This window comes from Sapajus apella, unplaced genomic scaffold (assembly GCF_009761245.1).
Source record: "Sapajus apella isolate SASKATOON/1434 unplaced genomic scaffold, GSC_monkey_1.0 scaffold125, whole genome shotgun sequence".
Taxonomy (NCBI): Eukaryota; Metazoa; Chordata; class Mammalia; order Primates; family Cebidae; genus Sapajus; species Sapajus apella.
Genome location: NW_022437065.1, coordinates 2,232,867 through 2,304,955, shown reverse-complemented (window position 1 = coordinate 2,304,955; position 72,089 = coordinate 2,232,867). Strand labels below are relative to the sequence as shown.

The 72,089-nt window shown below is 46.5% G+C and overlaps 1 long non-coding RNA gene across 1 annotated transcript; it reads right to left on the bottom strand.

Annotated features, from left to right (window-relative positions):
* Nucleotides 1–34,281: 34,281 nt before the first annotated feature.
* Nucleotides 34,282–40,878, bottom strand: LOC116539013. The gene is made up of 3 exons (XR_004263892.1): nucleotides 40,781–40,878; nucleotides 39,195–39,199; nucleotides 34,282–34,291 (listed from the first exon to the last, which is right to left on the bottom strand). It is a non-coding gene; the product is annotated as an uncharacterized LOC116539013 (long non-coding RNA).
* Between the last annotated feature and the right edge of the window lie 31,211 nt (nucleotides 40,879–72,089).

The following is a 72,089-nucleotide window of genomic DNA, read 5'->3' as shown; positions in this document are numbered from 1 at the left end:
CCATATTCATCTATTTACCATTAAAACTGGATGTGGGAGCACCAAGACAAGATTGTAGCAGAGGGGACTTAGGCACTGGATGGATCAAGTTTTAATCAGCCCCAGGATTTTAAGACATGATGATACTGATCCTTCTGCATGTCTGGGCCCTCTATGGTCATGCTGCCCCTGCTGCTGCACTGAATGAAACTTGCTGATCTCTCCAGCCAAGTTCTGTTCTCCCTGGTGAGATAGACTTGAGACAGGCAGTCTGGAGGCCTGAGAAACTGCAGCCAACCATCCCCAACAGGAGCTCAGAATCCAGAACAATCTTCACCAGACCCAAAAGTTCAGCCCTCTGTGGTCACATAAGTTGAAATCAAATTAAGTAGCTGTCACAACCAAAACCTTACTTTATTTTTGGTTTTCAAATCAATCATCTGGGTTTTAATGGTTGTATGGTACAGGCAGAGTTCTATCATAGGCCTTAGGTGAAAAAGAAAGAACTTCAAGACATAGTCTTCAGTCTTGAGGGTTATAGTTGAGAATTAGGGGTTGGCAAATTACGATCCACAACACAAATCTGGCCAATGGCATGACAGAGACCATATGGCCCATGAAACTGAAAATATTTACAATCTGGTCCTCTACAGAATAAGTTCACCAACTTCTGGTTTAGAAGACTAGGTATACAATTACAATAGTCGGACACTAACTGCTGTAACAAACAAATCCAAAATCTCAGTGGCTTAACACAGTAAAGGATTGCTTCTTGTTCATGTCACAATGAAAAACAGGCTGGGGCTCTGTTCCGTGGGGTCCTTCAGGGGCCCATTGTAGCAGCGGCTACTACATCCTTTCTCGGTTCTACTTTATCAGGCCGGGGTATCCCTCCTGCAGCCGCTGGAAATGCTAATTGCTCACAGCTGCATCATGATCCAGCTGTTTGCCCTGAGTTGACAGCCACTCCACCCAGAGATGCCTGAGAAGATAGGCAGCCCTGGGGGCAGCCCATAGACAATGGTTGACTGTACAGGGGTACAAATGCCTGGCTTTTTGGCTCCAAGTGGATGCAACTCCTTGGAGCCACTCATGTATCAGAGCTCCCTGTGTTATCAGAGGCTGAACTTCATTTCAAACTACCTGTTTGCTTAGATTCTCCCCTTGCCTCATCCTGCTTCTCTCAGTCCTTGCAGCTTCTGCTGGGAACATTCTGTCATGAAACCCCTTGGGTAGAAACTCCTTCTTAACCTCTGCTTTTAGGGGGCTTGACTTAGCATATCAGGCTCCTATTGTGTTGTGCCTCTGCCATCTTCACCATATGCCTTCAAGACCAACCTCGCACATCATCCAACTATCAGCAGATGGGGACAGAGAGAGAGAGAGTGAGAGAAGAGGAGAAGAGAAGGGGAGGGGTGGGGAGGGGAGGAGAGGAAAGGAGGGGAGGGGAGGGGAGAGGTGAGGGGAGGGGAGAGGAAGGGAGAGAAGAGGAGAGGGGTGGGGAGGGGAGGGGAGGAGAGGAGACACCCTGCCTCCTGACTCCTTAATCCCTTTGCTCACATTTGATTGGTGAAAGCTGGTCTCTCATCAAGATAAAAGGGAGCTTCATAACTGGTTTGTGCACCTAGGAAGAGGAAACAGTTTTGGTGAGCATCTGCCTATCTCTGCCCCAAGGCATCTGTCTCAAACAATTCTAGAGTAAAATCTCAGATCAAAATGACCGTGCAAGAGCAGGTCTCAAGGCAGAACACGATTTCTTTCTCAATGACTGGAAGAGCCATTGAAGGTCCCACTTCCTCCGGGCATTCCTTTCCATGTTGATCTTCCCAAGTCTTCTTTCAGGGCAGTGACCATCATAGAATCATCTTCCCAGCACCTAGCCAATAGAGAGAACTGAATAAATGTTTCGTTAATAAAACCACAGATATCAGGGCAGTCCAGTGTAGGGGATGGAATTTCCAGTGACCTTGGAATGGCAGAGCAGATTTGTAGACGTGCGGAAGGTGAGTAGGTGTCATCCCAAGTAGGGGGTATAATGGCAGGGGAGAGACCTGGTTTTCAAACATTGGCTCCCTAAGTCAGAAGAGCCTTCAGGGAATAAATCCGCTCTTTTATGTCCCACACGTTCTTTCCCTGATGCGCTGCAGCCATATCTCCAAGGCCTCCAATAAACAGCTTCCTCTGCTCTCACCAACACAGCTGCCTTGTCTGTTAGCAACCGTATGTTCTGAGAGAATTAAAGTTTATCTTCCTCACCATCTCATTCCTTAAGTTGTCTTGGTGGCCTCTGCCTCCAATGCTGTGCTCCACATTCTTAGACTGTTTTGGTCTCCTTGCCAGCTCATTAGTTTCTGAGTCTGGTTGTTTCTTGGCTGGGTCCCTGCCTGGCTCTCATTAGCAGTTGCAGTCCTTGTGGAGATCACAAGGAACCTCCAAAGAAGTCATATTTGTAAGTATCTGCTGGAAAGATAACAACGGCACCTTACAGAAGTAAACAGAACACAGTAATTAAAAACACTGCCTGGTCACCAATATGCCTTGCCCTTCATGAAACACATTAAGACAAGATTCAAAGGAGACTTGGATTTGTGTTGAGAGCCAGAGGGATAGCAAGGAGGTGTGTGGGCTCTTAATGCAAACCAGGCACTTTGAGGTTAAATCTGGCATTATCTCCTTCAGGATCTTGTACTTAATTTTATTAAAACCTCTGCAAACATCATCTTATTTGTCAGAGACAGCTCGCCATACCATCCCTGATGTCTGGCATGATAATTTGCATGCTGGGGACCAGCCTGCGTTTGCCTAACTCTTGGCAAAATGTTTTGAATGCCATTTTTGAAATTCCTGGTGAAAGTGTGCCTGCTGCCCTGGAGATGTCTGTTCTGGATATTCTTAGAAACAGAACAATAAACAAGGACACTTGGAAGAAAAGGGGCAGCTTTCCCTGATTGCCAAGTGAAATACAACTTTGTTATTGAACTCTCCTGCCCTGCTTTTGAAAAAGCTGGGATTACATGTTCTTTTCTCCAGTGTATTAAAAAAAAATAAGACATTGGCTTCAAATTAATCTGCAGAACTTTGAATTCAAAAGAGAGTTCTTTCTGAAATATCACACCAGAAAACAACACAGCAGGCTGTCATGAGCCCCAGCAGGGGAAACCAGGAGGGACATAATGGCAGTGTGGAGTTTGCATGGGGATGCTTTCCCATTTTTTGAGTCTGAGTCCAACTGGCCCCCATCTGGCTGGCCAGAGGGGGCTAATTCTCCATGATGCCTTGTGGGACCATACGGCGCCTCACTGTCAATGTACTGCTTGGAGTTCCCGAAGAAGATTCAGATGCAAGTGCTCTCAGTCTCCTCCATACGTTGACCTCTGAGCTATAGGTCATGGCTAAGGATTAAGCTAAAGGCCCAGCTTGGGATAATTTTGAACCAAGCCGTCTGCCTGACAGGGGTTTTGAGGAGAGAATGAGAGAGAAAAACGACTCTGTCAAGTTGCATGCTTGTGGATTATAATGTACTTCTTACTGTTCCCACCCAGGATGAGATCTGGTGGTACAAGGCTTGTTTTGGGGCTGTTTGATTGAGGATTATCCTATGGAACAGCCTACAGGTGGTACTTGCTTGCCCTAAAGAAAGACCCTGGAAAATCACCATCCACCCACCTTGCTTCCCCACCCCACAAAAGTAACACTTCTATCAGTGAGCCTCTGTCTTTTGTTAGTTGAGGCAGTGGGCTGTGGAACTCTGGATGGCTGGTGTCAGCCTTCAAGGTCTACTTGCAGCCCTGCTGTTGGACATCCCCCTCTGGCCTTGTTCAGCTCTTTGGGAATCCCCTGCCAGCCTTTTTTCTCCCCAGCGATGCCTGTGCTCATCACTTTCCTCCAATGGAGTGAATATGTGAGGGGACAGGAGTTAGCGGGGGTTCAGAGGCTGGGAGAATGGAGGAGTGAGCCAACCAGCCACACAGAGAAGTGAGCTTTGGATCGCATACCTTCATTTCTTCCCTTCCAGCCTCCCTCCTCCCTGCCAGTGGCAGGGTGGCAACATTCTTAATGATAATTTTTAAAAAGTGCCAGGCCTCTGCTCATTTGCAAATCATCATATCTAATTTGCATAGCAGATCCGGGAGGCCCTAACTCTGCATATGGAAAATGAAATACAGTATAAATAAGATAAATGGATTAGGTCAGCTGATTGCATCTGTAGCCACAGCCGACCCACAGGCCCAGCGCACACAAACTACAGAGGTTTGTCAATCAGGCAATTTATTCCGATCCTGGAAGTGGAGAAGCAGGATGTGCGCACACGCTCCCACACAGGCTCACCGGCAAACCCTGCTGGGAAATAAGCCATCAGGCAGTCCTTGCGCTAGGCTGGTGTGGCCTCTAAGTCCCCAGGGGAGGGGAGGGGAAGCTTCTGAAGACCACCTGCATTCAAGGCCTCTCTGTCAGAGAGAAGATTTTGCCTGCAGACTGTGGGTGGTCAATCAAAAGCTAGTCTTCTTGAGCTTGCTGACTGAGTGACCAGCAGCTGAAAGGTTGGAGGGAACAGTTGCTGGGGGTGGGGGGTGGGTCTGGGGCTCTTTCAGGCCTCCCCATCTGTCCTTGTCCTCAGAGGTCCAACCATCCCTGGGCCGTCGTCATCTAGGGCATCCAGGCCTGAGCCATAGTATCTGGGGACACAGGAAGTCTCAGATCCTGCTCAGTGGGGAAGGCAATTACCTTGGCAGCTGGCCACTTGCTCCTGTCTATGTCTCAGGCCCCTAGTCACCCTGCCATATGAGTCTGCATGGCTGACCCTCACGCTTTCAGGACACGGGTCATCCATCATGGCAGTGCCATCCAGGGCAGTAGCAGGTGGCTTGTCATTTTTATCAGTGCAGCTCAGGAAGTGAGGCACAGGCGAGGGGGCTGTTTCAGTGGATAAATGTGATATGATGTGGGCACCTTTTGCAATTAGTTAATGGGTTAGCTATGTGGGGTAGGCTTCTTTGGCCTTCTGTCTAGGGATTAATGACCTAAGATGACAGATGGGAGCCTAAAATCACTCAGGAAAAGAAAACAAGCCTGGGGTTGGGGTTGGAGGATGGGTGAAAAGAGTGGCCCAACTCCTGGGGGTCTGAGGCAGTGGTGCACGGAGAAAAAATGGCATTTGGGCAGTGAGGAGGGAGGGAGTTTGAAGCATCCCAGAAATGGCTTTATAAACTGGGCTTTTACAGGGAGCTGTAGACTGGTATGTTTGTGTGTATGGTGTGTATGTGATGTGTTTATGTGTGGTGTGTATGTGGTATGTATGTGTGGTGTATATGTGCTGTGTGTGGTATGTGGATGTATGCATGTCCAGTTCTGGGTCTGGACATAGAAGTCAAGCAGGCTCTGGCTCAGGGCTGAACTCACCAAGCCTCTCTACCAGCCTCACTGTTTGCCCAGGGTCCCTTTCTGTCCCCATGCCTACCTGTGGTTTCTGGGACTCCCAGGCTCATGGGGCTCAGCCTGCTGCCTTCTCTCCATGGTGGGGTATCCTCCTTCCCCTGCCCAGGCTGAGCTGCAGATGGGCCACAGTCTCTTCTCTTCCTCCTTCTCTCTCTTAGAAGGTTCACCACAGAAACTTCTGGTGTCAGGGTTTCAAGACTGATCACTGTCAGGACAAAGATTGGTGGCAGGCAATTGTTGTTGTGTGACAAAAGATGGGATACTCATGATCAGGGAAAATATCAGGGGTGGTGGTGCAGAAATAACACGAGTGGGCACTTGGGAAACTGGCAAGGATCTCTCAAGATTTTAGCAGCAACTGGGTGCCTTTGAGGCCAGGATGACAACGGTGCCCTTGAGGGAGGTGTTTAAAATGTGACCTCTCCTGTGTTGGAGTGAACGATGCCAGTTGCCCAGATCATACCATCTTGTTCCAGGACAAAGGAGCCAGAATAACCTCTTGGCTTGCAGAATAGGGGATTTGACCATAATAGGGTCCCCTGTGACTTGCAGGTACTGCTCTTCCCTGAAGGGGTTGGTTTGCTGAGCTGACTTGGACCAGCAAGACAGGCAGGGTGGGCGGATCTGGAGACCTCCTAGGTGGAAAGGAGACAATCTCAAACACATGCATCCTGAGATGCACACTAATGGAAACCAAAGAGATGCAACTTGGGCTTTATGATGACAGCAGTGGTGTTGGGAAGTTTTCTGAGTAAGTCAGTTGAGGCCTGGAAGCTGGAGAGAGGGCTGGCTCAGCACTCCTGGGGGCTAGACTCCCCACAACTAGGCTGCAGGTGTGAATCTAACACAGCAGAGCTGCACCTGATAGGCTGTACATCCTGACTTGGTAGGGGCTGATCAGGCTTCATCTTCTCCCTCCCTGGAATCATGAGAAGACTGATTCTTTTTTGGACTGAGTTAGAGTCCCGTTTTGTGGTGATAGTGGTAAAAATCCCTATGGGGAAGATATTTTCTCCCAAGCTCCATTTCAGTCAGGGTGCGTTAGGTTGCCTGTGGTGGAAGACCCCAATTCCAACTAGCTGATGCAGAACAGGCAATTTTTCTTTCATAAGACTGGGATGGCTTGGAGTCCAGGCATGACTGGATCCTGGGGCACACACAGTATTGGCATCTTTTTCTCTTTCTCTTCCACTTTGCACTTTCCTTCTCTCTGCATTGCCTTCATTCTCTGCTGCTGCACATAGCTCTCTCCATGTGGCACAATAAGTTGCCATCATCACAGCACTCCAGTTTAGCAACTTTTTGGAAACAGAGCTTCTCTTTCTAGTGACATAGTGTTTGCTGATTTCCCCATTGCACAGATATCCCCACCATGGTCAATTTCAGGCTACCCAGGACCTGCACATACTTGGCTCTCATAATCCAGTGGAAGGGCGGGGGGCTCTGGCGCCTTGCTGCTCCTGTCTGCACTCCCATTGTAGGAAATCAGTCTGATTGTCCCCCCATCCCCCGGCACTTGGGCTCGACCCTGGATCAAACCCTGTGTCCAGGAGGATGAACTAAGCTGATTGGTTAGAACTTGACCCCTTGTTGCTCTGTGGCTGGGGTTGGGGAAGGGGTATAGGATGATGGTAGCAAGAGCCAGACTAGAACTGCATGACAATGAGTGGGCAACCCCAAGACAATGGGTCCAAACATGTGCTCATGGGAGACCTTTTTGGCTACTGACACACCCTGGGGCTTCTCCTCCATGACTCTAGAGGTTGCTTAGCTGAAGGAGAGGGGCTGCTGTCAGAACAGCATCCTTAAAGCAGGAACCTGAAGAAAGGGATGGGTCGGATGAGGAGCCAGGCGAGGACAAGAAGAGGAAGAGGAAAGCAGCTCGCTGGTGGGTCTCAGCACCTGAGGAGATGGAGGATGGGACACAGTTGCCTCAAGCGTGGCAGGGACCCAGCAGCATTCTGTGTTCTTTTCCTATCACACAAAGATGTCAGGGGAAGCCACCGAGTGGCAGGGCTGCCTGCAGACAGGCAATGTCATGTGATCAGATATCATGACCTCCTGGCCTGAGCACTGGATGTTACAGGGCCCCAAGGAGTGGTTGACTCATCTTCCTCTAGGAAATGGGCCACGCATCCAGATGCAGCTAATCGGATTGTGTGTGTTTGCTCACGTGCGTGTGCCTGTGTGCACATGCGTGTGGTGTCTACGGTGGAGCCACCAGGCAGGCAGGCCCTGGAGCCTTAACAGGGATCAGGCAGAGGATGAGGCCTGGAGAAGAGGAAGGACAGGGTGAGTGTAGGGTTGCTGGGCCTGTGGCTGTCAGGTGAGGGGGGCTGCTAATGGCCGGCCATAGAGAGTTCTGAGCTGACTGGGATCTGGAAGAAGGGAAGCTGCTTTCTAGGAATCTTGTTTTACAAAGCAGTGGTTTTCAAAATGTGGTCCTTAGCTGGGCATGGTGGCATGTGACTGTAGTCCCAGCTACTCAGCAGGGTGAGGCAGGATGATTGCTTGGGGTCAGGAGTTTGTGGTCAGCCTAGGCAACATAGCAAGACCCAATCTCCAAAAAAAAAAAAAAAAAGTGATCCCCCGACCAGCAGCATTAACATCGCTTGAAGCCTTGTTAGAAATATAGATTCTCAGGCCCCATATGGAATCAGCCACTCTGGGGTTGGAGCTCAGGCATCTGCATTTAACAAGCCCTGCAGGGGGTTCTGGGGCACATTGAGGTGTAAGAATCACTGTCGTAAAGGAACAGCTTATGTCCAGAGTGTCTTCGGAGCAAACATCACAGTACAGATGTGTGTTGTCCTCTGTTTGCCCTCCAAGATCTGGTCTCAACTCTTTCCCCCCATATTCTATGTCCCAGAGGCCGAGCTCTGTGGGCTGCCTCTCTGGGCTCCCTTGCCAGCTAAGCTTTCTTTCTCTTTCCTTCTTTCTTTCTTTCGTTCCTTCCTTCTTTCCTTCTTTCTTTCTCTCTTTCAACAGAGTCTTGCTCTGTCTCCCAGACTGGAGTGCAGTGGTGCGATCTCAGCTCACTGCAATCTCTGCCTCTCAGGTTCAAGCGATTCTCCTGCCTCTGCCTCCCGAGTAGCTGGGATTACAGGCACCTGCCACTGCGCCTGGCTGAGTTTTGTATTTTTAGGAGAGATTGGGCTTTACCATGTTTGCCAGGCTGGTCTCAAACTCTTGAACTCAGGTAATCTGCCCACTTTGGCCCCCCAAAGTGCTGGGATTACAAGCATGAGCCAGTGCACTTGGCCTCCTAAGCTTTCAGTTAGTTTTGGCCAGTGGGAACAATAGCTTGGAGGTGGGAGGAGGGAGAGGTCAGGGTATTTCTTCTTTGCTTCCTCCCTGCTATGAGGCAGGCAATGCCCCTCCCTCAGTGTGGCTTCCTCTGGGGGCCTCCAAGGTCCCACATCTCCCTGGGCTTCCATATAACATGACTCCTTCCCCTTGTCCCTAGGAGTGGTAATGGCTTCCAGCTGTTCCTAGTTTCTGGGTACTCAGCATTCCCATCTGGTTCTTTTCACCTGTCAGCACCCCCACACATGTCCCCTACATTCAGTTCTGTTTATCTGAACCGCCTGGGGTGAAGACTGCTGCCTGGCAGTGCCTGACTGATACCAGGTAAGGCATAAACAGGTGCCACATGCTTATGTAGGAGCTGATACTGTTAACAGCTGGCTTCTGGAGATGACAATCCTTTTCTCTGGTGCCCGTAGAAGAGAAGGAACGTCACTGGCTCTGCTCCCACTACACCCAGGGAGTGTGCTCCATGCTGTGCTATGTATGATTTCCTTTACCCTCTCCTCCTCTGTAGGCACCATCATTTCTAGTTTAACAGCAATGAATGCAAGGCTCCAGGTTTGACAACTGGCAGAGGCAAAGCCAGGATTTGAACTCCTATCTTTCTTATTCCCAAGTCTGTGTGTTTCCCATAACCTAGGGTGCTTGCCTATAGATAACAGCAAATGCCTGAAATCTTCTAATGTCAAGATTATGGCCTTACTATAGATACAGACAAAAATGGCCAATGATATTTTGAAATGCTGCAAGGAAGATGTTTCTTCTGAATATTGGTCAAGTGATTTCTGTTGGTCTCAGCAGGTAAAGGGAGGAATAGAGTGGGTCCTGGTGCTGAGTCCTTCTTAGGGCTCAGGCACTATTAACCACTTTATCTACGTTGCCCAGTGTAATCATCAAGGGTGTCCAGTGAGGTGAGATCTTACATTATTTCACAGGTAAGAAAGTCGAGGCTCAGAAAGGTTAAGTCACATGTCTAATAGTCAATCCTCTTTCCTAGACCCTTTCTCGTTTCTTGGCTTTATTTTTCTCCATGACACTTATCAGCTTCCAACATATTATATCTTTTACTTGTTTATCATCTGTCTGTCTCCACCAGAATGCAACTCCATGAGATTGGGGATTTTTGTCCATTTTTACCCCTTTGGTGTACCCCTGGGGCTACAACAGTGCTTGGCACATAGTAGGTGCTCAGTAAGTTGTTATTGAATGTTCCAATAAACGTACATTACAGAGCTGGTAAATTGCAAATTTGGAGAGTCCAGGCCGATTGGACTCAGAAGTCAAGTTTTCTACATGATTGCCATCCTGCTTCCCCTCAGATTAATACCTAGAAACGTATACTTATTGAGCACCGACTGTGTGTCTCTGGCTATGTTGTTGGTGCATTTGCATGCACATTCATGACAAGTATTCTTAATGTGCTTCTGCAACTTAAAATTTATTTTCTAAGACATTTCAGAGTTTGATGTTTTGCCGACTTAATTTTAATCTGGTTGTGCCTGCTGTGCTTGTTGGGCCGTGTCACCTTCCACTTCTATGCCCCTCATAAAAAGCTGGGGTCATCAAGTCATCTAGATGAAAGATTTTATTCATTATAATTAACCTACTCTTTCCTAAAGAATTCACCATTTCTTTCCAAAATGATGCCACATTGGCTGCACAACTGTTTCCAGCAGACAGGGCAAAGGTACAAAGGTGACAAACATGCTTCTGAACTCCAGCCTGTGACCACATGTCTCAGATCTCATGGTGATCCTTGCTACCCTGCCCACATGTCATGGTGGTGGCCACTGCCCCTAACGTACTGCTTCAGGCACAACTCAGTGATACCCAGCACATTTTCCTCAAATATCCTTGAGAGCAGGGCATGTCTGTGTCACAATGCTTGACATACAGTGTGTGCTCAATAAATGTAGGTTGAAAAACAAATTAATAACCTTATCACAGCAATACTATGTTGTGTTTATCATCTCCATTTGACAGATGAGACAACTGAGGCTCAGTGCAGCAAACCAGAGAATTGTTGATTTCCTGTTGCCCTCTTCAACTTCAGCCTACAGTCTCTACATGTTTTCAGTGTCTCAGTATAGGATTTGAAGAAAACATCTCTGCAAATGCCTTCTATCACAGTTGTGGTATTGGAACTACCTTCAACTGTGGCTAGCCAGAAACTTTTGCTATACAAAGCTCTCAATTGAGGAACAGCTCACCATTTGACAACTCATCTCTAGAAATGTGTGCCCTTACCCCTCCTGCCCTGATCACATGCAGGGGGGCAAATCCAAGAGTGGAAAGTTTCCACTTGTGGTCTGATTACTTTCTGGGATGTGCTGCAGCCATGAATGGTGCACTCAGCCTCTTGGGCTCATAGGTTGGAGATATGGTCCACTTTCCTTTTCAGACCACCTGGACAGAAACCCAGTGAGCTGGGAATTCCGGGGTCTGAAGCTGAGTAGAGGGCTAAATTCTTGTCTCTGTCACAAAAGTATGTGTCTCCATCACAGCCTCAGTCATTTGAGGAGGAAAGAAACGTAAAACCACTAAACTGCTCTACTGAGGGCATGAAGGAGACCCAATAAATTAAAGTAGGAACACAATTAGAATATAACTCCCCACATTCCATTAAAGAGGGCCTAACCTCAGGGTTCCTTTAAATGGCAAAGCCCTTCCCTTCCAGGACACTGAGAATATCATTGATCATTTATTCATTCAACGTTTACTGAGCTCTTGCCATATGAGACACTTGTCTAGGTGCTGAGGATTCAGACATAAGATAAAATGGAATTTGTGTCAATTACAAAGATCTCTGTGATGGTTAATTTTATGTGTTAACTTGACTAGCTCATGGGGTACCTGCATACTTCATCAAATATTATTTTAGGTGTTTCTGTTGAGGATGTTTTTGGATGAGATTAACATTTGAATCGGTAGAGTGAGTAAAGCAGATTGTCTTTCCTAATGTGGGTGGAGCTCATCCAAATAGTTGAAGGTCTGAATAGAACAAAAGGACTGGCCTCCATGAGCAATATAAAATTCTATAGCAGACTGTCTTTGGACTTTATCTGCTGTGTCGTGTCTCTCTGCCTGACACTCTTCAAAGTGGAACACTGGATCACTCTGGGTCTCCAGCTTGCTGCCTCACCCTGCCATCCTCCGTAATTGGTGGACCAATGCCTCACAATAAAATCTCTCTATATCTGTATCTATATCTATATCTATATCCATTGAATCTATCTTCTAATGGTCTGTTTCTCAGGAGAACTCTCATACAATATCCAACTAATATGTTCTTGCTTGTCTTTCTGTCTATCCCTTAAGCTGTGTTGCTCTGGAAATGACTTCATGTGGCTAACATTAAGATATATAATACACCAAGACAAAATAAAATGGATTAGGAAAGAGGGAGGTTGGGGCACCTGTGGGGTTGTCTTCCCGGCATCCCTTTATGAGAACTACAGTCCCTCAAACCAATACCTCCTGCAGGAACAGCTATTTTGTACAACATAGACCCTCCCCCATCCTTGCCAGCACCACTGCCAATTGGCCTGAGGCTAAGGCATGTGTCCTGATTTGGGCCAATCAGAGCCGTTCTTTGGGAGTTTTAACCTGGGATAGGGGCAAGCATTAGGTCAAGTGACAGACCCTTCAAGAGGTAACGCTAGGAGCTGCCTGGCAACCATGTTTTGCACCCCGTGGAGAAAGCTGAGCTGTAGTGAGAGAGGGCTTTGTAGAGGAAATGACAGAGAAGTCATGATAAGAGGTGGGAGGATCAAGTAGACCCTTGCCCCAGCTGTTCCTGGGCTTGACCACATTCCTCTTTCAGGGGACACTCCAGTATCCTTACCATAAATCTGCATCCCACCCCCCACTTTTTTTTTTTTCTTAACAGAGTTCAAATTGGTTTCTGTCACTTTTAACCAAATTGTTTTTTAGACCAAAGGCACAACAGAAGCAGGAAAGTAAAAAATGAAGGTTGGGTTAAGGTTAGTAGATGAACTTGAGGCTTGGTGGCCCCTTACGCATGATAGAAGTGGGTCACACAGTTAGTTCTGAGCTTTCTAGAAGCCAGCACAAAGAGAGACATGATTTATAAGATTCACAGTGTCTACACAAATCAAAATAAACCAGTTGGTCAGAAGCAACACTTACTGTGGTATAATACTGAGACCAAATGGGAACCTTCTATGTGGGTCTTTTTAAAGAGGGCACTGGGCACTATGACAGTGGTTCTCAAAGTGTCTTCTGCATCAGCATCATCATCATGACCTGGGAACTTGGTAGAAATATACAGTCTTATATTTGTATTCTGAGTGTGTGGGCCTGGCAGTCTGTGTTTAACCCCCCCTCCTGATTCTGAAGCGTGCTAATGTTTGACACACACATAAAATATGATAAGCTATGTCCTCACAACATCCCATCCTAACGATCAGTCCAGCAATGAGCTTTATAGGGCTTTTCTTCATGATGGTGCTCAATAATTACAGTAGCTGTCTGTTGTTTTGTCTGCCCTGCACCCGTCTTCCAATTGCAGAATTCCTCCTCCACCATCCTCTGTGATCTGTGAGAGGTGGTCATGTGACCCAGGCCTTGCCAATCATATGATACTGTCCTCTGATCCACCATAATTGCTTCAAGGGCATTACATGACCCAAACAGAGCCAATCAGGAGCTCTTCATGAGATTTGAAAGATGAATCCTGTTGGAGAGTGACAGAGGGGTTTTCTTCTTTTCTGATAGCAAGTTGAAAGATGGGGGCTCAGGCTGCTAGCTGCTGTCATTCCCCCTGTGGAAAGAACTTATCTGTGGGGTGGGGGGAGAATGAGGCCAACATGAGAACAGAAGTAGGGACCAACAGAGCTGAGAGAGAAAGACTGAAGGGAGTTGGGAGAGAGAAAAAGAGGAGATTTATTTGATATTCTTCGTGCTCCTGGTCCAAGAATCCATGCTCTTAACTCCTGTACTCTACTGCCTTTCACAGCAGAAATGCCCTAAAGACTTTCCCAACTGGACTGAGGCCAGAAATGAATCCTTCTGAATCTGTGGCTCCCTGGGAAAACTGACATTACTGTGGCTGATACTCTGTTCTGGCTTGTGGAAGAGAAGGAATATGAGTTGTGGGCTTTCAGGTACATCTTTGGAGTAGCTCGGATAAGGCCTGAATAGAAGGACAGAAGCTTCTTCCTTAAGGAGTACTCCCTCTTGACTTGGAATCTAGCCAAGGGTATATTTTGCTACAAGTTGCTCTGGAAAGGTGTGCCAAGAAGTTCCATGGTTCAAAGTTAAACAACCTATGAGCTCTTTACTGAAATTTGCAGGGCTGAAATGGCCATCTGCTTTACAAATGGTCTAGCCTAAAATTATTATAGAACAACCCTATCACAGATGCTGGGCACACATGGGTTTCTCAACACCCCTATTATTATACGGAGAATTGTGGGGTATGTACATTTTTCTGAATGGAGGGTTCTTAACTTTCATGACTTTTCAAAGGATTGTGACCCCTAAAAATGTTCTAAGATATATTACTTCATGGTAGGAAACACTGGGATGCCTTTGCTCTTCTGTATTAAAAAGGATCAAGACAATTTTCAGAGTAAAACCTAGGCTTGGCTGATGGTGCTGGCTTAGAACCTCTCCCCAGCACCCCTCTCTCCTCATCCCCAGTGTCAGAGAGAGAGAGGTCTTCTTTTCAGGCTGTGTCCTCATCAGGCTCTTCAGCCTCCCCAAATGTCAAAACCCAGCATGGCTAATTGTTAAAGCATGTGGCTGCACATCCAAATGGTAACACTTAATTTACAAACTCTGGGTATTTGTCTCGGAGTCTAACTTTGAATGTACTGTGGCTTAATGCCTGCCAAAGGTGGGAAGAAAAAAAATTATGGAGGATTTCCTGAAAGAAACACAGACCATATATCCCCTACTCTTAGATTTATATTTGGATTAAGTCAGAGCTAAGAAGTGAAGTGGTAAAGAGGGGTGGTAAGAGCAGATGGCCTGAGGTCAAGTTCTGGATACACCAGTTACTAGCTGTGCTACCCTGGGCAAGTACCTTCAACTTTCTGTGCCCAGTTTTCTGATGTGTAAAATGGGCTTAATGATAGTACCAACTTCTTTGTGGTAGATTACGCTATTGGTCCCAATCCTTTAGCCCTCCCTGAATCTATGCCCTTTGCACTGTAACTTTGAAAAGTTACCCTCAAGTGTCTGGGTGCGGTGGCTCACGCCTATAATCCCAGCACTTTGGGAGGCTGAGGTGGGCGGATCACTCGAGCTTGGGAGTTCAAGACCAGCCTGGGCAACATGGTGAAATGCCGTCTCTACAAAAAAATACAAAAATTAGCTGGGAATTGTGGTTCACACCTGTAGTCCCTGCTACTTGGGAGGCTGAGGTGGGAGGATTGCTTAAGCCCGAGAAGGCAGAGGTAGTAGTGAGCCAGGATCATGCCACTGCACTCCAGCCTGGGTGACAGAGTGAGACTGTCTCAAATAAAAAAAAAGTTACCCTCCTATGGTGGGCAGAGTGGTCTGCCTCACTCCTTGATTCAGGGTTTAGCCATGTGACTTGCCTTGGCTAATGGGATGTGAGCAGATGTGATACAAGCAGAATGCTTGAAATGGGCCTGTGCAATGGGGCTTACTCTCTTGTGCCTCTGCCGTTACCATAAGGACATACCTGCTGGACTGTGAGACATGTGGAAAGAGCTGAGTCACCCCAGCTGCCACTGGTCTAGATCAGCACCTGCTGACCCTCAGGTGCATGAGCAAGCCCAGGCAAGATAAGCAGAGCTGTCCAGCCCAGCACAGCCCAGATCAACTCTACCTGCAGATATTGAGAAGTAAATGTTGAGTGCTGTATGCCATTAAAGTTTTGTGATTATCTGTTGTATAGCAAATGCCCACTAATACAGTCATGGTGTTATTGTGAAGATTAAACAAGCTCATACGTGTAAATGCTTAAGGTAGTGACTATTGCATATGCTTAGAATGTACTAGGCATGCTACACACATCTGCTTTGAATATCCAGGGTTTTGTTCTGCCTGCCATGTTGCAGCTGTCCCCAGTGTCTGGAATGAGAGCTTGGGTTGTGAGTAGCTGCCATGGAATAGACTTCTAACCACCTAACCAAGTGCTCAGGACTTTGAACCTGTGGCAACCGCTCCTCTGGGACAGCCCCTGTCTCCTGCTTGCTCTGGCTTTGATCTCTTTGGATTAGACATTAGGATGAGAGTGGAGACTTTGTCTTGCTCACTGCCGTATCCTTGGCATTCAAAATAGATACTGAAACACAGTAGGTTCTCGATAAACATCAGCTGGCTGATTACAGACTTTCACTTCCAGCTTAATTTTCGTCTCATCACTTCTCAATTTCAATGAACTCCTGCTAGCTCTTTGTCCCTCTTTCCAAGCATACTTGAAATGGGGTGGTAAAGTCTAGAACCCCATGGGTGACAATTAAGATCTGAGAAATGGAGCAAGGCCTGTCAGCTACCTCCTCTCCCCAGGAGCCACAGGCAGGGAAGGCCTACTTGTAAGTGGGGTTGAAAGTTGTCAAATTGTGCAGTTTGAGAAATATGAGAGTTATGATTTTTTTTAAATATCCACCCATCCATGGTTCCTAAAATTCTACCCAGAGTTTCTATTTGTGTTATACTATACTCCTTTCTTACTACTAGCTTTAAAATGCAAATATTCTTGTAAGGCATGCCACTTTGATGACTTAACTCTTTGATTTGAATGCATTTCTAGAAATATTCCTTTTTATAAACACATATAATTATACTTACAAAATGCATTAAGAAAGCATTTTCCCAGAACCTGCTACCTTGCTGGGTACAAAAGATGCAAAGATATTGTACCCTCAAGGAGTGTTAGGCTGGTGAGAAGCGTTTCATGTCTATAGCCTTCCATGAGATGGAATATGATCAGCACCTTCAGAGAAATGATGATGATAGTAATTATGGCCATTTGCAAAAGTGGTCACAGATTCTTCCCCTCCTATGTTCTTGTAATGTGGATTTCTATGTCTTGAGGTGAAGCTTTTCTGTACCCCTCAAGTCTGAGCTGTTCTCATACTGTGGCCAATGGGGGACATTAGCAAATGGGACATAAGTTGAGATTCGAATGATGCCTGCACTTCAGGGCTTGCCCTCTTGCTACTCTTGGATTCCAGCTGCTATGTCATAGCTTGGACTGGTCTGCTGGGGGCTGAGAGACACATGACCCTGTCACCACCATTGCCAACAGCCAGCCAACATCTGGACATGTGAGTGAGCCCACTCAATACTAGCCAGTCCCCAGCTGAACCTCTAACTGACCACAAATGCCTATGTGAGCCTAGCCAAGACCCACAGAGCCCAGATTGGACCAGAAGAACTGACCAGTAGAATCATTATTGTATCAAACCACTAAGTTTTAGAGTATGAATTAAGGATCAGTAATAGGTAACTGATGATAGTAATAATGATAGCTTCCATTTACTGGTTGCTTGTGATGTACTGAGCATGGTACACACATTCATTTAATATGCATTCACTTAATTGCAACAGCTCTACAAGGAAGGTAAGAATTTACCACTATTCCACACTAAGGAAAGAGAGGCACAGAGCAGTTCAACCTCTCATCCAAGGCCACACAGCTAGTTAGTGGAAGAACCTCGACTCAGTTCCAAGTTTCCGAGACTTCATTCTGGTTTTTATAAGATGGCAGCAGGTCACCTACTGCAGGGTTACAGAGAAAGCGTGCTTGAAGTCCAGATGAAAGCTCTTGCCTTCTTGGGGCCTGGGTCACAGGGAGCAGAGGAGGCAGGGGTACTCCCTATGCCTGCCTCATAATTTTATCCCCTGCATGGACTTATTGCCGAGACATCCATTTAAGAGTAGCCCCATCCAGAGGAAAGACACCTGTCTCATTTCTCTCCCAGTGACAAATGTCCTCACCTCCCTCCTGGCTGTATGTAACCAGCCCCTTTCTGAAATTTCACATGAGCATTCCCCAGTCCCTGGCTATTTTTCTTAGCCCAGCATCTCTCAGCTGCCAATCCTCTGTGACAAGCTCCCCACTCCAACCCCCAACGGCTGTTAGGGTGATTTGTCAATAATAAATTCTGAAGCAAATTGAAATATTTTTCGACAGCATAAAAACAAATGGAAGAAAGTAGTTCCCATCCCGAAATGCTGATTGAATCAAATATTGCAATATCGATTGTATGATACATTTTCATATTTAATTCAATGAAAACCATGGGGTTCGAATGCTTTCCATTACCCTACAGAATTTTTCAGTTTGCTGGAGAATTTATTATTGGTGTGCCACCCAAATCGGATTACTATTGAATCAAAACCCTGCCATGTTATTCAATCAAAGACCATGATTCTAACCCCAAGAGTCGATCATTACCACTTTTCCCAAAGTGTATTTCCTTTTCCCTGTTTCACACAAGAATGGCCAGTTCTTTTGTTTGTCTGTACATCATCCAGCCCTCCTCCTTATGCTGCAGTTAGAATCTACCAGTGACAAAAACCTGGCCAAAATAACAACTGACTTTTCAACATCAATAGCAATCTAGGCTTTTCTGGGAATTTATGCTCTTGCTTCCCTGTTTTTGTCTTCTCTCCAGGCCCTGATATGGGCATGTGTCTGCCACGTACACTAGGTTACTTATCAAAGGCAGTTAGTCACCATGTCACCGCTAGGTAGACATGGAACTTGGGGGCTCAGAGCAAATGCTGTCAGTACTCCCCACCTCTTCTTAAGAACCTTCTTTCATTCCCAACAGCCAGCACCCTTTTACCTGTTGTATTAGTCTGTTCTCCTATTGCCATAAAGAAATACCTGACACTGGGTAATTTATAAAGAAAATAAGTTTAATTGGCTCACGGTTCCACAGGCTGTACAGGAAGCATAGTGGCTTCTGCTTCTGGGGAGGCCTCAGAAAACTGACACTCATGGTATAAGGCAAAGGGGGATCTGGAACTTCACATGGCCAGAGCAGGAGGAAGAGAGTGGGGAGGTGCCACACACTTTTAAATGACCAGATTCCATGAGAATTCAGTATCACGATGATAGCACCAAGGAATATGGTTTTAACCATGACAAACTGCCCCCATGATCCAACCACTTCCCACCAGGCCCCACCTCCAACATTGGGAATCGCAAGTCAACATGAGATTTGTGGGTGGGAACACAGGTCCAAACCACAAAACCTGTATTCCAGGAAGGCTGGGAGTACCTGGGAGTTGAAGTCCCTCTGGGGGCTTCCTTTAACCCATATTCCAGTTCCCTTGCTCCCCTCGTTGGGACACCTCTGAAGGTGACCAGCCTCCCCTGTCTCTAGGAATCCCATGTGGGATTGGGCCCAGTTCTCTTTTGTGGGACTTTATTTGACATTGCACCCTTGCTTGACCTCTTCCAGGTCCTTGTATCACCTCCTCACGTCATGTTAGGGACTGAAAAATTGTGTCCTTTCCAAATTTATGCGATGAAGTCCTAACTCCTAGTACCTCAGACTATGACCTTATTTGGAATTAGGGTCTCTTAAAGAGGTAATCAAATTTAAATCATTTGGGTGGCCTCTAATCCAATACGACTGGTGTCCTTATAAGAAGGGGAAATTTGGACACAGATACACACTCAGGAGAATGCCATGAAAAGATGAAGGTGGAGATGGGGTTGATGCAAAGGCACCCCCAAAATTGCTTGCAAACCAAGAAGCTAGGAAACAGGCATGGAACAGATTCCCCTCACAGCCCTCAGAAGGAACCAACCCTGCCAACACCTTGATCTCGGACTTCCAGCCTCCAGGACTGAGACAGTGTATTTCTGATGTTGAAGCCAGCCAGCGTGTAGTTCTTTGTTACAGCAGCCCTGATGAATGAATATGCTGTCCTACCTTTTTCCTGGCAGGACTTCTTGATAAAATCACTTCCATATGAACCCAGTCTCAGGGTCTGCCATGGGAACCCATCCAAAGCAGGACTATACCAAGTCCTTGGAGCTCAGTGCCCCAAATTGTCACTGTGTGTGTACATGCCTGATTGAGATCGGATTTCCAAAATCCGATTAGAGAACCTCCACTTAAACAAAAAGCCCACGCTGGTATCTAATAGTGCACGGCATTCAGCTGGGACAGACATGGCAACCTTGGGCTCTGTGGCCACACATATCCTCACACACATCTTTCTTCTGTGCCCCTCACAGCTGTGGCCCTGGCTGCTTCACCAAAGTTGAATTGAGTGTCCCTGAAAAATATAGCGTAGCATCCTTTCCCTGCCGCGAGACACTAAACCAATAAATTATAAATCAGCCAGCAGCCCCGTGACATGAGGATGTAATGAGAAATGCAAAATAAGAAAAGACACTGGGAGGAGGACATACTCCTCTCTCTCCCCCAGCTCAGCTCCCTTTGGGCTCAGAAAAAAACAATTGCTTTCTTTTTTCTGTGTGCCTCTGTTGTTACATGCATGCGATACACACACACACACACATACATACCCATATACACACATGCACACACCTGCACACACAGTGTCACTACTAATCAACCAGAGGCTGCTATCAGGGACCTGGGAACAAAATCAGGACAATAGAATTATCTGGTTCCTGGGGCTTATGAAACTCCTGGGCTAAAGGGCCAAATCTGTCGCCCAGGCCTGTTTCCTCTGGCGAGTGGTTAGCCCTACTCTGCCCGATTCCGCCCCTTGGCTGCTGGCCAGGTGAATGCTCACCTTGACCAACACCACCTGCCGGGCATCCTTGGGGTCCTCCAGCACACCTTCTGGAATGCCCTATGTAAAGGGGCAACCAGCTTGTCTGTCTCTCTTAGGGTGCAGGAGCCAGCTGCTCTCCTCTCTTCTCTGTTTGTTTATTTATTCATTGCCTCGCATCCATTTATTCAGCTATTCAGTGACTGATAGAGGGGGTCTGGGAATGAATATTTTCGAGGCCTCTAGGGAGCAAAATGATGCTACTAGAAATGCAGGAACAGTCTGTCTTCCTTTCCCACCACTCTCTGCCTGGTGGCCAGTTTCCCATTCGCCTGCGTTCTGAGGCCTTCTGCTCAACGCCGCCTGCCCCTTCCACTTCTCATCCTGCCCCAGAGGTTTCCTTCCCCACACATAAAGTCAGAATGCCTGCAATCTACTAATAGAGCCACTTCCCTGCACTATAAAAATCCCCAAAGCCTTGAAAACAATGGTTGGGCAGAAAACTCTCATGATGACAAAACCTGGCCAGAATGGCTATGAGGTTATTTAAGGTCTTATTTAACCCAGTTCATGGGACTATTCATGCATTTTTGCTGCAGAAATGTTGAAGTGTTTTATTGTGGGGCAATACCCCAGACACTGCTGGGGTTTCATATAAAATGTGGTAAATGTACTGTATGACCTTCCTAAAATCTGAAAGATTCAGAATTCTGAAACCTATCTATCTCTATGATTTGGATAACGGCTTGTGGACCCACACTGGTTTCCATCTATTGAGTGAATGTCAAGTGCCAGAGGCAGAGCTGACCTCTTTCCAAAGCACATTACATCATATATTAACAACAACCCTGTGTGTATGAGGTGTTATTCCCACTTCACAGATGAAGAAACTGAGGCCCAGAGAGTTAAACAACTTGCCCTAGGTCCCCAACTAGTAAATGGTGGATCCAGGAATTGAACTCACCTGTATTTGACCTCCAACTTTTAACTTTAACTTTGAACAATTTTAATCACTGTGTTTATTATTGCATCCCTCAGTGATCTCCTGACATGCTGTCAGTCCAAACTATCTTAGTAGCTAAGGGCTTCAAAACTCCTGGTGCTCACCCCAGGCTGTGGCACTCGTGGGCCCTCTGGAGACATTGCTGAGGTGAGGAGGGGGAATTCTAATGTAGATGATCTCCAGGGCAGATAGGAAGTGCAGGGAGGGATGGGAGAAACTAAAAGAGCCCATTTTTTTAGGCATCTACCTGCTCCTCTCTCCTCACTCTCTGGGCCCCAGTACTGCGTTCCTCTGTCTTATGAAATGATTCTGCTCCTGGAGAACCTCTCTTAGGGTTACATCTCATTGGCCAAAGTCGTATCTGCTAAAGGAAAAAAAAATGGGTGCATTCTTGAGTCCCTAAGTGAATACCACCTTAGGCTAAAATAATACCAAAATCCTATTAAAATGAACAAAATAATCTCAGTCGTTTTCATTAGTTATTCTAACAATAGTGAGGAGTTTTCTCTGTGTGACTTACTCACTAGTGTGGCTCCTTCCTGGAGCTGCTTCATAGGTAATATGCACAGTACACTTAACACTGCATTCCAACAACAAAGCATTCATAGAGCACTCGATGCTTTGTTAATTCTAAAGGTAGTGACAAAAATTATAAAGATGGAAGTCAGCAGTGGAAAGTATACACTTGATATGCTACTCGCTGAGCTAGTTATCATCCACAAGAGGGGTCGGGAGACTTGAAGTGATCACCCCTCAAACCAACAGGCTATTGTGTGACTTTCAGTACCTACCTCCCATGAAATTAGGTGGAATACATTTCCCCACCTGTTGACTTTGGGTTTGGCCAGGTGACTTGCTTTGTCCAACTTCCAAGAGAACACAGCAGGAGTAATAGGGGGCCAGTTCTGAGCCTAGGTCTTAAGAGATACCTTGTGTTTCTGCTTAGACCCTTGGTACTTCTGCTGTTTATGTGCCCCAGGTAGCCACTGGTCCAATAAGCCTGAGAAGGCATGTGGAACCGTTAAAACTCACTCAGAAGCCTAAAGCAGAGCCACCCTTATAGCTCTGTGAGCAAGAAAATAAATGCTTGTTTGGTAAATCACTGAGTTGGGGATGATTTGTTACGTGGCATTATTACAGAAATAGCTGACTAATACACTTAGTAAAGTAGAATAATTGAAACTGAACTGGCACATATAGTAGGTACATCTGAAATTTCCTTGCAACAGAGCTAGGTTAGGGCCCCTAGTGTCCTTTGACTTATTTAGGCTGCTGAGGTCTAGTTAGCTCTGGAGAGCTGGAAGAAATCCTTTCTTAAACTGGTGGATTGGTTTGAGCCCTGGTTAGGTCTGGGTTGGTTTGCTTTACTGCCCCACCTCCCAATACCCTCTGTGTCACCAAAATGTCTATTTCTCAATATTTGAACAGCATGTTTCAGTTTTCAAATCCTTTTAATATAAATTGTTTACACTGCAAGTAAAACCGAAGCTCAGAATTCTTGCTATGCTCACAGCTTTCTTCCAAGAAATTCCTTCTGAAATGTCTCCAGGCCAGTGCCACAGGCTGCTGACACCCTTACATGCATTGGCTCGACCCAGGGTGGATGAGCGCTTGCCCAAAGGCAGCCAAGTCACAGACTGGTCAGTGGCCTATGACATGGCCTGCCCCCAAAGCTCTACCAAATGGAAGCATAAGTGATAGTTTTCTCTCCACATAGTGAGAAGAGTGTTGCCACAGAATCTGTAGTTTATTACAATCAATTCATGGAAAATGCACACAGGCCTATCCAGCCATTTTCTCCTCTGACCCTTGCATTAAAACTGCATTAGCATCATCAGGGAGCATGGTAGAAATGCAGACTCTTATGTCCCACCCAGACCCACCAAATCAGAATTTGCATTTGACCACCCGGGAGATTGGGTGGCACAATAGTTTGAGTAGTATTGCTCAGAGATATAGGTCAAGTTCTCTTTCACGAAGACTTTTTAAATGACTCCCTATTATGGGTTGAATTCTGTTCCCCCCAAAAGATACATTGAAATCTTAGCCCCAGTACCTAAAACTGTACCCTTATTTGGAAATAGGGTTGTTCTCAATGTCTTTGCTTAAGATAAGGTCATACTGTAGGAGGGTTATTCAGGAGCAGGGTAGGCCCTTAATTCATATGACTAATGTCTTTCTAAAAGGAGAAAAGACACAGACACACACGCAGAGGGAAGACAGCTATGTGATGACAAAGGCAGAGATTGAAGTGATGCATCTAGAAGCCAAAGAACTAGTGGAGCTCCAGAAGCTGGAAGATGCAAGGACATATCTTTCCCTAGAGGTTTTGGAGGGAGCATGGCACTGCCAACACCTTAATTTTGAACATCTATCCTCTAGAACTGTGAGAAAATCAATTTCTGTTATTTGAAGTTACTCAGTTTGTGTTACTTGGTTATGGCAGCCCTGGGAAACGAATACACCTGCCTGAACTGTTGGGGAGCTCCGTTTGGGTTCTCTCTTTAACTAAAGAAGACATGGAAATAAGGGCAATGGGTATAGGTTGTGAGAAGCACCAAAAAGAGAGGATGCAGGTGGGACAATGGAGGGAGAAAAGCCAACAAAGCTGTGGGCAGCTGGGATCCTTGGAGTGGAACGTGGAGAATATGCCTCAGAATTGTTCCACTGGAGGACAGGTTGGCATTTATCCACCGACTCCTGCTCCCATTGATTGTGGGTTCCCCCAGGGCCATCCATTTCCTGATACTTGGGGGTGAACCTACACGTGACTGAGTAAGCTTCCCTGGTCAGGGTCTATCTATGATCAGTGCAGAAGGGAGTCCTGTGCTTAAGGTTTAATGCCCTGTAGTCACCATCTTGCAATTCTCAATAACTTTATCTTTGAAATTGTGTTTTGTAAGGGAAATCTAATGGACAATGGAGCATGCTCTGGCGGCTTGGAATCTCTCAGCCTTCCCAGGATGGGTTCTCAGTTGCCTGCTCCACTGCTTTCACCCCGTTGCTGCCTCTGCTTGCCACCCCTGTCAGGATCCTGGTGGAAGGCACAGAGGGCTTGGGCATGCACCAAGTTGTGGGGTATAGCTCCAGTGATGATCTGCACTTGCCCTGGGAATAACTTCCTGCCAGAGGGAGTTTGACATTAAGAAGCAAATAAAAATTACTAGGATGGTTAACAGAGTGTGCACATGCAGAAGAGTGGGAAAAGCTTGTGTCCTGCTTTTTGAACAAGGAGTCTCAAATTTTATTTCCTTTCTTTCTCTCTTTTAGACAAGGTCTTGCTTTGTTACCCAGGCTGGAATGCAGTGACACAATCATAACTCTCTGCAGACTTGAACTCCTGGCTCAAGTGATCCTCCCACCTCAGCCTTCAGAAGAGCTAGGACTACAGGTGCAAACCACCAGGCTTGGCTCAAATTTTCATTCGGTGCTGTGCCCAACAAATTATGTCACCTTCCCTGTCCCTGATTCTGGAGGGAGCCCTGAGACAGAGGAGCAGAGAAGGGCAGGCAGTTGAGGTGGAAAGCTGTTAGCATGTGAACTGCCCCCCTTGGCCGCAGGTGAGCTTGAGCATTCCCAGGGGATATGGACTGGGGTGTCAACAGGGGCTGCTGCAGGGGTCTCCTCCATGTTGAAAAAGTTGCCTTACCCACCTTTATGTTGCTTTCTTGTTGTCTGATGGCTATTGGTCTCTATCAACCTGGTGCTGGGTTCCACCAGCGTATTTGAACAGGATTTACAGTTCTCTATGGGCTCCCATGGTACCTGGCCTCATCACCTGCTTCTGGAAGAATGAATGGAAGCTGTAAAATTAACAAAGGAGGTCACTGTGAAGCCTTGGGAGGACTGTGCCCCCCACAATATGAAACAGCCAATAGATGTCATTTCTTCTTTCTGTTGGGCACAAAGGCTAGGATTTCCCAAGGCATGGGACAGCGTGTGTCTGCCTGCCAGGTTGTCACAGCTATGCTTGGCATTGGGTAAGCAGAGCCAGCCAGCTGTCAGTCAGGGGAGGGGCGGCTGCACAGTGTCTATGTCTAGGGATGCTGCTCAGTGTATCCTCCAGCTGGGCCTCAAAGTCAGCAGAGGATACCAAATGTGGAGGGAAGGGCTTGGAGGCGAGGTGGCTGGGAGAGAGACAAGAGGGGCCCGCTAAGGGGAAAGGAGGCTGGGGAGGTGTGAAGGGAAGATGGGAGTGAGATGAGAGAGTAGGGTGGTCCTTGGCCTGATTTCAGGCAGTGGGGAGGCTACTGGGTACTCTTGTTGGTGGAGCACAGTAGTCACATACTTATGTCCTGGAGTTAGACCTGCCTGGGCTCAAATCCTGACCCTGCCAGTCCCTAAGTGCAAATTGGTAGGATACAGAGGATGCTAACAGCATCTACCTCATAGGAGCGTTGTGAGGCTGAAATGTGCATGACCTGAACCTGACACCCAGCAGGTGCTCCCCCAAATCCACACTCACACCATTACTTCTCATCAGAAAAGGAAGTACAAGGTCACCAGACCGGGAGTGTGGAGGCTTGTGTCCCTGACCACCTCCCCACAACTTTGTCCATAGCTTTCATCTTTGGCCTCTTGTAGGCAAAGGCTGATTACATGTGCTGGCTGGCTTAGGTTCTTTGTAGATGAGCTCCTGGCAAGGTGAACGCAGTCAAGGCCTGGTTTGCCAGAGGCCACAATTGCAAGTATTGGCCTCATCTCAGCTATGTCTCCTTGGGCAGAGTCCCTTCCATTAACCAGATCTCAGTTCAGCCATCAGTGACACAGGCAGGAAAACAATGAGCTGGGTAATAGCATAAACTTTGGAATGAGACTGCTTGGGCACAGCTTTACTAGCTGTGTGACCTTAGGCAAGTTCCATAATCCCTCTGTTTTCCATGACTATAAAGTAACAGTAAGTAGATGAATACCTACCTCATGAACTGCTGTAGAGCCTTCATTAGTTAACATACTAAAGGTATATAGAACAGTCCACAGTGCCCAGAATGTTCTGTATTAAAGTGGGAGGTATTACTACTGCATGGTACAAGAGATAGTGCTAATCAGGGATCTTGGCTCAGACCTTCCTGGGAGGTGGCATAGGAAATAATTTTCTTTTGCCTGGGTGCCTATGATTTAAAGGTTCTACATTACCCTTGGTAGCAGGGGCAGGGGACAGAAGGCAAAGGCATAAGGAAGTCTTCCCTGCATGAGTGGGTACTGGCTTGCCCAAAAAGTAGCGGGGTGGCAGCCACTGCTAAGTGAGCCAGAGTGGGGTCCAGAGGCTGTGCTAATTCTACAAGTTATGGCTGGAGGGAGGGTCCACGGAAGCCAGATTGTGACCGCTACTCATGCTTGTCCACACTTGAAGGGGCATGGACTTTATCATCAAGGCAATGCAGAAGCATTGCAGTGACAGTAATGAAATGATATCTATGAGGCTCAATCACTCATTCATGCATCAAGTGTTCATTGAGCAACAATTACGTGCTATACACAGTTCTAGACCCCGGAGCGGTGAGCACGATGGGCATGTCTTGGCCTTCAAAGTGCTGACAGGCAGGCTGCGAAATCTTCAAGTGACGACAAGCCCCAGCGCTGTTGAATAACAGGCCCAAATTCTGAATTCCTGTTCCCAGAGCTGAGCTTTTACTTTTGCATCGGGACCTGCAGGAGAAACTTGTGGACTATGGGTTCTCTGCATTTTTTCACCGAGTTGCCAGATGCAAGGCGTGCAACGGCTGTTCTGGAAACCTGCTTTTGAACCAGCTTTCTTCAGAAGGTGCACTGGGTTTCAGCCTCGATAGTTCTCAATGGCTAGCCTGGCATTTTCCCTTGGGTGCTAAAACCCCTGAGTGTTCCTGGTACTCAGCATCACACCTAATATATTTTCATTAGTCACCAAAGGCAGCCGGAAGTTGAGTTCTAAAAAGACTTGTGGGGAAAAAATTGGTCTCAGGTTGAGTTCTGTAGGAAGCAGATGCTGAGATGGAGTTAGTGATCATGAGAGATGATTTAGTTCTTCAGTGGCTTCCAGGAAGTACCATATCAAATTGGGCACCCATGGAAGGGAGAGGGGAGGAAGCAGGATTGGGCAAGGGGAGCTGTCAGGTGGCAATGCAGGTCTGAAAAGTCACTGCCAGTTCAGCAGGAGCTCCGAGCAAAGGTGTCATCAGAGGAACCCCTCATGGGACAAAAATGACCATCCTGAGTACCACAACCTGCTTAGCCACTGGCCAGGGACTGGAGGAATGTGACATCAGCTCAAAAGCTGAGGCCAGCCCTGCTGAAGCCAACAGCGGAAGGCTGTCAGCTAACCACAGTCAAAGCAGCTGGCATCGAGTTCTCTCCTGAAGGTGCTCTGATTGATGCCTCTTTGTGTTTCTCACAAAACCCAAAAGGAGAATTGGGAGCAGACCCCAGCACTGTGTACATAATTAAGGCAGGGTCTCACTCTGCCTTCAAGGCCCTCACTATCCAGTAGCACTTGTAAGAATTCATAATATCCCTGGAAGGAACATCCAGGCAAGAATACTCCAAATCCAGTTTATAGGGCAATGAGATACTGTGCAGGAAGCTGCTCAATTTGCCTGATACTCTGAGAATTTCCCCACCCAGACCAATGAAAATGATCTTTATACTAGCAATGGAGAAAACCTTTTCTATTTTCCTTTTTCCTAATTTGGTGGAGAAGATGCAAATGGATATAGATTCCATCAAAATGCTCTCACCAATGATAGATATCCCCTATTTTGTTTCGCTCCCGTTTGGGTTGTTAGAGTGGCGGCAATTAAACTTGACAAAATAGTGATTAAAAAACAATGAGAGGCAAATGTACCAGCACACCAGCGCGCATCTAGACCATTCCAAAAATGATCTCTTAAGTGTTTGAAATCTGCTTTATTTTCCTACCGCAGGAATGAGTTTTCAAAAAACAGCACTTAGGAAGGGCAATTTGCCACAAGCATTCTGCGGCCCCAACAAATAGTATTTCTTTCTAATGGACTCTCCCCCTCCAAATTTTAACTGCAGTTCCCAAATCAGATTCATTATACAAAAGAACGAACAAATGCCACAAAAAAAACCCAGAAACCGAAACTTTTCCTGCCACTTGCAATGTTGCAAAAGGCAAACAAAACTTCTCAACAGTAACTTTGCTTGCTGGGTTTCCGCGGCACCAGCTGCTGGGCTGCCCTGGCCTGGGAGGTCACAGCCACTGTGGAGCTCGGAGGTCTAGCTGTGATCCATCCCAAAAGTCAGCTGTTGCTGCCTTCTGAGCAGGGGCTTTATAACATCTGGCTGCTCCTTACAGGAATGAATGAAGTGTGTGACTGACTCTCAGGGGACCTTTTAGAGAGAGGAATTAACAACACAGGGCATTTTCAGCGGTGGGGATTTTGTTTGTTTATTTTTTGAAATCCTGATGCATATCTGGCCTTCGTGAAGCCACGGTCATGTCTTTCTCTCTCTCTTTCTGATGTGCAAGCAACTTTCTGGGTCTAATTATAGATGTAGTCTGTGCATCCTTGATCAATAGTTCTGAGTGTCCTCCCGCCTGAAGAGCTGTTTAGTTCTTGCTGATGAGCTGGCATTTCAACCTCTAGCTCTGAGCTGGAGTTTTCAGACTCCTTAACCCCATCAGCGAAGCTCCAGCTTCTCCTGGAGCACCCTTTTAATTTTGCAGAGGTTGGATTGACCCCCATCTCAGGAGGCCCCATCTGCAGGGAGGCCTAAGGAGGCTGCGGAGAAGCCTGACAATGTCCGGAAGTATGACGGGAGACTGGGATTCAAAGCGCGGCGACAGTCAGAACAGGGAACAGAGTCAAAGAGCATCTCCCCTGAGGTATCCCCTCAAAGGAGGGGCAGAGGAGAGCCGCTGGCAGCAAGAACGCAGCTTGGGAGCAAGGCAGCAATCCATGTGCTCATTCCCAATTATCTCCGGTAGAGCCATAATCGTGCTGGCTTTCGAGACCTAGAAAGCCACGCTGTTTGCCGGCTACTGTTTAATAATGAGAGATGCACAGCACAGGGGTAGCAGGGAAATGAAGAGGCAGAGCACAACTTGACCTGCAGGGCACAGGAAACCGTGAAGCAGAGAGATGCTTAATAATAGGGTTTTACTGGATGAGAGTGAGCGGCTGCCCGTGTGGCTTGGTGCCTTCTCTGAGCATGACCTCACACAGGCTCTCTCAATTGGCTCCATGTCCTCTGCCAGGGGGGTGGATGCTGTGGGAAAGTGAAGCTGGGCACAACATTGAGTACCCAGTGAAGGAAGGCAGAGAACGGGAGAGAAACAACGGCTCCAAGCAAGGTGTTGGCTCAGACTCTCAGTGCCCCAGAATAGAGTGTTGGGGGAAGCTCCCAGTTCCCCTATACGTAGGCCCTTTTCCAGGGCAGGCCTAGGCACAGGCATGGCAGGGGAGGGGAGGTACACCCAGGGACCACTTGAAAAGCAGCCGGCGTGGGTAACGCTCCCATGGCCGCCAATCCCGGGCCTGCCTGTTCCTATGGAAACAGGCGCCAAGCTAGGAGCCTGCTGCTGGGAGCCAAGTCCCAGGCGGCTGTCAGGCTCAGCTGCCGGCTGCCCACTGGGACCTGGAAGTGCCCTTTTCCAAAAACCATCCCTGCTGGCTCTGAATCAGAGGGGTCTCCCAGCATCCGCTGAGCTCAAAGCCTGAATGGAAGAGAAGTGGGAGGAGAAGGAGGGGAGCGAATAAAAATATTTACGCTTAACAAACACTTTGATATTTGAAGACTGTGTGTACAAATGAGGGCTGGGAACATCCTTGGTGAAGGGTTCGTGTATCCAGGCAAATCTTTTCATGCACACGTGCACACACACACACATGCACATATTCTCCAGCTCTCTTTCTCTCTTGATGGGTTTACATTATCACTGCAGCAGAATGCAAAGCTGGACTTGGGAGAGTTGTGAGTGGTGATGGATGAGCACCGAGGGACCACACCTGTGCACCTCTGTCAGCCCCGACATGGCCTGTGGCAGCTGGTTGGAAGGTACAGGGGGCATCTGGAGCCACCTGGCCACTTGAGGTGTGTTAGGAAGGCTGCCTGTTGGAGCTGCCACACTACTGGGGGCTCCAGGACTGGAGAAGCTTGAGGATCAAGTGTGGTGATGCTGAAGACAAGGCTGTCATGCCTGGTGTTCTGCGTTTGGGTGAATGTGAAGCCATCTTCAGAGGAAGTGTGTGGTGAATACTTGCACTGGGGTTGACTTTTCTCTTCAGAGATCCTGAATGTTGGAAACAATGTGCGACACCTGCATCGTGCCCAGGCAGAGGCAGCGGTGGTGAGGAGCTTGGGCTTTGGAGCCAGACAGTGCTGGCTGCGTGGCCTTGGGAAAGTTACTTAACCTTCCTGATCCTCAATTCCTTAACTTAGAGATAATAATAATAACCACCTCATTGTGTTATTGTGTGAACTAAATATGTTAAAATATATGGAATTCATAGTATTTGCTTGATAAATGTCAGTGAATGTTACTGTGTTCACCCAAGAAATGGTGACTGAGCCTGTTCAAAATGTGCGGGGACCCATGTTAAATCTTTGGAGGATACAATAGTTAGGAAGGTAATTTGCCCCAAGGGAGTTTACAGTTTGGTGAAGGATCCAAGAGAGGGACATTAATAATTAAGAATATAGGCAGAAGATACAAAGTGAAAGGTCAACAGTGTCCACTATCTGACCCCCCTCAAATAGTTCTTTGGAGATGAAAATAAGGTAGTATAGATATATGTTACTCAGGGAAGCCTAGCTGCTGTGACATACAACCCTCAAGTAGCAGTGGCTAAGCACCTGCAGTGGCTAAACACCCTCAGTAACTAAGCAACTTCAGTGGCTAAGCACCCTCAGTAACTAAGCACCTGCAGTGGCTAAGCACTTACTGTGGCTAAACACCTGCAGTGGCTAAGTACCTTCAGTGGCTAAGCACCCTCACTAGGTAAGTACCTTTAGCAGCTAAGCACCCTCAGTAGCTAAACACCTGCATTGACTAAGCACCCTCAGTAACTAAGCACCTGCAGTGGCTAAGCACCCTCAATAGCTAAGCACCTGCCATGGCTAAACACCTGCAGTGGCTAAGCACCCACAGTGGCTAAGGACCTACAGTGGCTAAACACCTGCAGTGGCTAAGTACCTGAAATGGCTAAGCACCCTCAGTAGTTAAGCACCTGCAGTGGCCAATCACCCACAGTGACTAAGCACTTACAGTGCCTAAGTACCTGCAGTGGCTAAGCATCCTCAGTAAATAAGCACATACAGTGGCTTAGCACCATCAGTAACTAAGCACCTGCAGTGGCTAGGCATCCACAGTAACTAAGCACCTACAGTGACTAAACAGCTGCAGTGGCTAACCAACCTCAGTTGCTAAGCACCCACAGTGGCCAACCACCCACAGTGGCTAAGCACCTACCATGGCTAAACACCCGTGATGGCTAAGCACCTGCAGTGGCTAAGCACCCTCAGTAGCTAAGCACCTGCAGTGGCTAAGCACCCTCAGTAGCTAAGCACCTGCTGTGGCTAAGCACCCTCAGTAGCTAAGCACCTGCAGTGGCTAAGCACCCTCAGTAGCTAAGCACCTGCAGTGGCTAAGCACCTGCAGGTATTTGGCATTCACTTTTTCATGAGGTGATTCAGAAGCCTGGGTAAGGTGCCTTCCAAATTCTCCAGCCTTGGAGTCCTCCACTGGCCCTTTCCATCCAGTGGATGGAGGAGAGACGAGAGCATATAGGACTGTGTGGGAAGTATTGGAGACCAGGTCTCAGTTTGGCTGCATTTTACTGTCCAGAATTCAGTTGTTGGCCCCACCTAACTGCAAAGGTTGCTGGGAAATGTAGTCTTCCCATGTACCCAATGGGTAAGTAAAATAGGGATTGGTGAACACATAGTGTTGTATCTGCCACAGTCAGAAAGGACTTTGAGATCTCAATAACCATACAATTTTTTGGGGCAGAGATGGTTTTCTGATTACTTATTGCTGTGTTATAAGCCAGTGCAAAACTTAGTTGCTCAAAACAACAGTGTTTATTTAGCTCATAAATCTATGATTTGGGCAGGGCTCAGCAGGAACAGCTGTTCCTTGTTCCACTCAGTGTGAGCTGAGTTGGCTGGGAAGCTGGGGCCTGGATTATCTGAAGGCCACTCACTACTATATCTGGTGGTTGATGCTGGCTGTTGGCTCAGACAGCTGGGGCTGGAACAAGTGGGGCTCCTCAGATATCTCTCTATATTTCCTTTTTGTTTGTTTATTTTAAAGAATATATTTCAAAATAACTAAAAGAGTGTAACTGGAATGTTTTAACACAAAGAAATAATAAATGCTTGAGATGATAGATATCCCAGTGACCCTGATTTGATTATTCCACCATTGCATGCTTGCATCAGAATAGCCCATAAATATGTATGACTGGTATGTATTCATAATAATCACAAACAAAAATTTAAAAAGCAATTTCTTTATTTTTATTTGTATACATTCCAGAGGTACAAGTGCAGTTTTGTTCCATGTGTCATAGTGAAGTCTGGGCTTTTGGTGTAACCATCACCCAAATATAATGTACATTGTCTCCACTAAGTAATTTCTCATCCCTGACTCCCTTCCCACCCTGCCACCCTTCTAAATCTCCAGTGTCTATCATTCCACACTCTATGTCCATGTGTACACATTAACTCCCACTTAAATGAGAACATGCAGTATTTGACTTTTTGTTCGAGTTGTTTCACTTAAGATAATGGCCTCCAGTTCCATTAGTGTTGCTACAAAAGACATGATTTTATTCTTTTTTATGACTAAGTAGTATTCTATTGTGACACATACCTCCTTTTCTTTATCTGAACATTCATTGATGGATACTTAAATTGATTCCATGTCTTTGCTATTGTGAATAGTCCTGTGACAAACATATGAGTGCAAGTAAAAATTATATTTATGGTGTACAATATAATGCTTTCATGCATGTATACATTGTGGAATGGCTAAAGAAAGCTATTTAGCATATGCATTACCTCACATATTTATTTTTTCATAGTGAAAACACTTAAAATCTACTCTCTTAGCAATTTTCAAGTATACAATATATTGTTATTAACTGTTGTCACCATGAAATACAACAGATCCCTTTAACTTACTCCTTTTCTTCAAATGAAATTTTCTGTCCTTTGACCAACATCTTCCCAGTTCCCCCACCCCTCTCTATATTTCTGTGTGGTCTTTCCATGTGGCATCTCCAGGATGGAGGCTTCATAGGGAAGCAGGACTCCCTTTGTGAACGCTCAGGGCTCCCAAGGCACATGTCCTAAGATAAAACAGCACAAGTTCTTTCCCAACCCATCCTTGGAAGTCAATCCCTCCAGTGACATCAAGGGATAAATTAATACAAATGTCTGGTTCATCATTCTTAAAGGCAAGACACTTCATATGGCTTTATTGTGTTTGGTTCAGAGGCCCCACTTACCAGGGTCACTTATTTCTGGGAAGTTCCTTTTTTTCTCTGGAGCCTTATGAGTCCCTGAGACTAGCAGACTAGAAACTGGGGGAAAAGCCATGGTGATGGTCACTGAACTGCTTATTGTCAAAGCTTCCCGCTAACATTGTCCATGCTCTCAGAGCCCATCATAGTCCCCAAGTCCTTCACTGAGGCTCCCAGGGCCATGGAGCTTAGAGTTCAGATCCCAGGATCCATGCAGCGCCCCCAGCAGAGGCTCTGCCATTCCCAGGGTCTATGTGGAAGCTTGGCACTGGTTTCCCACAGCACCTGCCACCTCTAGTGCCACCCTGTTGGTCTTGGATTCCCCTTCTATTCCTCATCCTTACCTAGTGTCTTCTTCCTAACCAGGCCCTTATATACTTCTCACTCAGGGCACCTGTGGAAATACAACTTCTTGAGGCAGGTTCCCACCCTTGGCCAATTAGTGTGAGACACCACAATGATGATTTCTGCAGAACAACTCTTTTAGGAGGGGACAGTGTGCATTAAAGGCACTCTGAGGCTTGATCCATCCAGATTTAATAAGACATTTATTTTTAGTTAGCCCTGGCCTCCAGGCCTCATAGCTCTACTCTGGTAATTTCTTTACCAGGCTCCATCCTGCCATCCTTTCAAGCATTTTTTTTTTTAAATAGGGTCTCTCTGTGTTGCCCAGGCTGGAGGGCAGTAGTGTGATCACAGCTCACTGCAGACTTAACGTCCTTGTTAAAGTGATCCTTCCACCTCAGACCCCAAGTAGCTGGGACCACAGCCACACCTGGCTAATTTTTAATATTTTTCTGTAGAGATGTAGTCTCATTATATTGCCCCAGCTGGTCTCAAACTCTTTGGCTCAAGCCATCCTCCCTCCTCAGCCTCCCAAAGTGCTGAGATTACAGGCATGAGTCACCGTACCCAGCGCTTCCAAACATTTTAAAGGAGTCTGTCCCGAATCTTCCAGAGCCCAGATGACATGCCCCAGAGGCTCAGGGGAGGAGGACCTCACTTCTAATCTAGGAAGAAGTTATGCTTTCATGGTGATGGTGACATGTTGCCCTAGATTGACTGCCCCTTGAAGAGATCCCGTGCCTAGGATTTGTGTGTAAGGATTTCATTTGAGAGGACATCCTGGCCAACACCAGTTGGAAGTGGGGAAGCCAGACAGGGAAGGGGAGCAAGTCAACACAGGGTGTGCTAAAAGTGTCTGGGTCTTAGTCCTATTGGGCATTGCCAGGAGACAGTCACCCTCAAAGTCATCATACCTGAGAGTGAGGAGTCAGGGTGTTTATTTGCCCACTCCATGCATCCATTGTGCAGAGCTGCTGTGGAGAGTATAAGATCCTTGGCACCCCCTACTTGCCCTGCACTACAGAATGCCCTAAGACAGAGAGTGTGCGTGGATGCTGTAGGAATGAGGACATATGGACAGGACACCAACAATGTCTGTCACACACAGGAATGGATTTTGAATTTTAGCTTTTTATTATGTAAAGTATCAGATGTACAAAAGTAAACAGAATAGTATAACGACCACCCATGGCCCCATCCCCAGCTTCAACAATGATCAACATTCTTTTTTTGTTTCAACTATGCCTCTGAACTGACTTTTATAGAATGGAGAAAACATGTAAGAAAAGGAGGGCAAGATTCCAGATAGCTTTAAGGCATGAGGATACAAACCAGCAAATAAGCCTGCAGTGCTCTTTGACTTCTGTGTCACGTGCATGATAGAGACATGGAGTTCAAGTGAAAAGTTGGCCTGGGACCAGCCTTGGAGAGCCTTAGAGAGCAAGCTAAGGAGGGCATGGAGAGACATTTTCTGGCAAGTTGTGTAGGTGAGGACCCTGATTGTCTCAGCTTGGGATCTCGAGAAGCAGACCCTGAGAGAAGGAATCAATGACAATGAGTTATTTGGAAGGTGGTTGTAGGAAATAGCAGGGGAATAGAGAAGTGATTCAGGGAAGGGAAGGGAGAGATAAAGGATGTATTAAGCCAGCTACTACCAGGGCCACTGGGGTTTGGTCCCACAGGAACTCTGGGAGACAATGCAGAGCACACAGCTCAGAGTTATCTCCAAAGCGAGCAAGAGCTGGGACATTTATCTACCAACTCTCCTTCCATCATTACTGGAGGGCTGTTTTCTATGGGCACTGATTCCTTGGCCCTTCCAACTTGTGGTTCTGGAAAAAACCCTCTGAAACCGAAATATGGATACTGGCAAGTGGAAGCCTGCAGGAGCACACCAGGCTGGAAAGATCTGGAGGAATATGGATGGGGCACTGACGGCCTCTCCCACACTGATCTTAGCTGGAATTTATTAGGAGGCAGGATGTCTGATGGATTGGGGCAGGGACATTCAGGAGACAGGGACACCACGAGGAGGCTTTTGCTGTGGTCCGGGTGGGAGGCGATAGAGTTCTGAGCTGGGAGAATAGGAAAGGAGAAGAGGTGACAGATGGGGGAGAGAGAGATTGGGGAGATATCATCGACAGGATTTGGCAACTGATCTTGCATGTTCACACGTAGGAGGCAAATTACCAGAGATAGATTATAAACAATGCTCAACCATAGTAGCTACATTTTTAAACTTCTGGTAAAGCAATCAAATTCATCAACAATCCTGCTGGGTCTCTCTCAATTCCAGAAGCTCAGCCAGACACCCAAAGGCTCAGAGGTAGAAGATTAAGTGACTGAGGGGCTGGCATCTTCTCAGGTGTGGCCACAGGCCTGACTCATTCCAGACTTTTTCAGGCTGTGCTGTAGCTAGATGAGGGACAGTGAGAGCAGCCCTGGGTAATGTGTCAGAAAATCCAAGATCAGTTCTTTTCTCCTCCGCTGTACAGCTTGGGACAAGTTAACGGGCCTCAGTTTCCTCAGCTATAAAAAGGAAACAATGTATGTGCTCTCCCCATCATGAAATACTTGTTGTGAGGACCCAACATGTTTGTGTCTCACTCTGGCTCTTTTGATTGTTCTAGCAAATGCATTCCTCTTCAATACTTTAGTCTTGAAACTAAATATCCCTTAGTCTGAGAGTTCTGAGACCACTATGACCACCTTCTCTGCCTCTGCCAACTCACCAACTTTCCCTGCATGTCTTTGTTTTTGTGCCCTGCTAACAACAGAGAAGTTTCTCAGTGTCAGTGCCCTGCCCATATTCCATAGCCCTTTATGTCCTCGTCCATTTGCGTTGCTATAAAGGAACACCTGAGGCTAGGTAATTTATAAAGAAAACAGGCTTATATGGGTCACATTTCTGCAGGATGTACAAGAAGCATGGCACTATCATCTGCCTCTGGTGAAGGCCTCAGGAAGCTTCCAATTATAGTGGAAGGGGAAGGGGAGCAGGTATCACATGGCAAGAAAGGAAGGAAGGAAGGAAGAGAGAGAGGAAGGAGGTACCAGGGTCTTTTTAACAGCCAGATATCATGGGAACTAAGAGTGCAAACTCAGTCAATCACATGAGAATGGCACCAAGCCGTTCATGAGGAATCCACTCCCATGACCCAAACACATTTCACCAGGACCCACCTGCAACTCTGGTATTCAAATTTCAACATGAGACTTGGAGGGGACCAATATCTATACTCTCAGAATATCTACATGTTTGTACCTGAAAGCTTCCCATACCCCAAAAGGCAGCTCTGCCTCTGTGGGGCAGGCCAGAAAGGCAATTAGAATACCTGATGGAAAAACGTACTTTGCAGATGTGATTGAATTAAGGGTCTTGAGACGCGGGGATGATCCTAGATTATCTGGGTAGGTCTTTATAAGAAGGAGGCAGGAGGATCAGAATCAGAGACTGTGATGTGACAATGAAAGCAGAGGAGAAGGAGATGTGACAAGAGTAGAATAAATCACAATGATGCAGGGTCATGAGCCAAGGAATGCAGGCTGCCTTTCCAAGCTAGAAAATGTAAAGAAATAGAATCTCCCCTAGAGTCTCCAGAAGAATACAACCCTGCTGACCCAGTTCAGATTCCTGCCTTCCAGGAGGTAATACAGTTGTGCTGTTTTAAGCCACAGAATTTGTAGTGATTGGTTATAGCAGCAATAGGAAACAATTACATTCAGAAATTCACACTGCTCGAAGTAATTAGCCCTCCATCCATGCCTGATGGGAGATGGTGGATAAATGCCTGAGCTCCTTCATCTTTCACATAGAGTAATACTACGGTGACTTTTTTTTTTTTTTTTTTGAAACAGTACTTTGCTCTGTTGCCCAAGCTGGAGTGTAGTGGTGTGATCATGGCTCTCACTGTAGCCTCGAATTCCTAAGCTCAAGCAATCCTCTCACCTCAGCCTCCTGATTAGCTGGGACCACAGGCGCTTGCCACCACACCCAGCTAACTTTTAAATTTTTCATACAGACAGGATCTCACTATGTTGCCCAGGCTGGTCTCAATTTCTGGGTCTCAAGTGATCCTCCTGCCTTGGCCTCCCAGTGCTGGGATTACAGGAGTGAGCCACGATGCCTGACCAAGAGGCACCTGTTTTATACCATTTCTCAGTTTCCCCTGGGATTAAGCACCTATAACTACTATGATAGCTGGCTTAATAATATACCCCCTTTTGCCTTCTTTCTTGTATGACTTTAATACTTCCCTGCTGAGGACTCCTGGAATCTCTTCCAAAATAAACCACTTGCACTTAGATCCTTAATCCTTAATGTCAGTGTCTCCTTCTGAGGGAAACTGATATAGTTTGGCTGAGTCCCCACCCTAATCTCATTTTGAATTGTAGCTCCCATAATTCCCATGTGTTGTGGGAGGGACCTGGTGGGAGGCAATTGAATCATGGGGTGGGTCTTTTCCGTGCCCTTCTTGTGACAGTGAATAAGTCTCATGAGATCTGATGGTTTCATAAGTGGGACTTCCCTTGCACAAGCTCTCTTGCTTGCCTCCATGTAAGACCTGTGTTTGCTTCTCCTTTGCCTTCCATCATGAGGCCCCCCCAGCCACATGGAACCTTGAGTCAATTAAACCTCTTTCCTTTATAAATTATCCAGTCTTGGGTATGTCTTTACTAGCAGCATGGGAACAGACTAATACAGAAACCAACCTAAGGTAGCCCACAGAGAGGGCCCCCGTAGTCCAGGACCCTTGTTAGCTACATTTCATTCTCAGTCCTATCAACCCTGTGAAGGAGCTTGTGCTCCCATTTTTCAGATGAGGGAGCTCATCCCAGAATCTGGACTAAGTGCCATAGCTGCAAAGTGGAGCATTCCAGATTTGAGACAAGGTGTGCCTGAATCTAACACTGTGCCTTGTTCGTGGGAAAGCTGATGAGAGGGATCACACAACTCCTGATGCTCAGGGGAGCCTGCACCAGAAGTCCCTGTCTTCCACCTTGATCACTTTGCCTTTTGATGGTTGCCTTGGTCTTGCTGCCCCCAATCTTATTGTCTCAGGGAACTGTCACACTCAATATTTGCACCTGTGATAGTCTGCCAGAGCTGCCATAACAAAGTACTACAGACTGGGCGGCTTCAATGTATTGTCTTACGGTTCTGGAGACCAGAAGTCCAAAAATCAAGGTGTTAGCAGGGTTAGTTCCTCCTGAGGGCCATGAGGTAAGGATATGTTCCAGACCTCGCCTTGGCTTGTGGGTGGCTGTCTTCTCCCTTTGTCTTTACATTGTCTTCCCTCTGTGCCTGTGTGTGTGTCTCTGTGCCCAAATTTCCCCCTTCTTAAAAGGACACCAGTCATACTGGATTAGGGCCCACGTCATCTTGATGTGATCATCTTCAAATATGGTTCTAAGGATGATGATGTTCTGAGGCACTGGGGGTCAGAACTTCAACCTTTGAAATTGGGGAGGACAAAGCTTGACCCGTAGCAGCGCCTGAGGGACAGTCTTTCATAACAGACTTGTGAAGTCATGGGCATTTTCTGGATCCTGATTGTTTTTTCTTGGGGCTCTAGAATTCATCACCTTTTTGAGGGGTTGAGATGTCGAGGCTAGCTGTGTATGAGGCAAGGAAGCACGTCTATGTGTCTGGCCAGCTGGTGGCAAGGTGGTGATGATGAATTGATAGGTTTCCATTGATAGGGAAGGAGATTAAGTTGCCAACCTGTCTGTGCCCTCCTGGGTCCTGAAGGAGGAGACCAGTAAGTTGAGACCTGCCTTAGGGGAGACAGCAATCTTTCTTCTTCACTATTATGTCCTAGTTTCTGGCACTGTGCTGGGCACACAGCCGGGCCCCAGTGAGTCCCTGCTGGTTGCTTGAATGGACCCTGGACCTCTGGTCACATGGTAGAATTGCACAAACCTTGCATGTATGGGCAGGATATGAGGTTGTAGTCAGAGTCAGAGGGAACTGAGTGTGAGAGGAGAAAGAACTGAGAGGGGGCCTGGACCCTGGAGAAGCTGAGGAACAGAATCTGCCTGAGGCCATGTTCACTGAGTGCAAGTCACGTCAGCACCGGTTGGCTGGGGCAGACTGGAGCTGGTATGGCAGTTGACCAACAAGAGCTGTGTGCTTGTATTCATCTGTCTGGGAAAACCAAAGTCAGGGGCAGGGGCAGGGGCAAGAAAAAGGAGCCCTCCAGAAGGAAAGGAAAGGGGAAAATCAGAGCTAGAGGGGAGAGAGAGAGCTGTGGTTGGTCTTTTATTTGTTTTCACAAATTGAGTGGTTGAAAACAATGGAAATTGATTCTCTCATAGTTCTGGAGGCTGGAAGTCTGAAACCCAGGTGTAGGCAGGGTTGGTTCCTCCTGGAGTCTCATGAAAGAGGTTCTTTCCCATGCTTTTTTGCTGGCTTCTGGTGGCTGCCAGGGATCCTTAGCATTCCTTGGCTTGCTACTGCATCACTCTAGTCTCTGTCTGCATTTTCACCTTACCCTCTCTGTGTGCCTTCACCCATTCTCTTTTCTTATAAGGACACTTGTCATTGTATTTAGGGCTCACCTTAATCCAGGATGATTTCATCTTGAGATCCTTAACTTAATTAACTCTACAAAGACCCTTTTTCCAAATAAGGCTATTACAATTATAAGTTCCAGGTTGACATATCTTTTGGGGGCCACTACTCAACCTGCTGTTTTTGATGTTGGCTTTGGGTCCAGTCCTTTAAACTTGGACTGAGTCTTATGGGTAGGTTGCTGGCTGGTCTCCTGAAAGATTCCATTCTGCCATTGCAGGGCACCAAATAGACTTTTCTGGTGTCTGGTCAGAAGTGGGTTCTGGGTGAGAAAGAAGGCACAATCCCTCCCCTTTGCAGAGCCCACTGTGGGGGTGGGAGTGGGGAGCAGACAGAGCTCTGTCATCTGTCTCCAGAGTTGAACCTCCGGGCCAGGACCTGAAACTGCATGTTTCGCCTGGGGCACCAAACATAATAGCTAAAAAATTCTGGTGGCTCAAGCCTGTAATCCCAGCACTTTGGGAGGCCGAGGCGGGTGGATCACAAGGTCAAGAGATCGAGACCATCCTGGTCAACATGGTGAAACCCCGTCTCTACTAAAAACTACAAAAAATTAGCTGGGCATGGTGGCGCGTGCCTGTAATCCCAGCTACTCAGGAGGCTGAGGCAGGAGAATTGCCTGAACCCAGGAGGCGGAGGTTGCGGTGAGCCGAGATCGCGCCATTGCACTCCAGCCTGGGTAACAAGAGCGAAACTCCGTCTCAAAAAAAAAAAAAAAAAAAAAAAAAAAAAAAAAATTCCAACATGAGACCAAAATGCAGATTTTTCAAAGGAAATATCAAAGAACCAGTTAAAGGACTTTAAATCCAGAGGAGGACATAAAAGGTTGAAGAGAGGAGACACTGGATTTTCTGAAAGTAGATTTCTTTGGATTTTCTCCCCTTACTGGGAGCCCCCAGCCTGGCACACTGAAAAGAGGGCTAAGATATACGTGCGGGTGGAGGGAGGGTGCTCATTGAAAGCCAGAAGGAATGATGTAAGCACTTTGCTTGGAAAACCTGAGGATACTTGAGTCCTGCTGTTATCTGGGCTCTGTGGCCTGGGATGTGGCATGCCTTTTTTCTCTGAGAAGCTATTTGCCTGAGGCAACAAGGGAGGGAGTGAGGAAGGGGGGGGAGAGAGAGAGAGAGAGAGAGAGACAGAGAGAGAACGCTGCTTCTATAGAGAAAATGACTGCCCTCCCCTTAAACAGCATGCCAATTTTGCATGAATCCTAGGCACTGGGTACCGAACCATGGTAAGAATGTTGGTCTGGAAAACTAAACCCAGACCTTCTTTGTCTGTGCTCCATGGGCCTAAGGCTTTAGAGGTCCTTGAACCTCCCCAAATTCTAGATGAATATTTACAAGTAGCTGCTAGTGAACATTTTTTCTAGTGGGAGAATCCATTGCTTTTGTTAGATTCCCAACAGAACTTGGGATTCCCCAAAAAGCTGAGACCCAATCAGACATGCTTTAGGGCCTGTTTAGCCTGATATTCTAGGGTCTCAGGACCCCTAGACTCTAGGAAGTGTGAAAATCCTGAGGGGTCAGTGGCAGATCCAGATTGACCTATTGATGTCCAGCTCCAGGGTCCACTTGACAAGCAGTGTGTGGTGGGTGGAAATGTGTCTCTACAAAAGTTAGGTTGAAGCCGTAATCTTCAATGCCTATGAATGTGACTACATTTGGAAACAGGGCCTTTGCAGATGTAATCAAGTTAAGATGAGGTTATATTGGAATAAATTGGTCCCGAAATCCAATGACTGGTGTCCTTATGAGGAGAGAGGAATTTGGAAACAAAGAGGGAAGAGGTTGTGTGAAGACAGAGGCAGAGATTGGAGTGATGCATCTAGGAGCCAAAAAAACCAGTGGGGCTACCAGAAGCTTGGAAGAAGCAAGTAAAGATTCTTCCCTGGAGCCTTTGGAGGGAGCATACCCCTGCCGATCCCTTGATTTAGGATGTCTAGCTTCAGAGCTTTGAGAGAATAAATTTCTGTTGTTTTAAGCCACACAGTTTGTGGTAACCTGTTGTGGTAGCCACAGAAAATGAAAGCACAGTGTGTCCATGTTCTTGTGTTCTTACTTCAAGACTGTTTACTTGGTTTTACAACTTTTTTTTTTTTTTTTTTTTTTTTTTTGCACATCACTCCTTTATTATACTGATCTGGAAAAAGGATTTAGTACAGTTATGCTCAAAGGAACACTGGACCCATGTGGCAGAACCAAGCAACTAGAACATGATTCAGAAATCAGTGAGACACTTGGACAGGACCAAGAGGCATTTCACTGCCACAAAACAAGGTAGGGAGGGATTCGGAAACACACAGCAGGAATTTTACATCTTGCCTCCCAGCTTAGAAATGACCCACAGTGACTGCGCTACCTCTAGGAGAGACCCTTGCATCAATGATTCAAGAGGTATTCATATGCCAGGTGCCCATTTACACGTCTCCACCCTCCTTTGGTTTGCAAAAGGAGAATTGACTTCCCTGGACTGTACTCATCCCAAGGGTCAAAGGGGCCCCCATAAGCTCCAAGGGGGCAAGTTTTAGGCTCCAGGGCCCTATACAATCTAGTCCCCTCCTTTCCCAGCCCTACAGGACACCCTCTTCACCCTCTAGATCTAGTCACACCTTTGGGGTCTGGAATATGCAGACTCCTTCGTGTCCAGGGGCTTTTGCATATTCTGTAAGCTTTGCTAGAGATGCACTTAAAACAATTTTTAATTATGAAAATTTCAAGCGTATACAAAAAGAAAAGAATTGTAAAATGAATCTCTTTTTTTTTTTTTTTTTTCCTTTGAGACGGAGTTTCGCTCTTGTTACCCAGGCTGGAGTGCAATGGCGCGATCTCGGCTCACCGCAACCTCCCCCTCCTGGGTTCAGGCAATTCTCCTGCCTCAGCCTCCTGAGTAGCTGGGACTACAGGCACGCACCACCATGCCCAGCTAATTTTTTGTAGTTTTAGTAGAGACGGGGTTTCACCATGTTGACCAGGATGGTCTTGATCTCTTGACCTTGTGATCCACCCGCCTCGGCCTCCCAAAGTGCTGGGGTTACAGGCTTGAGCCACCGTGCCCGGCCAGTAAAATGAATCTCTATGTACTCAATACCTAGCAGTAACAAGGATCGCATGGTGAATCTGTTTCATTTATACTCTTATTCATTCCTTTCTCCTCCAACCATATGATTTTGAGGCAAATTGCAGTATTGCATCATTTTGTCTGTAAATATTTTGGTATCTATCTCTAAGAGATAGGGACTTTTTGAAAACAGAACTGAAATAACATTATCATATCTAAAAAAATTAACAATTTTTTTTTTTTTTTTGAGATGGAGACTCACTCTGACACTCAGGCTGGAGTGCAATGGGGCGATCTCTGCTCACTGCAACTTCTGCCTCCCGGATTCAAGAGATGCTCCTGCTTCAGCCTCCTGAGTAGCTGGGATTATAGGTGCATACTACCATGCCTGGATAATTTTTGTGTTTTTAATAGAGACAGGGTTTCACCATGTTGGTCAGGCTGGGCTTGTATTCTTGATCTTGTGCTCTGCTCGCCTTGGCCTTCCAAAGTGCTGGGATTACAGGCATGAGCCACCACACCCAGCCACAAATTTTTAATAGTATTAAACATTCATTGAGTGTGCAGGCTTCTGATTGCTTCATAAGTGTCATAATTTGTTAATGGTTTCTTTGAATTGGAATCCAAATAATAGCCAAACATAGCAAACATTTATCTCTAAGTTTTCTCTCTTTTTCTCTCTCCTTTTGCAATTTATTTGTGGAAGGAAACCAAACTGTCTCGTAGAGTTTCTCAGTCTGCTTTTGCTTGCTTATATCCTTGTAATGTCATAACATCTTCCTCTGTCACTTGCATTTCCTGTAAATTGGGTAGTTAGATCTACAGGCTCTGATAGATTCAAGTACATTGGGAGCGGGGGTGTGTTGTGAATATGAATAAGAGGGACATCGTGTCTGGATGGCTCTCCTCCTTTCTTGATGGCCCTCCTTTTGAGTTGGTGATATGGTTTGCATGTGTGTCCCCTCCAAATATCATGTTGAAAGGTGGCCTCCAGTGTTGGAGGTGGGCCTAGTGGAAGGTGTTTGGGTCATGGGGTTGGAACCCTCATGAATAGCTTGCTGCTGTCCTTGAGGTAATAAGTGAATTCTTGATCTATTAGTCAATGCGCTATCTGGTTGTTTAAAAGAGCCTGGAACTTCCTTCTTCTCTCTCTTGCATCTTCTCTCGCTCTTATGACACACTGGCTCCCCTTTGCCTTCTGCCATTTTGAAAGTCTCCTGAGGTCCTCACCAGGAGATACCAGCAGTGTGCTTTGTGTATAGCCTGCAGAACTGTGAGCCAAATAAACCTCTTTATGAATTGCAGCCTCAGGTATTCCTTTATAGCAATGCAAAACATGCTCACACAGTTGACAATCACTCTTTACATCCCCTACATCAGGGAGATGTGTCCAGAATTCTCCTTACACCTTTTGTACCCAGTCAACTCTTACACCAGCTTTGGATCTCATCTTAAAAATTACTTTCTCAGGGAATAGTGTCCTCACCCCCCTAGACTGGCTCACATCTTCTTGTTAGAAATGTTCACGGTACCATCATAGCTCATACATTTATTTAGGATTCTTTGCTAAAGGTGTGGCTACCCCAAAAGACCATAAACTCCTTGAGTTTGGAGGCTGCATCTGTTTTCCTCTTCACTGCATTTCCAGTGCCTGGCATGGAGCAGTTGCTCAGTGAGCATTTGTCAAATGAGTGAGTGGGTGGGTTCTTTTGCTTTTGGCATCCTGGAAGTCTGGAGTGGGACTGGAAAAGGAGTGAACCTATGACATGGGGCTAATGTCTTGCACAACCCAGGTTTTCTATGGAATGTTTCCGTGGCCAGAGCATACTCGCCTTTTGGTACCACCCTCTGGAGGCCTTGATGTCCTGCCATGTCTACCCTGCACTCCTCCAATCACCTTGCTGCTGAATTGCAGAATGTGGCTTGCCCCTTTAGCACTGGGTGGCATTGAAAGAAATAAATTATTTCTTTCCTCCTCCCCAATCCTTGGAGACACAGAATATCCCATCTTTAATCACTGCCTAAAATGCAGGATTTTTATTTCCTGGATTAGAAAATGTTTCCCTCCCAGAGAGGCCTGATGCGCCTTCCGGGGAGCCCTTTCCCTCTTCCTTTGATCTTAGAGTATTCCACCAGCCACTGGCTCCTGATGAATTAAACAAAAGGAGAGGTCCAGGGTCCCTCATAGGCTCCGTCAAACATCTGAGGATGTCAGTCAGGCCACCGGATCAATGGCTGGCCCTAGGCAGGTTTGGACATTCAGCCTAGAGCAACCTTACACCCTTGTAGAGGGTGTCATTCTGGAAATGGAGCAGAAGGAGTCTGCCACAGTTTGCTCATTGGCTTGGCTTTTTCTGGGGCCTTCTGGGGGAACCAAGATGATGTATTCTGCATTTTTTTGTCCCGTCTGTTTGATTTAACATCAGTAATTTTTTTAAAGCTATAATTTTAAGCTAATGAGACCTTGTGTTAAAACCCAGCATTCCACAGCTGCTTTTTGTCCATAAGTGTGGTTCTCTGAGGGAGACATCTTGGGATGCATTTACCTATTGCTGGGTGGCTACTGCCATTCAAAAATGCTTTGGGGACACAGCTCATGGATGTGCCTTTTGGAGCCTATGCCATGTGCTTTTAGGCTTCAGTGGCACAGCAGACCTCGGTCCTTTGTGCCATACTTTGGTGGCCAGGTTGAGGATGGTCCTAATGTGGGGTCTGGGTCTGTCTGGCTCATGCCACTGTGCCCAGCACCCAGAAGAATGCTCAGGAGATATTCATGGGATTAAGGAATGATCAAATCTTTTCAGGATCAGAAACAAGATGTCATGAATCACAACAGCAGGATAAGCTTGACTCCCTTGCTTGGCTTGTCAGCGGCCCTGGAAGGTGTTTTCAGAAAACGACGGAGTGATATGTCACCCCTCTGGCACATCCCCAGAGTTTGTAAAGCTGATCTCACTGCCAGAGGGAGTACCACATCCCAGAGGGAGCAGATTTTCCAGATTCCTCGATTGTTGGGACCGTCATTGTGGGACTCTGGGAATCTCGCCATGGCTTACCCTGCTCTGAATCTCTAACTCCCGGCACAGTGAATTGCACATGGCAAGTGTCCTAGTTTGCATTCTCTTAAGGGTGTGAGTGCAAGTCGTTTATTTAGGAAAAGTTCCCAGAAGCCTAGTAAGGGGGTGCAGAAGTGAGACAAGGAAGGGAGGAAAGCCAATAAACAGTGTGCTAAGGAGCAGGTGGGCAAATGAGAATCCCTCCTGCTGGGAGCCTTCTGGAAGACTTTGAGGAACATAATCCAGTTGCCTTCCACTGAAGGGTCATGAAGCTGGGGTGCATGTTTACAAACTACTGCCCTCCCCTCCCCTCTTGGTTGATGGTGGTCTGTTGGGTGTTGCCTCCCTCACTCCTAGCCTGCCTGCAGTGTGGGGTGAGCACACTTCTGCAGCCAGAGGAAGCCTGAAGGCAGAGAGATGAGTGTCTGAGATAGGAAGCCATTGGGGCATGCACAACTATCCACCAAGTTGCAGGTGACCTTTGGAGTGGGCAGAGGGGATAAGAACAGGGCAGTGTGTTCTACAGTAAGTGATCAAATGTTTGCTGGATGAATGAATGCTAAGTGAATGTGTCTGAACCACAGATTCTTATAACATGGGGATAATGATTTTGGCAACTATTATAGTCAATTTCAATTTCTCTCTCTCACCCCCCCTTCTCCCTCTCCCTCTCTCTCTCTCTCTCTCTGTCTCTCTCTCTCACACACACACACAAACACACACGCACACACACACGTATATATACAATATTGAGCATTAAACACCTATTAAATGATTCATAATGAGTTCTGCTTGGCTCACAATGTTCATTCCCATGCTCCTGGCAACCTCCTAACAATAGTGCCTTACATGTATACATATTGAACAAAATGTGGGATTCAGAGTAAGACAGGCCTGAGTTTGAATCTTACTTCTACTTCTTTGTGACCGTGGGCAAATTATTTAGTCTCTCAGAACCTCTTCTTCTGGGAAATGAAGCAATAATGTCATCTCCCAAAGCTGTCATGAGGATCAAAAGAGGTAATGTTGGTAAAAGCACTCAGCTATGTGTAAAGCACTGTAGAATGTGAGTCATTGTTTTCCTTAATGTTCTTATTACATTCAGATCATTCCTTTATTTACTAAATATTTATCAGATGAGTACATGAGCCGGACATGGTTCTAAGTGTTATAGTAACAAGGGTAAACAAAATAGTCAAGAACCACTAGCCTTCATGGTGCTTATTTCTAGTGGTAGGGCGACTACCGGCAATGAACAAAATAAATAAGCCCATTTTCTAGTATGTTAGGAGGTGATAAACGCTATGGAACAATGTAGAGGGAGCATGTGGGGTGATGTATTTAGATGGGGGGCAGTTTAATGAGGCCTTCCTACGAAAGTAACATCTGAGCTGACCTGAAGGAGGTGAGAGAGAGAGCCATACTGGCGTATGGGAGAAGAACATTCCAGGCAGAGGTAATGGCAGGTGCAAAAGCCTTCAGGTAGGAGTGTGTGTGCCTTGTTTGAGGAACAATGGAGGTCAGTCGTATTAGTCTCTTGGGACCGCTGTGACAAATGTTCCCAAACTAGGTAGCTGGCGACAGGGATTGATTCTCTCACTTCTCTCGAGGCCAGCAGTCTGAAATCAAGGGCAGTCACATCCCCCCTTGGAGGCTCTTTGGGAGGATTCTTCCTTGCCTCTTTCAGCTTCTGGGGGTGGGGGGCAGGGGTTACTTGGCTGTGGCTGCATTATTCGAATCTCTGTCTCTGTCTTCACAGGGCCTTCTGCTCTCTCCACGTTTCTTTCCTGTATGTCTCTTAGTGACACCTATTACTGGATTTAAGGCCCTACTTGGATAATCGAGGATGAACCCATCTTGAGATCTTTACCTTAAATATATCTGCAAAGACCCTTTTTCCAATTACGCTTACATTCACAGGTCCTAGAGGATTAAGATGTGGAAATATTTTTGGGGAGCCACCATTTAGCCTATGACACCACTGTAGTTGGAGAGGAGTGAGCCAGACAGAGGCCAAAAGGAACAAGGTTGGAGAGTGTGATAGTATCTGGAGATACTCTTGTGTAGAAGGCAGGCTTCTGGCCCTGACCAGATGGCAAAAATGACCCCTGCAGCAACCTGCTCCCCAGTTGCCTGGTTCTCACCACTCTAGTAGCTTTCTGGCATTCTGCCTTTTCCTTGCTGCCTTCGTGGATTGATTGGAGGTAAGCCGATGGAGGACAAGGGCTTCCCTGGCTATAGACACAGAGAGCTCATCTCTGTGAACACAGGGTTTGATGACTTTCTGGTCTGTTCACCTGGAAAGTTAAAAGTGTCTGGCCCAGCTTCTGTGACTCCTGCTGCAGATCCATGGGGCAGAAGATGCTGCCAGGCATGGGTTTAAATCTGTATCATTCCCAGCCCAGCCCTGGGCACAAGGTGCTTGGTAAAAGCCTTGCTAACAAACTGCAACAACTCCATTCAATTTGTTAACTTACTCTCCATCTGCAAAGAGGTGCTTCCCATCTACAAATTTGCGCTAAGTAAAAAGTCAAAGAGAAGGAGGGCAGAATTCTTGACCACAAGGCTTGTAGAGTATCATGGGGGAGAGGAACACACATGTAAATATCACTAGTACATGGAGCGGGCACTGTTTATTCCCTGCCCTGTTTTCCCCTAAGCCAGAGTTCCTGGGTAATTGCAGTGGACAGTTTTTAGCATGTTAACTGCTTCCCATTTCAAGGGCTATGTCTCTAGTTCCACTGCCCACAAGCTTTGTGGGGAACTAGGGGAGCTTGCTTGGGCAGATGCAAGAGCAACAAGGAAGTACAGGACCTAATGTCCCAGGAATGCCCTTGGCTAATGAGGCTCTGCTTTGGGGAGAAACCAAAACTGTGACTGAAGGTGAAGTGTGACAATATACCTTCACACAGCCTGCTAAGGAATAAGGAAAAAGGAGACAGGAAGTCTATGGGAAGATTTTGGAAAATTTCTTGGAATAGGTGTCATTTTCTCTGGGTTTTGAAAGGTGTGTAAGAGTTTGGCAGTTAAGATGGGAAGGGCAATCCAGAAAGAGCAGACAGTGTGAGCAAAGAAAGGTGAGGGAATGCAGGATGGACCTAGAGAATGGCAAGAGAAAGCTGGGGGGCAGGGTGCTTGGATCATCTGTAGAAGATAAGGCTGTAAAAGGAGGTCACATACACACTGTGGCAGTCTTTACCTACCCATGTGAGAAGTTTTCACTTTATTCTGCAAGTTTATTCACTTTGCTCTTTAGGGTGTCCAGGTCAGAGAACTGCAGTGGAGTCCTCAGGCAGGGTCAGGATGGGACCTGAGCTCCTGGAATCGCCTGGGGTTGCTGGAAAGAAGGATAGAGAACAGCCTGTTTTCTTCCTCCCACGGGACACAGTGATTCTGTTAGTGCTATTTTTTTTTCTTTTTTGAGTCTTTTCAAGCATTTTCTCTCCTCAGCCGCCTGGCTCCTGGCAATAGGGTGGGGTCCTGAGTGAAAATGTGAAGACAGCTAGGTTTGTCTTTGGGACCCTTTTCTTTCCTCTATTCCCTCCTTGAGCTTCTCTGCCTGTCCATTATCTTTACTCCTTCCCCTCAGTCCAATGCCCTCATGTGCTCTTTCTCCTTCTTCCCTCAGAGTTGACTTTTAAATATATTCATTTATACTAAAGTGTAAATGACTGATAGGAAACCAGTGTATTAACGCACATCAGGAGAAGGCATAATTACCACCTAAAAGGGGACAAAACCCTTATTTGGTTTGAACCCTTGTTTGAGAATGTCTGTAATTTTAGAATTTAAGTATGGAATGAACTGAATAGTTGCTGGTCTTTCCTACCCCTGTGAAACTGCATACATGTTGGGCTCTTTTTTGTCTCCTGGTAGGAGAGGTGGGGGTCTGTCTTTCTGTCAGGTGCATGTCTATTTGTTATCAGTGCGAGTTCCTGCCGGTGGGGTTGGAGACATCTTGGAGGAAGGAATTTATAGAAAAAGGAAAAAGCCCCAAACTTCAAACTTCAATTCTGCTCTTCAGTTACTTGGGTCTTTCCACGTGTCTTGAGGACTGCTTTCCCCTTTCTCTTGTGTGAGCTTGTTACTGAGGTGTTCTTCCCTGTTCCAGAGGCCAAGTGTGGTATCGCAAGGCAGTTGGGATCAGAATGGCCTCCTTTGCTCTTCCCCAGGGTGTATAGCACAGTCCTGCTTTCCTGCTGAGGACTGACTGGCTGAGGCACTTGCCTTGGCTTTGGCAAGTCTATTTTTTTTTTTTTTTAATAAAAAAGGGGAATTTTTTTTTAAAAGGTGAAAACTGCCTTGAGTCTGAAATTACCTGCAAAGTCACCTTTTTCAGTGCTCACAGACATACAAGCGCTCTGCCTCTGCTCTCAGCAAACCATATGCTGCCGCTGCTGCTGGCTGTGTCCTGGGGGATGGCTTTTTTCCCCTTCAGCAAGCCTCCAAAAATGTCATAGAAATTTATATGCTTATTCACAGAGCCGATAAAGCAGAAAACTGGCATTTCAGCTATTTTTGTTTTGCTTTGCAGATGGAGAGTAAGAAGCATAAATCTCTCCCTCATTGGACTTCGTGGTCCCCCAATCTCTGTTTTGCATCAGCCCATGGGGGTGACACTGCAAGGGTTGGGACCCACCTCTCCAATGCTGCCACCCACATAGAGGAGCTGACTGAAAGAAAAAGATCAAAAACTCACAATGTTTACTGTTCCTTAGGGCCCAGGACACCAAGGACCCCATCACCCTACGTGGCCAGTGGGGGTTATCCTGGAGGAGAAAAGAACCCCATGGTGGCACAATGCTGCTGTTCTTGTGACAGCTGCCTCTCTGCATGTGAGTGGGGAACATGTGTCATCCGTTCTAGCCTACCTATGGTTCCTTGGCAGCAGGGCTCCAAAAGCAATGGTGTTTCAATTACTATTGCTGTGTGACAACTTATTTCTAAATTTCAAGGCTTTACTTTGCTCACAATGTTGTGGGCCAGGAATTTGAGAAGGGTTCTGCTGAGCAGTTATTGGGGGTGCATTCAGATGCCAGGTGGGGCTGCAGTTATCTGAAGGCTCGGCTGGGCTGGATGTCCAGGATGGTGCGTGCATGCATGGGGCAGTTGGCATTCAGATGATACTGTTGACAGGTGAACCTACAGGTGGATCCTCCAGCATGATGGTCTTGGTGTGGCTAGACTTCCTGCATGGCAGCTGGTATTGCCTGGGGTGAGTGTTCTGAGAGCCAGGTAAAAGCCGTATGACCTATCCTCAGATGTCCTGCAGTGTCACTTCTGCTACATTCTGTGGGTTAACAAAGAGTCAGTAAGATCAGCCCAGGTTCAAAAGAGGGGGGTATAGACCCCATCTCAACCCAAGACATCACAGGAAGGCTCTGAACAGAGAGTGAGAGAATATGTCCGACTTAGGTTTAAGGAGACCTCTGCCTGTTGGCATCGGAAACAGCTCTGGGCTCCACTGGAACTTTTCAGTGAGTAAATAGGGAGCAGGCTACAGGGAGAACCTCCGTCTTCCATCTTCACTAACTGCTGACCTCTCTTTGGTGAGAACAGACACTTTCCTCTCATCAGTGAGGCTGACAGAATTTCTGAGAGGGTGGACTTCCAGGGTCAGTAAATCCCTACTGGGCCAGGCATCCAGAAAAAGACTTCAGGGCACATCATCCCTATTTGAGGAACAGGAGGGGAAAGGGCAAAGTGGGTAAACCTACCCTCATTCCCATTCCTGGAACAAGCATGCTTGCCTGTTGGCTCTACCCTGGAAGCATTCATATTCTGACTACTTCTCCCACCTTCTCTTGTGTCTCCTGGTCTGAGGCACCCTCACCTCTCACCTGGATTATGACTGGCCTCCCTACTGCTCTCCCTGATATCTATGGTCCTTTTCCCATACAGCAGACAGAGGGCTCCTTAAACTGAAGGCAGGCATGCCCCTTCTTTGCTCAGAGCCCTCCAGTGACACCCCACTGCTTTCAGAATCCTTGCAATGTCCAGCAAGGCCCTATGGTTCTGGCTTCCCACAACCATCCGAGCTTCAGCTCCTACTTCTCTCCCTCACCTCCTTTGCTCCAGTCACACTAGCTTTCTTATGTGTCCCTAACACACCAGCTGCATTCCTTTGCACTTGCTGTTGCCTCTGCCTGGAATGCCTTTACCTCATATATCTGCATGGCTTGTTCTTGCACCTCCCTCAGACCTCTGCTCTAATGCTACCTCATCAGAAAGGCCTTTTCCTACTCCCTGACTTAAAATTCCAGCCCCACCCCACCTCCCTCCCAGTATCCCATACCCTGCTTTAATTTTTCCCACAGAACTTTTTGCTTGCATGGCATATACTTATTATTATTATTATTTTTTTACTGTCTGTCTCCTTGTCTTAATTCATTTTCTGCTTCTATAAAAGAGTACCACAGACTAGGTAATTTATTTTGCAAAGAAGTTTATGTGGCTCATGGTTCTGGGGATTGGGAAGTCCAAAAGCATGGTGCAAGCATCTGGCAAGGGTCATCCCATGGCAGAGGGCAGAAGGTCCAAGGGGAAGAGAGTGTGAGAGAAAGAGAGAAAATGGGGGCTGAAATCCTTTTATCAGGAGCCCATTCCTGAGATAATGGCATTAATCTACTCACAAGGGGCGAGTCTTCATGGTCCAACCTCCTCTTAAATACCCCACCTCTTAATACTGTTAAAATGGCAATTAAATTTTTAACACATGAACATTTGGAAGACACACTCAAACCATAGCACTCCCATACTAGAAGGTAGGCTCTTGGAGAGCAGGGGCGGGGTCTACTTTGTTCACGGCTGTAGCCCCAGTGTTTACAACAGGACCTTGCACTTAGTAGATAGATGCTCAATAAATATTGAATGCATGAAGAGATTGTGGTCCTAACTTTGGAGGTAAGTGATGTAATAGCTCCTTAATTTGTTTAGACCAGGGTCAGCAAACTTTTTGGGTGAAGGGCCAGATAGTAAATACTTTAGGTTTTGAAAGTCAGTGTCTGTCACAACTATTCAACTCCACTGCTGTAGCACAAAAACAGCCATAGTCAATATGTAAACAAATGGAAATGACAGTGTTTCAGTAAAACTTTATTCTCAAAAACAGGTGATAGGCCAGATTTGGCTTAAGAGGCTACAGTTTGCCAACCCCTGGTTTAGATACAAAAATGTCCTCTAAAATCAATATTGCGGTTTTTGTGTCCTGGTTCAAGCATTTAAAGCACAGTGAAGCTGGGTGGCTGCCCTGAGGTCACATAGCGTGCAGGAGCAAAGGTAGGTGAGGAATCCAGGTTTCCTGATTTCTACTCAGGGCTCAGTTTCTCCATGTTGCCTCCCTGTGGGCCACTTGGAGGAGGCCAGAAGGAACCTGGCTTAGGGCTCAGCTGAGAGGCTTTTATTAGCATCACAGAAAGCTCATATTAAGTGCTAATTGCATTAGGTGCTAATTGTTAGGTGTTAGGTGTTGATGTCACTGGCTGTAAATTGCTATTAAGAGATGAGAGAGAAAGAAGAGGCTGAACAATTGAGTCAGAGTCCAGGAGCCAAGAAAACAGGGACTGTCGCAGGTTGAGTCTAGGAAGTCTGGAAGGCAGATTCTGAAATGGAGTTTAAACCGCAGGACAATAAAATGAAGGCAGCCCCTTTGGATTGAGCCTGGCAAAAGGCAGAAGGAAGCACTAATGGGCAGAAGGCAAAGTCGAGCTGTCAGGCAGCTCAAATGACAGCCTTGGCTGACCTGACGGGGAACTCTGGATCTAGGAAATGGCCCCTCGGAGTGGTCTTGAGTTGCGCTGAAATGGCCAGGCCTCTTCCCCACCCCATGTATCAGTTGGTCATTGATAGGGGCTATATTGGGAGGAAGCATGACTTTAGATATGATGCACCCAAAGGGCTGAAAGCTAAGAGCTATTTGCTGACAGCACCCTCAGCAGGTGGGACAGCAAGCCCTCTATTCCTGAAAAGGGCTCTGGTCAGTTTACCCTGACATCTACTACAGGGAATAAGAAAGAGAAAAAGCAGAAGAGCTCATGGGAAATTGGAGGGGGAAAGAAAAATTACCCATACAAACCAAAGCCAGAGCCAAAGTCATCTACAGCCTGTGCGTTTGGAATGGAATTGTTCTGCCCTAACTTCTTTGCCTGTTAGGACTTAGTTTGGCAGTGAGTGTCAGAAAATCTGAAATGACAGTGGCTTAGACACAATAGGAATACATTTCTCTGTAAATGAAGCTGGAGTCACACAGCCCAAGGCTGTTCAGGCAATTTCACAAAGTGTCAGGGACCCAGGCTTCTTCCAGGTTGTTTTTCCACCATCTTCAGAACACGGATTAATCTCATGGTACAGAATGGCTCCTCAGGCTCCAGCCATTACCTCTGAATTTCAACAACCAGCAGGAGGAAGTCAGAGATGAAAAAGAGCTTGGCTCTTCTATTTAAGGACACTTCCTGGAAGTCACTTAATCATATTGGACAGAAAACTTAGTCATATCGCTATGTCTATCTGCTTAGGAGTCTAGGAAATGTCATTTTATTCTGGATTTCCTTTACTTTGACCAAAAATCAGAAAAAGGAGAGCACAGATATTAGAGAAGCAGTTTCTGTTTCAATCTGACGAACTCTTCATCTTTAAAGATCAGATTCTTAGGGAAAGCTGTAAGTCCCCCTTGCCATATAGTGCTTCTATAATTCCCTAGCACTTTCATTGGAATTTGTGTGTTTCCATATCTGGCTTTCCCACTGGATTGTGAACTGAGGGTAGGAACTTGTGCTATTCAATTTACCTTCTACCCCTAGCACCTAGCACAGAGCCAGCTGGTACATACTAGGTGCTCAATAAATGCTTGCTAAGCAAACTCCTGAAGAAACCTAATATAACCCTTAGGAATGTGTTGCATTTCATACTCTACTCATTCCAGAAAAACTCTACTTTTAAAAGCGTTAACTAATAACTTTCGTCAAAGTTGATACACCACTAAGGAGTCCCAAGAAGCCCTTGCATTCTGAAAACAAGTAATGACAGATGATTGGTGGTTATGGATGGCTGGACATTTTATTTTTATCAAAGTTCAGTAAAATGTAGAATGTGGTTAGAGTGTATAAATATGAGTTATTATGCTCTGTGTTGTTGATGGTTAACAGAACCACAAGTCTAATCTGGAGCCGTTCACTTACTTGCATCAAAGAGGCACTGGTGAAAGCCTTGAATGATGCCATCAGCACCTGTGCGAGGCAAAAGACGGAGCCAATTTTACTTGCAAGCAGCCCCCAACAGAATCCTCGGGGCACATGCCTCTCTGTCAATAAGGGTTGGAGTCACTCTGCTGTCTCTCAAGGGAGAGGAGGGGGCAGAATGTGAGATCATAGGGTGCAGGCTGTGGGAGGAGGTTGTTCTTCAGAGATTACAATCTTCATGCAGCAGACAGTGTTGATGCCTCGCCCAGATCCTCTTTATCTGGCGAATGCACTCGTCTGTCTGCTAGGCTGGATGTTAGCTAACATCAGCTTGCAGCTTGCATTCTCCTTGGGGGAATTGCCTTTGGTCAACAGGATTCACTTTACTCAGATATCTGGGAGGTTGCACACCTCACCCAGGAGGATGGCCGGGAGACATAGCCAATGGCCTCTGCCAGGGATACAAATGCCTGAACCCTTTGCTTCAAGAAGTGCTGATGATCTGCGGTGATCAGCTTGTTCCAGTTTCCTTGGGACTGTCAATTTTAGGAAAATGCTGTCCTGGCAAACTGTAACAGTTGGTCAACTGGTCACCCTCAACTTCAGTAGCGCCATGTCTCCATCTGGCTGTTTGTTCTGCCCTCTCCTGCTTCTCTCGCTCCTCTTCAGGTTCCTCATGTGAGCCCCTGCCTCCAGAAATTACTGGCGCAGGCATCCCTGCCTCAGTTCAGCCCTGCTTCTAGGGAACCTGACCTGAGATACCTGGGGAGAGTCTTTTCTGGTTTTCCTTCCTGTCTGATAGTGGTCCATCTCTTACGACACTGTTTGCCAACGGAGTTCACAGGTAAATCCAGCTTTCTGGTTTTCAGTGACTCAGTGCAGGCTTGAGTCAGCCCTTGGTTCTTTGCAGGGGCTCCGTCCAGTTGCCCTAATGTTCCAGTGTGGAGGTCCTCCTTTAAGTTCTCCATCCTTGGCAGCTCTGTACTATTGGCTCATCTCTCCCAATCCTGCCCTTTGGTCTAACCCCAAGGCAATTTCTCTCAGGCTGCTGCTGGTCTCTAGAGGACCAGGCTGTTTTCTCTGGGAGAGGTGGTACAGTGTGGAGGAAACAGCATGGATTAAGTAGGCAGACTGGCTTCTGGCCCTGTCTTGGGGAAAATCCCCGAACCTCTCTGTGCCAACTTACGTGATCTTAGAAAAATGGCATATTGGGTTATTGGGAGGAATTGGATTGAGAGGCAATAAAAAGGGGTTGCCCCTGGCTTCATACTCAATAAAGTCTCTTCTGGACCTCTGGTCTCAGTTTCCTCACTGTGAGAAAAGGTGGCTGGGATGGATGTTCCCTGAGGCTATGTCACCTTTGGCACATCTATAGTTCTGATTCATGTGTACTTCAAGAGGAAACCATAGCCTTGGCGGCTCCTCCTTCTCCTTCTCCTTCTCCTTCTCCTTCTCCTTCTCCTTCTCCTTCTCCTCCTCCTCCTCCTCCTCCTCCTCCTCCTTCTCCCCCTCCTCCTCTTCCTCCTCCACCTTCTTATTCTTCATTTTGCAGGTTTGTTACATAGGTATACATGTGCCATGGTGGTTTGCTGCACTCATCAACCTGTCATCTACATTAGGTATTTCTCTTAATGCTATCCCTCCCCTAGCCCACCATCCCCAACAGGCCCAAATGTGTGATGCTCCCCTCCCTGCGTCCATGTGTTCTCATTGTTCAAAATCCCACTTATGAGTGAGAATATGTGGTGTTTGGTTTTCTGTTCTTGTGTTAGTTTGCTGAGAATGATGGTTTTCAGCTTCATCCGTGCCCCTGCAAAGGACATGAACTCATCCTTTTTTATGGATGTTAGTTGATGCAGTTTATTCATTGTGTTGATGGTCTTTATAATTTGATATGTTTTTTTCTCTAACCTTGTCTTCACACTTTATTTCATTAAGTTGATCTTCAATCTTTGATATCCCTTCATCTGTCTGATTGATTCAGCTATTGATACTTGTGTATGCTTCACAAAGTTCTCATGCTGTGTTTTTCAGCTCCATCAGGTCCTTTATGTTCTTCTCTAAACTGTTATTCTAGTTAACAATTCCTCTAACATTTTTTAAAGGTTCTTAGCTTCCTTACGTTGGGTTAGAACATGCTCCTTTAGCTCGGAGGAGTTTGTTATTACCCACCTTCTGAAGTCTAGTTCTGTCAATTCGTCAAACTCATTCTCTATCCACTTTTGTTCCTTTGCTGGCAAGGGGTTGTGATCCCTTGGAGGAGAAGAGGCATTCTGGTTTTGGAAAACTTCAGGCTTTTTGTGCTGGTTTTTCATCATCTTCGTGGATTTATCTACTTTTGGTCTTTGAAGTTGGTGACCTTCAGATAGGGTTTCTGTGTGGACATCCTTTTTGTTGATGTTGATGCTATTCCTTTCTGTTTGTTAGTTTTCCTTCTAACAGTCAGGCCCCTCTGCTGCAGGTCTGCTGGAGTTTGCTGGAGGTCCACCCCAGACCCTGTTTGTCTGGGTATCACTAGCAGAGGCTGCAGAACAGCAAATATTGCTGCCTGTTATTTCTTCTGGAAGCTTTGTCCCAGAGGGGCACCCACCAGCTGCCAGCCAGAGCTCTGCTGTATGAGGTATCTGTTGGCCCCTGTTGGGAGGTGCCTCCTAGTCAGGAGGCACAGATATCAGGGACCCACTTGAGGACACAGTCTGTCCCTTAGCAGGGCTCAAGCACTGTGCTGGGAGATCTGTCACTCTCTTCAGAACCAGCAGGCAGGAACGTTTAATCTGCTGAAGCTGTGCCCACAGCCACCATTTTTCCCAGGTGCTCTGTCCCAGGGAGATGGGAGTTTTATCTGTAAGCCCCTTACTGGGGCAGCTGCCTTTTTTTCAGAGATGCCCTGCCCAGAGAGGAGGAATCTAGAAAGGCAGTCTGGCTCAGCTGCTATGCTGAGCTGTGGTGCACTCCACCCAGTTCAAACTTCCTGGTGGCTTTGTTTACACTGTGAGGGGAAAACCGCCCACTCAAGCCTCAGTAATGGTGGGTGCCCTTCTTCCAACCAAGCTGGAGCATCCCAGGTTGACTTCAGACTGCTGTGCTGGCAGCAAGAATTTCCAGCCAGTAGATCTTAGCTTGCTGGGCTCTGCAGAGGTGGGATCCACTGAGCTGGACCACTTGGCTCCCTGGCTTCAGCCCCCTTTCCAGGGAGTGAATGGTTTTGTCTCACTGGCATTCCAGGTGCCACTGGAGTATGGAAAAATCTCCTGCAGCTAGCTTGGTATCTGCCCAAATGGCCACCCAGTTTTGTGCTTGAAACCTAGGGCCCCAGTGTTGTAGGCACCTGAGGGAATCTCCTCATTTGTGGGTTGCAAAGACCATGAGAAAAATGTAATATCTGGGCTGGAATGCACTGTCCCTCATTACACAGTTCCTCATGGCTTCCCTCAGCTAGGGGAGGGAGTTCCTTGACCCCTTGTGCTTACCAGGTGAGGTGACGCCCCACCCTGCTTCAGCTCGTCCTCCATGGGCTGCACCCACTGTTTAACCTGTCCCAATGAGATGAGACTGGTACCTCAGTTGGAAATGCGGAAATCACCCACCTTCTGCATTGATCTCGCTGGGAGATGCAGACCAGAGCTGTTTCTATTCGGCCATCTTACAACTCTTCGTGTCTTGGCTTCTTTGCATGCTGAATCTGTGTCTTGCCCCTATACTTCTCAGAACTTTCTGGATTTTTGCTGTGAGCCAGGTCCTTCTCTTCTCTCTTCTGAGCTATTGCAGAACTTCTAACCAGCCCTCTATCTCCAAGCTTTTCTTTTGCATACCTTCCCAAAATATCACTCTGTTTATATAAACCCTTCTTCAAGAACTTTCAAGGGCTCCCTATTAGATGCACATCAAAGCCTAAATGTACTGGTATGATGCTAAAGGCTCTCTGGGAGCCAGCTCCAGGTGTGGCCCCTTGCCCAGATCATGGATTGACCTCACCTATCACCTCTTCTTAGTTGGGCCTTTCCTGGTGAGAAGCCAAATGCAATATTAAGAAGGATATTCACTTTTGAGGAGTGATACTGCCCCAAGGTCAGAAATGCCTGATGATCTGCTTCTGGGGACAATTACCCCTCTCCCCATTTTTGCATCAGCAGCCTGCTCATTTTTGGGACATTCAACCTAGAGAGAGGGTCCAAGGCTTGGAATTCATTTTATAATCTCAGAACAAACGCCTGAAGGATCTGGGTCTAAAATCAGAGAATGAAATGGAATACAAACTTGCAAAGTTCTTAGAAGTTTTCTTCTGGTCCAGTTCTGGGCTGCAGCAGGAGGGTGGGGATGAGGGGGAGTAAAGGGGTGTCCCCAAGGAGCTGAGTGAGGAATGGAGGGCTAAGTGGAGGCAGATGAACTGGCATACCGCAGTCACCTCAGGGAGCAGGCAGCACTGCGATGAATAGAGATGGGGCTTGACATGCCAAGAGCGAAGTTGGGTTAAATGTGGGGTTAACAGTGACCTAGTTACCATTTCACCCTCCCCTAGGAGAGGAAGGCTCTGTCTGCCACCTCAGCCATGGGGAAAAAAGCCATTTTGATGGTTGGATCTGAGCCATGGGGTACATCAGCAACTGACCTAGGAGACACATTGTGGCTTCATGTGGCTGTCAATCCTCCCAGGGTAGGGAGGTGATAATAGATGGCTGTCTGCAGGCTCTTCGGTAACTCCCCGATCTGCCCACAGCCAAGCTTCAGAATCTGTTGGGGTTGCAGAAGAGGCCTAGGGGCCTGCTTTCTCCTCTGTCTGGGGAGCTGGACACACAGGGAACGACAGTGGAATGGGAGACACAGCTCTGTTTCATTTGTTGCTGGGTGGATTTACCCTGGCCTGCAGACTGATAGCTCTTCCCAGGGTCCTCTGCCCTCCCCCAGGGAGCAAGCTGTGGCTAACCTTTCCCACAGTTACTTGTTGGCAGGGCTGCCGTGTCCACAGCTCCAGAGAAAGCAAATCTCAAAACATACAATGGGAATGGTGTCCACATGTGCAATACGGCAACCCTGTCCTTTGGTAACTCGTTCCTTCAGGAATGTTCTCTGCACAGGAAGGGCATTGTTTTTTTACCTTTAAGGAGTCAGTTGGCCTCAGCATCCTGCCCTGGTCTAGCTTGTGCATAATTATAAAACAGAAGTTCCTGGCTTCTTCCTTTTCCCACGTGTCCCTATTATGGGGTAAAGGTGCATGCACCTGGTTCCTGATCTAGGTTCTGACGCCCACTATGTAACTGTAACAATAGTTCAAAAGAGTACTATAAGATCACAGAAAGACAACTGTCTGCCTCCTGAAATAAAAAATATATATATGTTTATGATTCAATTAAAAGAATAAATCTATACATCAAACCCAGAGTAATCCACAGAGTGTTGTGCTAAGTCTAACTGCTCTTCATCACACAATTAATAAGACCCCCAACTACCCACTTAGTCCATGTAACCCCGGGAAGAGTCTTTCCTTTCTGCTAGAGCTTCTTCTTCCAGGCTTCCCAGAGGGGTGTGGAGAAGGGCTGTGAGGCCCTGTTTCATAGGTACAAGGGCCTTCATTGATTAGTGATGCTTGGCAGGAAGATAGGAAGCATGTGCACGATATATTTGTCCTTTTCATCTCTTGGGACTGCATACCCTTGGCTTGCTCTCTTGCTTAGGCCCCTGCTCAAAGGCCCCGCTAGACCCAGGCTTTTGCCAGTGGGTGATGTCTGAGGAAGTCTGTTCTCTTAAAGACTTGGCAAGCTGGTTTTTTCCTTTAGCTGCCCAGCAGTGCCTCCTCTAACCTGGGCACTTGATTCCCAACTGTGGTCGGTCCAGTATGGAGAGGGGTGCTTTAGTTTTCTTTGGGGGCAGGATGAATTCTTTTCTGATGGGGTCAGGGCTAAAAATGGACATTCCACTGGAGAGATGCAGAGATGCAATATACTTCCTGTGAAATACCATTAATAGAGCCTCTCATCCACCACCCCCCATTACTGCGGCAGCTTAGAGGCTATTCCAGGTAGATAATTTCATGTCCGATATTGAGTATATTACAACAGTGGTGATCAATAGATTAATCCAAGCTGAGAAATTAATGGTGGACAATGACCTTCATGTGATAGTCCAGTCAGAGAGCATTATGTTGCCTTAACTTTCACTTTTGAAAAAAAATTAATGTATATTTTATTCAAATACAACTTATAATGAAAAGTGTATATAATATAAATGCCCATTTGATGAATTGTCACAAACCGAGCACACCCACGTAATAACACCTGGATGGAGAAACAGACTGTGACCAGCACTTCAGAGACCTCTTGTTCCCACTTCTAGTCCCTACCTGCCTCAGGGATAAGCATGATCCTGACTTCTACAACAGAGTATTGGAAGAGTTTCCTGTTCTCAAAGCACATCTAAATGGAGCCATACGCTATGGGCTCTTTCATGTCTGATTCTTTTGCTCAGCATAATGTGTGCGAGCTCCATTCCTGTTGCCGAGCATTGTAGTTGGATCATTCTCACGTCAGTATAGGATTCTCTCGCATGAACACACCATTCCACTGTTCATGGGCACTGGGGTGGTTGCAGATAGCTGGGGGGGGGACTATTACAAATAGCCCTGGGCTGAACATTTTTTTGTGCGAGTTTTTTGGTAAGCTCGTGAATATATCCCACGTGGTATATACTTAGGAGTAGAGTGGTGGGGTCACAGGGTATACCAGTATTCAGTTTTAGTTGAACTTTTAAAAATCATGAAAACATTATTTAGGATTAAGAAGCATTATGAAGATAGAAAATTATGTACCTGCGATAGTATGAAATACCCATGAACCTACCATGGAGGTTAGACAAGTGTTCGCATTTTGCCATATTTTGCTTTTTTACATGTTAAAAAAATACCAGTGTTCGAATATAGCTATAACTTCATCTCCTCTTCCCTTCTTCTGCTAAGATCAGTATCATCCCGGGGCTGGTGTATCATCCTCTGCTCACTTTAGACTTGGACTACATCTGTATGAATCCAGAAACTATGTACACTATGCTTTTAGATTTTACAAAGGTGGTAGCATCCTGTTCATGGTCTTTTGTAATTTGCCTTTTAAAATTTTTTTGCTTGACATTGTTTGCAACAGCAAAGCAGCAGAAACCTCCTTAGTGCCCCACCATAGAAGGTTGATTCTACTGACGGCTACTGACATCTATCGATATGTAGAAATATAGAACACATAATGTGTGTCTTGATTTGGTTTTCTTCTGTTCTTTGGCAGGCTAGGTGGGAGGGGTGTGTGTGTGTGTGTGTGTATGTGTGTGTGTCTACCTCCAGGATCCTGGCTGCCTCTGCTTGCACATGCTGTCAGCTAAGCGGTGGCTGTGAGTCTAGAGGACCTGGCAGGACCCATCCCACCTCTGAGGCCCAGTTCTTAGTGAGACCATCTGCTTGGTTGTTGGCTAAATGGGGTCAAGAGCCCATGCTTCATTCCCTCAGCCTTGGCCAGGTGGTCTGTATCTCGAGCTCCAGTCGTTAGGGGTAGATAATTGACAATTGGGTCAGAACAGAATGGCCCAGTGTCAGGATTTTTCAACCTACCATAAACATGGCATAAGAGGAGGGTCACATGCTGAAGAATGGGAGCCTTATCCACATCTTGGCTATGCAGCTGGATCTTTCTTGGTGAGGTTGTCAAGTATTGTACACATTGCTGGATTCCTTTTCCCAGGCCTGTGGGCCCATTCCCAACATCAGGGGGCTCTGCTGCCAATAGCTGCAACCTCCTCCAAGGTATGAAGAGCTGGAGGTGTCTAGGAATGCCCTTTCCCCCTTCCCACCCCTGTGCCCCACCCCAGGGTACCCATAGCCAGTGACTGATGTGAAGTTAAAAACCCAGTTCCATTGCCTGGAGGCAGGACAAACTCTGAGGTGCAATTTACCCTCCAGAGGCCCCCTGCCAGATGAGTCTGGGGTAGGACTTTGAGTTTGCACCCTTGGTTGCCATTCTCCGTTTTCCTGTTTTGCTCACCCATCCCATCCCTTACTGGTTCCTCCTGGGAGTGCTTCCTAACTAACTCACTTACCCCCAAACCCTTGGCTCAGAACCACTTCTGGGAGAACGTGATGCATGCGGCCAAGCTCTGTCCTCCTCTCTTATCTCTCCCCTTCCCTCCTCCACAGGACAAACTAGGGTCCCAGAGCCAGGCAGACCGGGGTTCTAGCCTGCTTCCACCTGCGAGAGTTTCCTCATGTTTCTTAGCCTCTCTAAGCCTCAATGTCTTCATCTGAAACATGGGGCCACTAAAAGACTCACATCAGAGGACTTTGTGAGGATTTAACGAGTTAATGCATCGAAAACACTTAGCAGGCACACACAGTAATCACTTAAATGGTAGCTCCTGGAGTTGTAATGAGAATTAAAAATATAATGTGTATCAGATGCGCCTGGCACTTAGGAGATGCTCAATGTATTTTCACGCCTTTCCTCTCTCTCTTTCAGGGCATCCAGTACAGGTACTTATGGTTAATTTTTTATGCGATGAACAGGCAACATAGCAGGGCTGATCAGGCTGCAACCATCCAGACGGCAAAATAATAAAAAGACAAATGCCGAAGAAATGTAAGATGGTGACCCTCCACATAACTCACTTCTAGGGGTCATTTGTTGCCTCTTTATTTGTATGTTCCCCCCAATAAAAGTTTAATTAAAAAATATCCAGACCCTGGGGACTCGACGATAAATTTGAACGCAAAGCTCCTTGGAGAACATGTCTTGGCTAAATACACGGAACAGATTATTATTATTTATTATTATTTCCATTCCAAGAAATGGCGAACATTCTTCTGCACTTTGCTTAGTGATTTGTGGCTTCTGCAACTCTGGTCCCTGCTATCGGGAGAGAAGAGTGATGCCTTTTAGCTTTTAGAGATGCCCCAGGTTTGTGCTAATGGAGGGGAAGCGGGCCTGCTCTGCACAGCTGTCTCTGCTCCTCATTTATTACTGCGGTGCTTTACCTCCCTAGGGTCTCTTCCATTGCCAAACCAAATAATTCAGACCCCGTTGTTTACCTCAGTAGAGGGATCAAGGTTACACCCACAGTAACATGGAGAAAAGCAACCCAGAAGCTTGGGCCTGAGTCCCGCTCTGACTTGGGAGTAGCTTGCCAAGTTATTCTCAGCCCTGGGAATTACTTTCCGGGCTTGGGAGCTCCAGGCCTCTGAGCTGCGGAGTGATTTATGTGCCCAAGAGACCCCTTCTCCTATTTCCCATGGTTCCTTGTCTGGAGTCCTCCTCTACCCTGGCCAGATGGGGTCCTCAAGCAGTGGGGAAACTGAGGCTGGGAGAGAGAGACAGGAGAGACATGTTAGACAGAGACAGGAGAGAGAAAGAGAGACAGGAGAGATGTGTTAGAGAGAGGCAGAAAAGACATGAAAAAGAAAGAAGAGATATGTTAGAGAGAGACAGAAAAGGCATGAGAGAGAGGCAGAGAAAGAGAAAAGATATGAGAGAGACAGGAGAGACATGTTAGAGAGAGAGAGAAAGAAAAGACATGGGAGAGACAGACAGTAGTGATGTCTTAAAGAGAGATGGGAGAGGTGTGTTAGAGAGGGAGACAAAAAAGACATGAGAGAGAGGAGAGATGTGTTGGAGAGAGAGAGAGGGAGAGAAGAGATGTGTTAGAGTGAGATAAACAGAAAGAAAAGACATGTGAGAGAGAGACAGGAGAGACGTGATAGAGGGAGAGGAGAGAGAGAGAGAGAGAGAGAGAGAGAGAGAGAGAGAGAGAAGCTGTGGTCGCTCAGAGCAGATGAGAGGCAGTGAGGATGGCTGAACCCAGGAGTAGGAGGACAAAGAGGAGCAGGGTGCACCCAGGCTTGACTTTGCTACACACCCCTCTTCTCTCTCTCCCTCCTCCTTCAGCTCCATCCGAGACAACCTACTCCTTTCTGCTCAAGCCCGGATATCCCAGAGAAAGCTCCCCAGATCATTGCTGTGGTTTGGGTCCCACCAGAAGCAGAGCATGGAGAGAGATTTGAGTGTAAATCATTGTTCAGCAGGAGATGGCTGGAAAAGGCAGTAGGGGAGTGAAGAATTGAGGTAAGGGAAGGAGTGGTGTGTTATCAAGTCAGTTGCCAATGTGGGCAAGTGGGGCTTGATCCCAGTGGGAGCTCTGGGAGAGTATAGGTAAAACACCTTAGAGTTATCTCAACCAATGGAGAAGATGGGCTGTCAGTCACAGGTTGAAAGCTGCTCCCAGGGAGAGGTCATTAGGCTTCTAGAAATTCTAGCCTGCTATAGTCAGAGGCATGGTGGGCTCTGATGGCCACAAAGCTCTCAGACAGATGTGCGGTGCTGACAATTGGAAGTTAGTGTCAGAATACAAGGATATGTAAAGTCTGGGTGAGTGTATGCGAGACATGATGACTTCTGTACCAACTCAGAATTATGTTTCTTGCCTGTGTGCTCGTAATCTGGATTTAAAAAGCACTACTCTCCTTTTATAAGGAGTTCTCTGAGGAACAATGGCTCCAGGGAATGCTTCATGAGCAATGTCAAGTCCTGGGATCAAGAGATTTGGGGATCTGCAGCATTCTATATCACCTTTTGGGCAGTCATGGTGTACGTGAGTCCTGTGTTAGTCTGTTTTCATGCTGTCAATAAAGACATATCTGAGACTGGGTAATTTACAAAAGAAGAGGTTTAATTGGACTTACAGTTCCACATGGCTAGGGAAGCCTCATAATAATGGCGGAAGGCAAGGGGGAACAAGATACATCTTACGTGGATGACAGCAGGCAAAGAGAGAGAATGAGAGCCAAGAGAAACGGATTTTCCCTTATCAAACCATCAGATCTCGTGAGACTTATTCACAACCACGAGAACAGCATTGGGGAAACTGCTCCCATGATTCAACCATTTCCCATTGGATTCTTCCTACAACATGCGGGAATTATGGGAGTACAATTCAAGATGAGATTTAGGTGGGGACACAAAGCCAAACCATATCAAGCCCCTTCAAAGCTTTACAATATCTTTCAGTAATGGAACCTGGTTAGTTTTGCTTCCCTTGAGTTCCTCAGATGGAATGACTAACAAATACTTATTTTTCTGGAGCCTGCAACTTACTTAAATTCTGTGGAACTAGTGTTCTGCAAACACCCCAGAAAGCACAGGTTTAGCAAACTGGTCAGTGTTGTGTCTTGTGAATTTCTCTATGTTGTTACTTTATACAAAATGGGTGTTGTGGGAAGGAGTTAGCACCTGGAGATGGATAGTGAGGACTCATCTGAGAAGCCATTTAGGGAACTCAAATGTCTCGCTCAAGGAATAGAATGCTCAGGGGAGATGGGACAGCTGCCTGTGAATGTTCCGAACATCACAGGAAGCTACATTTCAGCTCTAAGTCAGACAGAGATCTTTTTTCTCACATAGAGAACTGAAAAGCCATGGATGCCTGCATGGTCAGGCCCTGAGTCCCCAGTCACTAGGCTTGCTTCAGCAGAGGCTAGATCTGTTGGGAATAGAGCAGGGCCTCTCTGGCCTTGGGTGGCAGTTGAGCCAGGAAACTTTAGGCTCCTCCTATCTGTTAGAATTACTGTGCTAGGCTTGAAGACATTGATGCCCTTCTAGTTGGGGAGCTACTTGAGAGACAGGTTTTGTTCTACATTTCTTCATATTTCCCCGGTATCTGGATTGGTTCTAGGCATATAGTGGGCCACCAATAAAGATTATTGAATGGATGGATGAATAGGTGGATGAGTGGATGCACAGATGGATAAATGGATGAATGCATAGATGGATGGATGGATTCATGGATTATTGAATGAATGAATTAGCTTCTGGGGAACCCATTGGCAAAGCTGCCCTCTGACAGGGCTGATGTTGAGATCTTCCACACCCACGGACTGTGTCTGCAAAGATTTAAAATGAGGTTCAGTCCAAGCATCATAAGTCTAGGAGACATGTGATGATAATAGGTATGAATTTCAGAGTATAATTTTGTTTCAGCCACTGTCTAGTTCTTTCTTATGCAACCCTTGCAGCATTTCTATGAGGTAGGACTCACCAGGGGGATCATTTCCTTGATGGGAAAATTGAGGCTTAGAGAGGTCACCAGGCTGGACAGTGGCAAGGCTAGATTTGGTTCAGGCCTGCCTGACTCCAAGGCAGAAACCAGAACCACCCTCATCGCCACCTCAGAAACACTTTACTGCCTCACACAGCCCACATGGCTCCTATCTCCTGGGGAGGGCATCAGGAGGATTTTGCACCTGTCATTACAAGTGGGGAAAGAGGCCTGAGAGAGTGAGTCGCTTGTTTGTTTTGGAAGATAGGAGGCAGTGAGAAAGACAACACACCTGGGGCAGGAAAAGCTCAGATGACTCCTTGACTTCATTTCCCAGCCCTGTATTGGTGGAATTTCCCCCCTGCTAGCTCAAGAGGGAGAAGAAGAGGAGGAGGCACTGCAGAAGCGTTAGGGAGGAGAGGTGCCATTGCAACAGGCAGCATGGCCATCTGGTTATCATTACAGGTGCGTGGAGGTGTCTGGGCTGTCTGTATTTGCCCTCCTGCTTCCCCATAAGCTCCCTGGAAGTGCCACAGCTCTTCATGACACAGAGACGGCAAGCCGAGTGCATCTCTGATTCGATGGCAATAATTGATATACTAATCAGCCTGGGAATACACTTAGGGAAGATGCTTGTTCCTATGTCCTCTGCTCAGTCTAGAAGCCTCCCTGCCTCCTGCAGCCCTCCCTGGAAACCTTGGACCTGAATTCAAAATGAACTGAGAAATCTTTTCCCAGCATTTGAAATAAAGGTAACACTGGTTCCCTTCCTTTCTCCTCCCTTCTCCCCCAGTCTTCACAAAATAGAAACATGCTGATACTCTTGTCCTTTTAAAGCTTTAAATGACCCCATACACTACATTGCATACCTGTTTCCTATTTCTGATTTCTCCCTCTATCCATGAGAGTTGCCATTCCTCCCATTAGAGGTGAGTCTATTTCCCATCCCCCTGATGCTAGGCTTATCTGTACAACTTACTATGGCCACTGAAATGTAGGCAGAAGTGATGACCTGCCATTTCCAAGCCTAATCCTTAAGTAGTATCCTTGGTTTCCACTTGTCATCTTGCATGTCTGTCATCATCATAAGAAAAGTACTCCAGGGAGCAAGCTGATCTCAGAAGAATGAGGAGATACATGTGGAGGCTTAATCTGAACCCATAGCTTGGAATCCAGTCCAGCCTAGACCACTTGACCTGCAGACATACAGCTGACCTTCAGACCTGTGGGCATGAGAACAAATGCTTACTGTCATATGCTGCTGATTGTTTGGGTGGTTTTTGTTACCCACCAATAGCTGACTGATACAACTTGTATCTTCTATAATCCACTTCTCTGAACATGCACATTGCCTACACAGCAAGTCATCATGAAAAATAAGAGAAAAAGTTATAGCACAGAAATGCTCAGCCCACACTTCGCAGTGTGAACTTGTTTCTGCTAAATGTGTCAGTCTGTCTGGGAATGTTGACTTACTTTGAGAGGATTTGTAGATAACATTCTGAGAGGAGGGGCTGGTATGCAGTTTGGTTTCTGAAGCTGCAATCACAACATCACATTGGATCATCTCATTCTATCACTTACTACCTGGGTACCTTTGGGAAAGTTACTTTGCCTTTCTAAGCCTCAGTCTGTCATCTATAAAATGGGTACCTTTCTCATAGCATTGCTTGGAGGTTTAAATGAGAAAAGTGTGTCAAGTGCTTAGTGCAATGTCTAGCCAGTGGCAGGAATTCACTAAATCCATTAGCTGGTGTTATTTTTATGTATTGTTATAGCAAAAGACCCAGGTGATACTTTAAAGAGATAGGAATCATCCCCTCTCAGATTTCCATCCAACACTTGCTAGTTTTCACTTCTATGCCTTTGCTAAAGAAATCCCTCCAAATCATACTTTTTGTGCAGAAAAAAATAATGTAGTGAGTCACGACCCCTGAAGTCTGACTCTGGTTCTTCCATTAGCTCGCTGAGTGACCTTGAGCAAGCCTTCTGCAGTCTCTGGGCCTCGGTCCCCTCCACGGTGAAAGGTCAGGATTGAACTCATTTCTGAGGGCCCTTGACATCCATTATTTTGCAAGGCCCCTTTGGAAAAGATCCAGAAGAGTTGGAAAGCGTTTTCATAAAGATACCGATTAGGGTTCCAGTATAATAAAGGAAGAACTTTTCAAATAGAGGGTCAAGCATGGAATTGAAGAACTGTAGGCTATTTGACCTGGAAGGACCTTAGAAAACTTCTGATTCAGTGATCTCACTTTATAGAAGAGAAAGCAATGTCCCAGGGCAGGCAAATGGCTCATCCAAGGACATTTGTGCATTCAGGAAATATTTGGTGGGCATCTTGGTGTGGAGGACATGGGCTTGGGGCGCTGAGTGCACAGAACACCTTTTACAGTCTCCGAGCCCAGGTGAGAAAAAAGACAATAAACATACATTTGCAGTGAAGTCAGATCCAGGCTACTCATAGTTAGCTGTATTGAATGCTTAGAAACACTTGGGAGGCGCGCCTAATGCAATCTTAGGCATGGTCAGGTTAGAACCACAATAGCCAACTAATCGTCATTACAGGCCAGGCACTGCTCTAAGCACTTGATATGTGTTACCTTATTTACTCCTCAAATGGACACTGAGGTGGGCATTAATACCACCATCCCAATTTATTGGGAAGGAAACTGAGGCACAGAGCAGTTAAGTAACTTGTCCAAGCTCACACAGCTAGCAAGTAGCAAAGCCAAAATTCGAACTCACGTCGTCTGGCTCCAGAGCCTGTGATTCTTACTACCACATTATACTGACCCTCTGGGGAGGACGATGTCAGCACTTTGACCTGAGGAATGAGCAGGAGCTGTCCAGCAGAGAACAGCTGGGCAGAAGGAATGACATGCACAAAATGGTAAAATTCTGGAGGCGAGCATGAGTGTGGTGTGCCTGTGGAACTGTAGGCTAAAAAGTATGTGTGTGGTCGGGCGCGGTAGCTCACGCCTGTAATCCCAGCACTTTGGGAGGCCAAGGCGGGTGGATCACTTGAGGTCAGGAGTTCGAGACCAGCGTGGGCAACATGGTGAAACCCCGTCTCTACTAAAATTACAAAATTAGCCAGGCGTGATGGCATGCGGTACTCAGGAGGCTGTAATCCCGGGTACTCGGGAGGCTGAGGCAGAAGAATTGCTTGAGTCCTGGAGGTGAAGGTTGTAGGTAGCTGACTGGCCTGGGTAACAAAGGAGACTCTGATTCCCAAAAAAACCAAAAACATAGTATCTGTGTGTATATACGTATCATTGTATATCTGTGTGTATATGCGTATCTGTGTGTTTATGCATGTGTATATCCATTTCTGTGTAAGTCTATCCATGTTCATGTGTGTTTCTGTGTGTGTGTGTATGTATATGTTTGTTCATCCTGGTGTACCTGTGTATGTGAATATATTTTCCTGTGTGTGTGTGAATGTGTATTAGTGTGTGTTCATGTGTATACATTTGTTTCTGTTTCTATATACATATCTGCATGTTTTTGTATAAGTCCATGTATATGTTTTTGTGTTTCATTAATGTGTATACCTGTTTATGTGTGTGTGTGAGTGTATATGGATGCATATGTGTCTATGTATCTCGGTGTGTGCATCTCTGTGTGTGTGTGTGAGTGTGAGTGTGTGTGAGTGGTGGGGGTAGACGGGGTGAGGAGGTAACCAGAGCTATGCAGAGGCCAGATGTTGAAGACTCAGGAAGACTTTACTCATAGGTCAAAGGGGAATCATTCAATGAGCTGAAGCATCAAGTGGGCATTTTGGAAAGGCCACTTGCTCATCACAAGTATTTATTGAGCACCTACTATGTGTCACTTACTATTCCAGATGCTGGGGATGAAATCATGACTAAAAACAAAGTCCCTGTCCCTAGGGGGCTTATAATCTAATGAGGAAAGAGAGAC